This window comes from Molothrus ater, chromosome 2, assembly GCF_012460135.2.
Source record: "Molothrus ater isolate BHLD 08-10-18 breed brown headed cowbird chromosome 2, BPBGC_Mater_1.1, whole genome shotgun sequence".
Classification (NCBI taxonomy): domain Eukaryota; kingdom Metazoa; phylum Chordata; class Aves; order Passeriformes; family Icteridae; genus Molothrus; species Molothrus ater.
Window position 1 is genome coordinate 17,678,307 of NC_050479.2, and position 72,089 is coordinate 17,750,395.

A 72,089-nucleotide genomic window follows, 5' to 3' on the forward strand; every position below is an offset into this window, starting at 1 on the left:
TTGTGAATCCCTTGCGACTCAGGGTATTCCAGGATTCATAGATTCTATGAATCTAGTGTCTCCCATATGTCTTCTCAATGGGAGCAAATCCATCCATGAAGGTTTGGTTTGCTTGAGGCTCAGTGACTCCTCACTGTTCCAACCCAGTTTTTCAAAAGGTAACTTTGTGCTGATTCATCTCACAGCTTATTTTTTCTCTTGTGCAAAGGACATGGCAAGAAAGGTGGAGTGTAATTATTTTATTATTCCTCATATATGATATCAAGGTTTGCATTTAAGTATGCAGTAGAAAAGAACTTAGAAATAGGGCAGAGAATTTGCAGCATAATTTAGGGTGACTCTGCCTGCTCATTTCCAGCTCACTACAGTGCTTGCACACACATTTAAATGCAGGTGCAGAGGCAAGCCCTATACAGCTCTGCCCTACAGGTATCTCCCAGAAGTATCCTGCTATCTGGGGGCTCCTGGGTTGTGCACGTAGCCCTTGGTGTTCCAGGCTGTGCCTGGAGAGGTGGCTGCAGCAGATGGGAGTGAGGAGCAGAGGTGACTCCTGCACCATAGCAGGGAGGTGACAGCTACCAGGGCTGCCTCTGGACAGAGCACTGTAAAGGGGGAAAAATGACACCTGCATGTAAAAATGGAGTTTTGAATCAGCTAGCCCTGTGTCAGTACCCTAAAAATACCCAGTTCAGTGATTGTGCAATTAACTTGCCAGCACAGAAGAGAAAATAGGAGAGTTGAAGTGAAGGGTCAACATAGTTCCTGTTCTCTACTGAAGAGGAAGAAATCAAGGTAATAATAGGCATAATTCTCTGCTCTGACAGGCAGCAGCTGAAACAACAGCACAAAAACCTTTCATCATTTCACCATGTGACAGTCTCACTGGCAAATTGAGAAGCAATGAGCAAGACAAGAATCACAAAAGGCACATAATTACTTAGAAAACAGGCTTTGTGGTTCTCAGTCAAGAACAGGGGCATTTTAATACCTCTCCTGGGCCTTACTGCATCCCATATCATCTGGATGTGGGAAGAGAATATCTATCTATTAACAGGTTTTTGGGCATTGCCAAGCACTGCCAAGGGAGTCCTTCAAAGGATTACAATTCCAAATGATCATAAAATTTTGAAAAATGGACTGAAATCACTGTGATGTGCTTCAGCCCAGACAAATTGACAATGCAGTAACTGGAGCCACCCTGGAGCCAGATGTACAGAGACAAAAAAGGGAACAGCTGAGCAAGTGGCATTACCAGAAAGGTCACAACTGGAATATGAGTTGATGTTGGCTGATGTCACGAGAAGGAAGGTGTGTATCAGAGAGGCACTGTGTGTATAGTGTCCCAGTGATTGGATTCCTGGTCACTGACACAGTTTCAGTTGTTGGCAGATATGGTCACCAGCACTAAGGAAGCACAAAACATGTCAAATCTGGATGACACCAAGTAGAGCAACACGAAATTTAGGGAACATGACCTCTGGGGAAGGGTTGAGTGAATGTTGTTAACTTTCACTCAAAAAAACAATTTTTAGAGCATTGCACATGGATGAGAGAGATCAGTCACCCCTGGTCCACAGGATGTGATACCACAGGATATTGAAGCTGCGTGTTCCCCCCAGCTCCCTGGTTTTGGGCTGTGCTTGCCAGATGCTTGTTGCTGGTGGCCCTGCAGAGGCTGTGCTGGGTTCCCAAGGGCTCCTGAGGGCTGGACCTCCTCTCCACGGTTTGGCAATGAAGGGCCAATTCCTGCTGCTCCCATGGAGGCAGACTCGTGGTGGGAATGGGAAACCAAGCCTGTGGATGTGGCTTCAGAGTTCCATCTCAAAACAAACCCTGACAAGACCCAAAACAAAACCATCCAAGCGATCTTGAGCAGAAACAGGCTAATTTAAAAAATACTAAGGCATTGTCTGATCGATAACACTCAACCCAAGCTGCATTTCCAGAGCTAATTCATGTATTGATTTTCCCATTGATTTGCAGTAACTGCTGGGTTCCTAGCTAGATTAGCAAAGGTATTTAAATATTAAGATGGAGTCATTTCAGTAGCCTTAGTCACCTTAGTACTTAAATCCAGTTGATTTATAGCTCAGATTAGGTCTCTACACAAGATGCTGTGATCCCACAGTCTCTTGCTGCTTTTTGATGGCTCAGTGAACATTTAAAATTCACATTTAAATTTTTATGCCCCCATTACTTTCAAAATGAGGTCTGTTCCCCAAATCACCTGGGCTTTGCAAAGCTTTTAAAAACATGTCCCTTAACACCCAACCAGGTACCCTATCTCAGACTCACTGGGGTTTCTTCCTGCCTGGGAGTTAAGGTTCTTGGCTTGGTGTTTCAGTGAAGTTTCTAAATGTTTTTACAGCTTATCACCAACCTGTTAAAGGATTGACAGATTCTGAGCTACCAGAGACACGGGTAGGCTATAGATAAAGTGACCAGCTGTATCATTGACAGCACATTTGGGAAACATTAACCAAAAGTAAAAGCCTTTTATAAGAAGGCCATAAAATGGCAGGAGTAATTATGTTTTTCCAAAGTTAATCATTGACTTTTGTTTATTTGGCTTTTTATAAAAAACTTTTTCCTTTCTCTCCTATAATGAATAAAACCTATAAAAGGTCCAGCAAATTGGATTCAGCCTTTCTTCTTCACGGTGGCCATGCTTGAAGGCTGATGAGGCAGAGGCCAACAGAGAAGCTTGCCTGAGGAAACCTACTTCACTGAGAGGTTCTCATCCTGAACATGAATATGTTGGTCCACTTCTGGCTTCTCTGCGGCCTGAGTGCTGTTGTGACCCCTCAGGATGTCACACAACAAGCTCAAACGTTTTTAGAAGAGTTTAACAGGAGGGCAGAAGATATCAGCTATGAGAACTCCATTGCCTCATGGAACTACAACACCAACATCACTGAGGAGAATGCCAATAAAATGGTGAGTGCTCCATCCTGCATCCTTACTGTTCTCTTAGGAATCTGACACTTTCTGATTTGTTTTTGTTCCACCAAGCTTGTCTGAAATTGGAGTGTTATTTCTCTGGTAGCTGTGCTTCCTTTTGGGGAGGGTAGAGGAGCTTGCTTTAGTGTAACAATGCTCACTGGATGTGCCTGGGCCACTGCCAGCCTCTACAGCCTTGGGTTAGCACTTGGAGTGCCTGCACTGCAGAGGGATGTCCAGAAGCTGGAATGTCCCTAGCCATCACTTCAGGTCACTCCAATGAGTGGAAGGAAAAGGCAGGGGAGCACCGCATGTTCATCCTGAAGATCTGTGTTGGATGGAAAGAGATGCTTTCTTCTCCTGAGTCCAACTCCACCAGTGCCTCCTGGTGTAGTGTTTCTCTGTGGGGTTTCCCTTTCCAAGAGCAAAGCATTTCCCTCTCCTCTTGGAGAGGGCATATCCTGAGGGTGAAGATCCTCTCCAAGGGCCTGGGGTAGGAGCTCTCTGTGGTGCAAGCAAACAGGATTTGTACCTTGCACTCCCATGAGCTCAGGTCTCCCACTTTCCCTAAGACCAGACGAACATTGGGCTTTTTACTGACACAGGCAGTTGTTTTACTTCTCAGTGAGTATGCAAATATTTCTTGGATGCAGGCATTCTGTTAAATGTTTGCTGATGGATTTATAGGCCCACACCAGTTACTCAGTGGTGGACATTTCCCCCTGCCCCCATCACTCCTCATAGTCAGGGCTGTTGGTGGATTGCCTGGAGGTATTAGACTGGGGAAGGGTTGGAAAAATGAAGTGAGATCACAGACTAACAAATGCCAGCAGTGGAGTTTCTATTACAGTGGTCTTGTGTGTTGGTTTGAAAGTCCATTTCTATCTCATAGCACTTTTATTTATGCTGTCTTCCAACACAGTTCTTGCTTCCCAGCACCAGCCTCTGTCTGCCCCAGCCCCGGGGGGGTCTCTAGGCAGGAGCTTGTCAAGAGCAGCCTGCCATGGTCTGGCTGGTTACTGATATTGCCATGCCTCAGCTCAGTATCTTGTAAGCTCAAAGCCTTTCAAAATGAGCAAAAGCACCTTGAATTTTGCTTTGTTTTGAAGCGTCACATTTTTTAAAGTTAACTCAAGCCTTAGAGAAAACAATTCAGAGCATAAAAATGAAGCTGAACATCCTACATCTATTTTTGCCTAATGGCTGATTTTTCACTTTGTGGTCATAGAACTTAATTAAAACATGTTTTAATTATCATATTTCTCAATTAAAGCAAGGAGACTGGTTGCTGGAAGAAATCCTAATGACTAATCATTGTCAATCTGGAATTTTTTCTGAGGCACCAGACACTTAAAATGTAATGTTTCCAAACAAATAAAATGAAAGCCCTATATAGTATTTTCAGCATTAATGAGATGATAATAAAATACATGAGGAGGTACCAGCAATAAAACCAATTAGTCTAGTGTTCAGAGAGAACTTCTTCTCTCTCTTGATCTCTTCAGCAGCGCTGGTAATAAATCCACTGATTCCCCTCCTCCCGTTCTGCTGGAGGAGAGTTAATGAATACTGTCCCTTCTGGCTCCTTCACATCCATTTTCCTTCTAAATTGTGTCACAAGCCCTACAACTATTCCTCTGACCTACCAACTAATTCCTCTAATTGTGGAAATATCAGACAGCAAGATAACTGCTTTCTCCTGGCTTTTGTAGCCAGCGAGCCCCCTCTTCTGCCCTGCCACTCCTGAGGCACCTCTTTGTTCCTGCTCAGGACAGGGAGCTCAGGAACACACTGGCACAGCAATGCTCTTCTCTGGGTGCTTATCAGGCTCTTTCCCACTGGGCTCTGCAGGCTCCTGAGGAGTGTCAGGAGTGTCCCATCAAGGGGAGACTTTGGAAAGCTGTCAAGACATCTTTTATGAAAAATCCTTTCCTTCAGATTTTTTCCTCCTGAGAAGCTGAGAGGCCTCAGGAGCAAAATGTAAACAATGATTATCTGCTGCTGTGGAATGCAACAGGTGCATCTGTGATTGGTCTCACGTGGTTGTTTCTAATTAATGGCCAATCACAGTTAGCTGGCTCAGGCTCTCTGTCTGAGACACAAGCCTTTTTTATCATTTTTTCTTTTTCTATTCTTAGCTAGCCTTCTGATGAAATCCTTTCTTCTATTCTTTTAGTATAGTTTTAATGTAATATAAATCATAAAATAATAAATCAAGCCTTCTGAAACATGGAGTCAGATCCTTGTCTCTTCCCTCATCCTAAGACCCCTGTGAACACGGTCACAGAAAGCCTCCCAGTGATGGCTGCCCTCCTGCAGCTAGGATGGAGGAGATGTGGGGATGGGATTTTGGGTTTACACCTGCCCCCACCCCTCTGTGCTGGAGCCTGGAGCAGTGGGTGCTGTGCCCCTGTCACACATGGGGCTGAACTCATGCACAGCCCTGCAGAGAGTGCTGGTCCTGCTGGTGTGTCTGCCAGGGGTGAAGGGTGCCTGAGAGAGCTCCTCAGGCACAGTACGGCGTTGGAGTTTCCTGATGCCTCAGCACTAGAGATGGGTGTTACAGGTGCCCTATCCACAACCTGGGAAGCTCTGGTGTAAGCACAATTGAATAAACTCTCCCAAGGACCCAGGTTAATTAGTACTGTTCTTGTTGCTATTTGGAATTGCTGCTGATGTGTTAACCTGTGTACTAGAAAAAGGTGAATAAGACAGTCCCAACTCTGAATTGTGCTCTAATGCTATACTTTGTGAACTGAAATTTGGAGGTTTCACATATCATGGTCTGTAATTGCAGAAGTGTTAAAAGCAATCTCATGCAAAATGTTGAGATTTTGCACACCCAATTTGGGCACCAGTTTAGAGCCTCCTTTGCCAAGTATAATCTTTTATTTGCCTGCATTTCAGAAGAAAGTGATATTTGCCTTAAAAACAGACTCAGTATCACTATCTTGGCAGCTGAGTGTTCCTGCTACTGCAGCAGACATGGGGATTGACATCTGGGTCACAGATCTCTTTGTGCCCTGGCTTATTTCTTCACAGGTGAGTGAAGAAAAGCACTAAGGGAAGAAAACGTGATTTAGAATAGCAGGAGACACAGCAAAGTGATGCTGGATCAATTATAACCACCAAGGTGTGAGTAGACAGTCATGCTTTTTGCTGTTCCCAAAGAAAAATGGTTATCTGGATGTATGAATAAAACAAAGGCAAAAAGCTCTCTAGCCATTTCACCAGCTGGTTTAAGTGCTCAGCCTGCAGTCCAGGAGTGTTTTTCACAAATGAAGTTCTCCCTAGAAGTGATATTTTTGTTCTCTGAGTGCATCAGGCCAATCCAGTGCCTTGGAGGGATTAATTGAGGATTGTGTGACCCCTTGCAGAGCGAGGCGGGCGCCAGGTGGGCCGCGTTTTATGAGGAGGCCTCTGGGAATGCCAGCAAATTCCCAGTGGACAGCATCACGGATCACCTCACCAAGCTCCAGATCCAGATTCTCCAGGAAAAGGGATCCTCTGTGCTGTCATCAGAAAAGTATAACAGAGTAAGTTGTTGAACCTAGTTCATCACTTTTGGGGGGTGAGTTCAGCTGCCTCTCACAACTCCCTCATGCCGGGGCATGGCGCTGTCACCACCCTGCTTGTTTTGGGATGATGCAGTGGATGGTATGGAAGGGTACCTGTTCTAGCTGTTTACAGCAGTACAGGACTGGGGGTAGTCTGGCCTAGGAAGCTGGTTGCCATTTCTGTCAGCAGCTTTGCCATGGAATAAATTTCAAACACGCCTCGGAGGAGTCCTTGCACTTATAGCTGGATTAGCCATAAAACCAAGAAAGGACATGTGGTAAGTGCTTGGTGAAGTCCAGACCTAGGGCAATGAGCAGAAAGAGATGGGTACAAGGCCATTCAATGAGTCAAAAAGGTGGAGATGGAGGAAGTCTTTCTTTCTCTGAACATGGTACATTATCACACTGGGAAAAAGAAGGAACATTTCATTGCACTGGCACCCTGAAATGCCTGAAAATGGGGAGGGTTCCACAGAAACCTGCTGAAGGCCAGCAAGATTTGGCAAGAACCATAATGAGATTTGACATTTGCACTGACCAGCTCACTTAAGAGCCAGATATATGAAAAATGACTATATGTGAAATTGGAGTGAGCAGCTATGCAGACTCAAAAATTATAACCAAACCTCTGAGAGTTAAATTACTTTCCCTTTGCTGAAGATCAAATTGAAACATAGCACTGAATCCTGGGTACCTGCAGTCCAGGATCCTACAGTCCTAATAACAGAAGAATCCTGAGATTTTTCTGCTAAGGTCAGTAGTGCTAATCACCATGCAAGGGATGCAGCAGATTGGCTGGACCTCTTGTCTGATCCAAATAAGATGCATTTCTGAAAAACAGATTGTGTTGGTGGGAATGCTGGCAGTTCATACAAACAAGTATTTATTTGGGATCACAACAGTGCACTAATGGTAATGTTGTCACTGTTGAGGAGTTATGTTCTTCAGTACCCTCCTTGTTTAGACACTTAGAATTTCCTAGAAAATGGCCTTTGGGCTGTAGTTGTTGATTCATGTTTGAAAAGTGACTTTTTTAATACAAATTGATGGAGTTCCATAGGAATAGCCAAGTATTCTTCACTGGCACAAAAATTGATTGTAATGCAGACAGAGGTAAACTTAGAGGTACTCACTAATTACCCCTCCCACTGACAGCTCTTCAGAGTTCTGATTTAAAGCTCTGAGTGAGAACTTGCATAGTCCTGAAGGGACAGATAAAGGTGGTACATGTTATCCTTGAGGCATGAAGATGTGGTAACATAAAAAAATATTTAAAACAAAGCCACGGAGCATTGGTTCTGAGATGCAGCTGAATGATTTCAGGTGCATTTTGGCCTTCAGCTGGCCCAAGACATGAGCCATGGCTTCTCTGTGGTGGAGTCCAAGCAGATCCATGCAATCAGTGTGATGTGAACACCCACAGGCAGCAGTCAGCCTGGAAGCACCTGCCAAAGGGGCCCTTTGTGCTGCCACTCAAGCCACAACCTCCCTGCAAAGTTTATGTGCGTTCATGCTTATGGAAGCACATTGATAAACTTTATGTTTTTATTGCTGCTGTGTATCGACAGCTCTCTCATGACAGTCAGTGCTCACTGAATCCAGAGCTCTGTCTCACTGGATATTAAGAACCTGTAGGTTATATCATATATTTGGGAGATTATCTGTCTTTTCCAGATAGATCTGGTTCAGTAATGCATTTAGGCAAATTCTTTCAATTATCTCTCCTGAGCTCAAACATATGCTTAATATTTAAGCTGGTGGGTGAAGTGTTGATTCTAGCTTTTAAGGAATTAGCATAATTGGCTGTTATTTTGCTCAGAGTGGGTTTCTAACAGGCTGTCTTGCATCTAACTTGCAGCTGGGCACTGTGCTAAATACAATGAGTACCATCTACAGCACTGGGACTGTCTGTAAAGTCAACAATCCATCGGAGTGCTTGGTGCTGGAGCCAGGTATGACACCAACCACTGCCCTACCGTGTTCTTCACCCTGAGGGTGCAGAAAGAGAAAGCCAAAGGGTGGCCCCTGACTGCAAAAAAACAGGCTGTAATTTCAACAGATACTTCCTGCTATTTAAAGCTTAGTCATAATTTAATTACACCTTGCAGTTCAGGCACCTCCATTGGACCTTCTGCCCATGAGACATACTGTCTCCTGTTTGCAGCAAAAAAAAATTGTGGAGGGCTGCTCAGCTTGTTTGGCAGCCTGACTGTCACCTGAGGTTTGCCTATATCACAGAAAATCTATTTTTTATTCCCTGCCTTCAGTCATGTTGGAACTTAATGTTGCATTGAGGCCAGTACTGAGAATTCTACCAACTTAAGGGAAGCTAATGTGGAGAGAGCATTTAAGAGACTATGATTCTATGAGACTATGTATGTGCTCCATGCTTCTTAAAGACAAGGGGGAAACAAATTAGGAAAGGATGAAGTGAAATAATGGGACCTTTCAGTATATCAAGTAAAAAATGTTTTCTTCTCTGTTCATTAATTTCTTTCACTTTGGTTTGTTTTCCTATTATGAAAGAAAAATTCTGCTTTTTCAAAGCCTAGCACCTACTTTTTTGTTCTGACAGGTCTGGATGCTATTATGGCTGACAGCACTGATTATAATGAGAGGCTGTGGGCCTGGGAAGGCTGGAGAGCTGATGTTGGCAGACTCATGAGACCATTATATGAAGAGTATGTTGAACTTGAAAATGAGGTTGCAAGGCTTAATGGTAAGTCAATTTTTGTTTTCTTTCTGTTTTTTTTTTTTTTTTCTCTTCTGGCTTCTAGAAACTAGTAAATATACTGTAGTCTTACCCAATTTTCCCAGGAATTCAAATTGGTTGGCACTTTTCCCAAAGGCCATAATGCATCAGTGCCCCTCATTACATAGCACCCAGAACTGCACCATTTGTGATTTATGGACAAGCACACTCCATCTAAACAGCTTCTGAGTGTTGCTGAGTTTTGGCAACATCTCTTTCCTATGGGCATTGACCTTCTTGCAGCAGCCACAGTCATTGGTTCATGTATAATCATTATTCCCTAGCTGGAATGATCAGATTTGGTAGGCCTGGGACAGCAGGTGCAGCTGAGTGTTCAAAAAGGATTTTGTACCAAGAGAACTGTGCTTCCAGTTTGAGATCTCCACACAAATCATATGGAACTCTTTTCAAGGAATAGTTGCAGCTGCCTTCTAATTTTCTTTTGGGGTCTTCTAAGGTAACTTCTGAAGTAGCTACATCACCTCTCTCTCGGCCAGACTGCAGCTGTATCACCTGCCTTCCCATCTTCCCTGTTTTGCAAAAACTGTCAGGCTGGAGCTGGATAAGAAAATAGAGCCCAAATAGTAAGACAGGGAAAAAAGCCAAACATTAAGAAATGGTCATTATGGCCTTCCTCTGTACCACCGAGGAAGAGACTTCAGCTAGGAGCCATTTTTACTCCAGGCTTGATGGAGCTCAGTGGACTGGAAGATGTTGTGGAAGTGGGAGCTGAATTTCACTGCTGGTGTCTGCATCTGTCCTGGTGGTTTGGTTTCTGGAAGAGGGGGTCCGTATTCAATGTTCACCAGTTTTTGCCTTCTGTGAGAACCTGTTAGCATCCAGCCTGAGCAGAGGCTGTTGTCCCTCATAGCCCAGGAGCTCCAGTCAGGATTCCTGATTTCCTTAGACCTCCATCTCTGGACTGAATGACCTTAACGAGCAGATAACCATGACATCAATTTCTGAATTTCTTGGAAATCTCCCATACCTGCATGTTCATGAGGGAGACTTCAGGGAGGCTTTTTCCTCTCTGCTAAACCCTAACTATCTAGAATTTTGCTGCTTTGCTTTGGGGGAAGGCTGCAGGTCTGCATGGGATCTGCAGGGAGCTGCACTTCTGCAGACCTAAGCAGTGCCTCTTGTGGTGTCCTCATGTGATGCATCCATGCTTTACAGGTTATTCTGACTATGGAGATTACTGGAGAGCAAATTATGAAGCAACGTCTCCAGAAAATTACAAATACAGCCGTGACCAGCTGATTGAAGATGTGGAGAAGACGTTTGAGCAGGTAGAGGCAGGAAGAGCTCTCATCTGGGTTGCAGGGCTGTGTTTTGAAATGGTGGGCTCACGTGCTGATGTTATGAATGAAGATGAAACCTGTTTTAAACTGGCTGATCTCAGTCTACGTGGGTTTAACAGAAACAGATGGGAGGAGACACACATGACTTTTCTACCTCTGTGGCTGTTCAAGGACCAGCTAGGTCCCCAAAGGCTGGGAAAGAGGGAGCTCTGCAGGTCCATGGGGTAGATGGCATCCTTGATACTCCAGCTCGAAAGTCAATGCTCCCTCCCTCCCTCATACCTGAGCAGAACTTCTGTGGCTGGAATCTGGATTCAGTGCCTGAGCCCTGAGGCAGGGGGCAAAGCTAAGCTGCAGGTTTGGGGTACAGGAGCTTTTTGTCAGAGAGAGCTTCAAGGCTCTCTGTTTAAGAGTTATGAGCAGAATAGAGCAAAGTGAAAAATAAAAATGGTTTCCTTTTCCTCCTCTGCCTCCAGATAAAACCTCTGTATGAGCAGCTGCATGCCTATGTGAGACACAAGCTGGGGCAAGTGTATGGCCCCAAGCTCATCAGCTCCACAGGAGGCCTCCCTGCTCACTTGCTGGGTATGTCAATGCATCCATGGTGTGCAAGCCTGACTTTATACAGGGGACTGTCACCTACAAGGCACACGGGTGGAGAGCAATCTGACTATTTAACCAAGATATTAACAAAAAGGTTACAGATAAAAGAAGGGTAGAGGAGAAATTGATAAATTCCTAGCAGAGATGACACAAGTGCTTAGCAGTAGTAGCAGGAAGGGAGGGCAGGTATTCTCATCCTCACCAAACCTCACATAGCACAAAACTCTAGCACTTGCCTGGGGCATTTCCCTCCCCTCTGCAGCACTTGTCTTCCTAAGAAATGAGAGTTTCAAAGAGACTTGTTTTTCCTTTCAAATTTTACTCTAAGATCCCACATTTCATACCTTGGCTTTCAAATCATGCAGCATTAAACTGCCGTAAGTATTGTGTTCCTGAACATGGCACAACAATCATGTGGACTAAAAAAATGGATGTTCAGTTTTCATACACCTTTAGGAGTGTAATCAGTCCTCAAACCATATTATCCAAGAATTGCTGATATTGGGTAATAAAAGGATCCTTGATCTGAGTTTATCCTATATGCATGACCTTCCAGATCTGCTCCCCTACACATCTGGATCAGGCCTGGTTAGGTGAATAGGAGTCCTTATTTTTGACACTGCACGATTTATTGACATGTCTGGCACCTTTGAGCAATACATAATAAATCATTTAAAGTATTTCTTCGTTTCTCTCTTTTTCTGAAGGTGATATGTGGGGTAGGTTCTGGACAAATCTGTATGCCTTGACTGTTCCCTATCCAGCCAAACCAAACATTGATGTAACTTCTGCAATGATTGAAAAGGTAAGACATGCCTTTATGCAATATGCATTATGTAACAAATCTAGAAGGTATAAAAATTATGTACCAAATATCAGCTGCTCTCTAGAAATCCACGGCTGCCCTCAGGCAGACACTGCCAACAAAGTGTTGCTTTTTGTATCCTTTTTTTGCTTTTCACTTTTAAGCGTTTATGCATTTTTCACTGTTCCCTTGGCTGTTCTCTGTTTTACTCCACACTCTTTGACCCCCTTAATCTTGTCTCCAGGTCTATTTTCCTCAGAGACTCTTATCCATTAAGAGATATATTTTGTACTTATAAATATTTCAGGACTCCTGGAGTGGGCTGGTATCAAATATGACCTTTGCCAGTCATTACCATAATCAAATAGTTTGTATATCACAGTTTGTTTTATTTTTGTCAGCCTTGTTTATTTGGATACAGCTAGAGAAACTGCAATGCTGCCTGTTATCTTTTGATAACTGCATAGCAGCATAAGGTCTGTGTTTGAGATCTGTAGAGCTAACAGCTGTGACACCACCTTTACCAGACCAAGAACATGGGTGAAGATAATTCCCTCTAGTCTTGCCAAAGCCTTACTCCTGTCTTAAACTAAAGGGAATTCGATGGAACTTGATTTCCGAAATGCAATTATTTACCTGAAATCTACTCTCCTCTCGAAGGCAGCACTCCATGAAAATGTTAAGCTGGTAAGAGAAGGAATAGTTGAATTTGATTCCTTAGCAGTTTGCAGAAGTCTGCTGCATTAATCTCACCTCTGTTTTACACTACTGACCCACTTGTAGTCATAAATTTGTGTCTGTTGAAGTACCACTGCAAGAAGGGAAGCATTATTTACCACTGCAAGAAGGGAAGCCTTTGAGCAGTGGGAGGGCTCATCCTTGTTGGTGGGTGTGCCCCATTTGGGATTTTTTTTTGTTTGCCACCCAGGTCTCTGTGAGAGCTCGTTTCAGTAAATGCAGAGCTCCTGCTGGGTAGAACAATAAAACTGCTGAATGGCAAAATTATCCTGAACATAACCATGCAGTTCTAATCTGATAAGCAACTCCCATAGATACATTTGCCAGGTTTTATGGTACTGGCTGAAGTCTCTCATGCTCATCTCTTGGGAATGTAGCTCCACTTCCTCAAATGTGTTGTCCCCGGGTTGACTGAAGTGACTGAAGGGTTGGATCACAGATCTGACATACAGGAATTCATTCTTTATCTTACTTTATCTTTTATTGAGAGCTTCTCTGGTCTGGGTCAGGTGCTATCTGCTGAACCTCTGAGTGCAGTAACCTATTTTGTTTGCAGGGAAAACACTTAATTCTAGTTCCCAGCAGAATTGATAGAAGTGCCAAAGGCAGACACTACTGACTTACTCTCAACAGGCCAGGTGCAGGTGGGAAGCTCCTGGGAAATGTGTTAAGTCAGCTGCCCTGCATCAAGCAGAGCATTGGGAACAGGCTGCATGCAGAAGCAGAGGTTAATGGTGGCATTGTCTCTTTCAGAAATGGGATGCAATTAAAATATTCAAATCTGCTGAGGCCTTCTTTGCTTCCATTGGCCTTCCTAAGATGACTGAGGGCTTCTGGAATAACTCCATGCTCACAGAGCCAACTGACGGCAGGAAGGTTGTCTGCCATCCTACAGCATGGGACCTGGGCAAAAACGATTACAGGTACTGGAATTGCTATGACCCCTTCTTGTACTGCCTCCTGGAACAAACATACCTTCACTAAAGGTGCACCATGCTGTCTTAAGTTATAATTTCTCCTGTATTTTTTTTTCTGGCTGAGAAAAGGGGGAGGGAAGACAAGAGAGCAGGGATCCTGCGGGACTGTAAACCTTTCTATACAACTTTTCCTGTGAAGATCTACTCAAACTTACTCATAGATCTACTCAAGATCTACTCTCAAATTTTAGCTGAGAAGTGACTAATATTTTCATGAATTAGAGAAATAATGGCTATGTTCTAGGGCATAAAGAATAACCAGAAATGCAGGTGGATACCAGTGAGATTTATGGACAACTGCACATTTTGCAGCAATGGCAGTGGGTCCCTGGGTAGCAAGGGAAAATGTCCTGACAGTCCAATGTCTATCTCCAGCAGAGTTGTCCAGTTTCATGAAAATCCATCAGTCTCTTCCTTACTTGGGAAAGAAGTGGGACAGCAAGTTCCCACACAATGAATACTTCTCACAGAAATTCTGACCCCTGTTGCAGCCTGCACAGTTACCCAGGGAAAGAAGCTGGTGCACAGCAGAGCCTGAGTGAAACACATCAGTGTCCCACATCAGCAGTCTGGGGAAGATGAAAAGAAACCCTCTTTGGAAGACATTCCTTTAGTAAATTGTAAACCCTACACAAGGATGAAGTAGCAGGAGTCACCAACACACAGGGTTTTATACATTACTGTCTTACTAAGACTGGTGGTTACTCACTCCCACACATACAGTGATTTTATTGCCAGGTTTTAGGGAACAGCTGTTCTCACAAAACAGCAGTTTTCTCTTACTCCCTGGACAATTTCAAGGTGGCTGAAGATGTTTTCCTGAGTTGCCCAGAAGTATTGCTGTAGCAGGAGGATCTGCACTGCATACCAGGACGTAGCTGCCCGGGTTTTGCAAAGGGCATTTGTCCCATGGCTGTGGCACACAGGGATCAGCCAGCCTTTCCCTGGGCCACTCCCTCTCTAAGCACAGACACTTTATTCTGGTGTCTAGGATCAAGATGTGCACCAAAGTGACCATGGATGACTTCCTGACAGCACACCACGAGATGGGGCACGTTGAGTACGACATGGCCTACGCGGCGCAGCCCTACCTGCTGAGGAGCGGTGCCAACGAGGGCTTCCACGAAGCTGTAGGGGAAATTATGTCACTCTCTGCAGCCACGCCTGAGCACTTGAAATCTCTTGATCTGCTAGAGCCAACTTTCCAAGATGATGAAGGTAAATAAATGCATAAATATGATGCCCTTATGTGAAAGCACTTTCTGTCCTGATTTTGTAGCAGAAGATCATGCCTGCAAACTCAGCAATCGACTGACAGGCTTCTTATTCATCTCATTTACCAGAAAGACTATTTTTTCCCCAAATTGCATTGTGAAGCAAGAATCACTGCTTTACAATGCTGTTATATAATTTAAAAAGAAGTAGCTAGCACTTCACTACCTTCAGTACTGAACAACTCATCCTTAAGTCTTCATAGTTCATTTAGATAAGTCTCCGAAAGTCTTTTCAATCTCTGTTGCATGAATCCATACATATCTCTATCAAGTATGTATTTAGCAGTTCAAATGAAACTGAAACTTGAGATTTACATCTCCCACTTAAGTGAATATTGAGTGACAACATGGGTAGGCCCTCATTATAATGCAGTTCATCTGGCTTCTGAGCAGTGCCTTAGATGGATGAAGATGCACATTTTATACATTTTAAGATGTCTTCAGCTCAGAATTCCTCAGAGACTGGAGAGGTTCTCAGTGATGGGTAACTAAATGTAAATGTCAAAGGACTAGGTCATTTAAGAGTATGGGGGAAAGAGACAAAACAGTGTGCAATTCCTAAATGATTTTATGTTTTTTTCAGTAGTATTCTTCCTTCCACTTTTTCCTTAGTGAAAATCTGTAATTCAAACAAGATGTAAGCATTAGCTGTTAAAGGAAACAACTTTAGCCATCCAAACAGATACTAATTGCTACCATAACCATTACCTTAACTGCTTCTCTCTTCAGAAACTGAAATCAACTTTCTGCTCAAACAAGCATTAACCATTGTTGGAACAATGCCTTTTACTTACATGCTGGAGAAGTGGAGGTGGATGGTGTTTAGGGGTGAGATTACAAAGCAGGAATGGACCAAACGGTGGTGGGAGATGAAGTAAGTTTGAGAAACAAAGGGGATTTTTTTTTCAAATGAACCTGCAAACTCAACCCTAGTTAACATACTGAGGTGTTTGTGCCCCCATAGGGCAGGATCTGTGTCTCTGAGTGTTTCTGTAAATACCAATAGAGTGCTAGATAGAAATACCCAACTGTGGTGCAGACAATGCCTCATAATGCCTCATGTCAGCTTCCTGATAAAGACAGCCCATGGCCTTTGCATGGCCTGTTCCAGATAAACATTGCTGTCCGCCTGACACATTGCCCAAGAAACCTTCACAGCTAAAGTACAGCCCTTCTCTAAGTCTCATCGGTCTCATTGTGCTCTGGTTTGCTCCCCACATCCTAAAGGACAAGTGGAAAGTGAGATACGTTGTACTTGCCAGAGAAACATGCAGATCTCAATTCACCAAGTATCTGAGCACACTTTCCTTCAGACTGTGTCATGCTTTTGGAGGCAAATTGTCTGAAAGATTTCAGACTGAATCTTTCCTTCTTTGTGTACCAAGATATCACCTTTCTTGGTACAGAAAATACAGTTCCCTTGGCAAGTAACAGCTTTTTCAGATTGTGCCCATCAATCAGTCTATTTTCAGCACCTTGGAGCACAAGATTAAAAATAAATGTGATTCAGACTGGAGTTTGTAATTTCCCAGGTTGGTTTTAATATGAGGGCAAAAAAATGCGAAGAAACCAAACAAGCCCCACACTGAAAATGGAGCCTGAACTCTAACATGAACATGAACAGCAAGCCTCCATCAGCAAACAGAATCTATAATAAAAGTTGATATATGCAAGCCTCCTGACCCACTGTAAAAATCAATCAACTTCAATGTATTCAAAAGTAGCAGAGATGTCAGAGAAATAGAGAATGACAAATTGTTTAGGGAAGCTTATCACATCTGTTGCAGTAGCACTGCAAAGCTCTCTGCTTGAAATAGAGGTTTATGAAAAATATTTCTATGGAAGCTTATTATCATTTTCAGAACTCAAGGCATGGGTTTGTTTCTCAGGAAACACAGTCTCAGGAGAGGAAAATAAAGAGAAATCTTATCTCCAACACAGTGGCATAGGAGGCCATCTACCTTTTGGGTTGCCTAGTCTCTGCATGCCCTTGCCAGGAATGAAATACAGGTCTCTAAACTTGGGATGGCCCAGGGCATGAGGTGGTTGTGTGAATCTCATGTCTTGCAGATTATTTCACACCACTAATTGATCCCTGCACACCTTGCCATCATACAAATCCCTTCCTTGCATTATGAGTTTCCAAACAGCTTCCTCTCTGTGGTCTCCAGCTGTGGAGCAGAACTCTTGGGGCTACTGGGAGCTGTATGGAATTCTTCTGTTTGCAAGGGAGAGGTGTCCATATGTATCAGACAAAACAAAAGGAAAGCTGAGTCAGATTACCTCTGCTTATTTATTCTGTCTATAAACAGAAACCCTGTGTTGTTCCTTCATCTCCAGGAGAGCCATAGTTGGTGTTGTGGAGCCAGTCCCTCATGATGAAACCTACTGCGACCCTGCCGCGCTGTTTCACGTGGCCAATGATTACTCCTTCATAAGGTAGGGCTGTGTTTAATTCATGACTCAAGTTTTGTCTACAGAACAGCCCCAGCTAACTAAAACATCTGCTGGAGAGTCTCAGGATCCAATCTTATTTTGTTTAAAGCCCAGGCTGAAGGCTGCTGATTTCAATGGGAGTGTTTCTCTGCACATGAGGGGTTGTTCCACAATAATCTCTGAGCAGTGAGGAGGCTGCTGACCTTCTTGCTGAACAGGAAAGTTTCATGCTGCCATCAAACCAGCAGGAGCACTTCTGTATGAGGTGTTTGCCCCCTGGGGGATCACTGTGCCCCATGTAATTTGGGCCATGAACATGCAGCCCTGGATGTCCGCTGTGTCCCAGCCACGTCATTTTAGAGGGCTCCAAGCAGAGAGCTGGACCTTAAAAACTTTCTCTTCTGATTTATGTGGCAACAAACAGATTTGGGGCTCTTCTAGTCCACTTGACCTTGGCATTTTGCTAGATTTGAGTTAGCCTAGCCTGTGAATATCAGCTGGCCTCTGTCCCTGCAGTGCAGTCTCCCAAGCAGGAGTGACAGCTGATGCAGCAGAGCTTTCCAAAGGACAAGGGCTTGCAGGTTTCCTTGACAGACAGCTAATAAAACCTGTGCCTCCCTTTTCCTTGCCCCTCCTGTAGGTATTACACTCGCACCATCTATCAGTTCCAGTTTCAGGAGGCACTTTGCAAGGAAGCCAACCATACTGGCCCTCTTCACAAATGTGACATTACCAACTCCACTGAAGCTGGGCAGAAACTCAGGTAACAAAGCAAATTTCTCACATGTAATAAATCAGAGTGTAACAAAGCTTCTGGAGTAAATGAGTTTGTATCAAGAATAAACCTAGCTTGGAAATTTAGCCTGTACCTGCTCAATTCATTTTGACAAGTTGACTAAATTTATGAACACTAAGGTTCTAAACATCAAAGGTTTAATTACTTGTTTGTGGGAATAAAATATTTTATTAATAGGAGTAGTGGGAGAAAGGAGTGAATTCAGAAGCAAAGAACACCTTTATACTGATCACTGAGTGTTTTTCTCATCACGATGGAGCATGGCAATAATATTACTTCTTGTTCCACATATACAGACAATTGCTGGAATTAGGAAGATCCCAGCCCTGGACTCAAGCACTGGAAAGTGTAACAGGAGAGAAATACATGAATGCAGCTCCCTTGCTCCACTACTTTGAACCTTTATATGAGTGGCTGAAAAAAAACAATTCTGGCAGATTCATTGGCTGGAAAACAGACTGGACACCATGTATGTATGGCTTGGGGGTGATTTAAGGACACAAGTTATTCTTCACAACCCTGGGTTAGCAAAGTGCCTCTCTCTTCTAGCTGTTGGAGGCTATTCCCCCTAAAAAAGCAGGGTTTTGGGAGATAAGCACTGAGCTGTAAGTTCTACTCACAGGAAAACCGACTGGCTTCCTTATGGCCAGAGCTGAAGAAGTCAGCATGTGTGTTTGTCAGAGCCTCACCCAGTTCTCTGAAATTGAGGTGTCTTTTTTTTCATGATGGCAGTCCTCAGAGTGTGGGATGGCTCTACAGAAGGAGAAAGATTCAGAAGCTTGGTCTTGTGTGGCACTTTTCTGAGAGCAGTGTGCCTGTATTGCAGAGCTGGGAGCCACTTGTCCAGGGAGCTGGGTGTAGGGGCAAACCAGTACAAAAATATTACTGCTATGGTTTAGCTGACATGTGTTAGTCAAAGAGGGGAGCTCAAGGGAAGGAAAAGGAGGAGACTGTGGAAAAATGCATTTTTCAGCTTATTGTGACATTGAGTGATGGACCAGACAGGTATGTAATCGTTGCTGGCACTAGTGAGCATTATAACTCTTACAGCCCTGTGCCAGTCTGATAGTGGGATTCACCTAACCAGACACCAGCATCCGCATCTAAGCTGCTCATTCCCAGTGATGGGAGAGAGGAATTCTCCTTCTATCTGCTACAAAACCAGACTTGGGAACTGGCAGCTCAGATGATTGTGTTTGCAGTAGAGGTGACTGAAGGGAAACAAAATCAGTCCCACCACGCTCTCCAAGGGGAGCAAATAAAGGAAGGAAGGAAGCTTTAGCCACCTCAGCATTTCCAGGAGCAGACTTTCTGTTGCAGCAGCTCTAACATGGCCCTTGTTTCTTTTTAAACCAGATTCTAGCAATGCCATCAAAGTGCGCATCAGCCTGAAGTCAGCTCTGGGGAACGAGGCGGTGAGTGTGTCTGTGCTGTGGCACCCTTCTTATTGCTTGGGCAACAGAGGTGGTGTGTGATGGCTCAGAAAATGAGCTGTCAGGGCATGGCTGATCTTTGTGTCTGAAGGGTGGCATCAGCTCAGCTGGAGGGTTATCACATATAAGGTGTCTTGTCCAAGTTTGTGGTCAGGGCTGCCTCTAAAATTAGTGGAGGAATTTCTGAGTGAGGCCACCCATTTTAGGAAAGGCATCTCAGCTAGGTGAGTTATTCTGTAGAGATACCAATCATGATTTTCCTCCTCCTACCGAACAGGCCTGGAGGGCTAACATAGAGGAACCTGTGTACATGAAAATGGCTGTATTTTCCCCAGATTTGCTGATGTCTCCACTTGAAGCTTCTACCTAATTTCTTCTAATTGCCATTATCGTGGCTATGGTGGCTGCCTTCAGAAGTTATAAGAGCAGCTAACTTCACATTTAAAAGCAGGCTGGTGGATCCCACTCTCTGTCCTTAAATGCTCTTGATTTCAAACTAAAACACATCTGTTAGCATTTCTCCATAGATTTTTGTTTGGCTGTGTACAGTAATATTTCCAGTCCCTGACATGCTCAGCTGCCTCCTTGCCCTCCAACCTTGATGCAGAAACAGCTTTGTTATTGAGATTGCAGGGGACAGTGCAGTGCAGCTGCTTCTGTTTCATATGAGGCGAAGGGCTTTCATTCCCAAGAGCTTGTCTGCTCTGCCCAATTACACCAGCTGGTCCAATAAAATGTATTACAGCAATGAAAAAAATCTCATCAAAGCCGAAGATGGCTTTTACGATTTAAACAGAGCATTGGCTTAGCCCATCTGCTTAACCCAGGCTGCAAATTCACTCCTTATTCTAACTCTTCCTCTTTATGCTAATCTCATGGAGGCAGTGTAGAAGGTTTAAGTGCAGACACTTCATTCCTGTTAATAGCCATTTTCACCTTGCAGGACATTAGTAATTTTCCAAGAATGAGTATGTCATCAGGCAGGCCATTTAGAGCTGCGTGTTGGAGCCTGTTGCGCTAGCAAGGACACAAACCACGGGCCCATTTTTCATGAATTGATGCTCTTGCCTCTATCACTCTCTCACACGCAAGCCCCACTGGAGTTTTATTGCTTCCTAGACTGCCTAGTCAAGTTAGATACAATTCAAAACTGATATCAACAGCATAAAAAGGTTCCATATTACAACACGTTTATTAGTCATTATGGTTAATGTTTAGCTTAATATCATTTTTATGCCTGCCTTTAGCCATCATAGTCTTCTGTTGTGCAATTGAGCAGCTGTAAAACAATCTCATACAGATTACTTAATTTGAATTATTGTATGGACAGTAGGTTCCTAAGCTCTGAAGAGCAAGCCATACATTCTCCTCTCAAAACCAGTTCACATCATCGACTTGCAAGAAACCTTTTCTATTTGGTTGCTTTCTGCCTCCCCACAAATGTGCCTTTTGCTGAGCTGAATGCTGGTATGGCAGCAGCAGGTAGTGGTACATGTGTGAGCTGGCATAGAGAAAAGGCAGGGGGAACCTCGGGCAGAATCTCAGCCCAGCTACGCACAGTGATGTGTTTTGGGTGCTTTGCACGGCTCAGAGTGCCCAGAAGCTGTGGGCGATTGTTTAAGGTGCATTTTGAGTTGCTTTGCCCTGACCTAACAGCACAAAGCAGTCTGAATATGCCAGCAAACAGTTTTGCACTTGTGCTCGCTGGCTCTGGAGAGAGCAGGCAGGGAAGGATTGCTGCTCTGGGGCTCAGGCAGGGAAGGATTGCTGCTCTGGGGCTCAGGTACTGCTGTGCTGGGGGACAGGGAGCTGCAGCTCACACAGGCTGTGACTCAGCCCCAGCAGGGACGGTTCAATAGCCCCCAGTTCTGGCAAATTAAGCATCCAGACTCTCAGATGGGCTCAGTGCCAGCTGTACCAGAGCGCACACTGCCGCAATTACCCTGCTAATTGTTTTCAGGCTGATGAGATTAGAGCTGCAGCCGCAGCATTGCTGGATCACCGGTGCAGCTGATGAGGCTGAAACATCCACAGCTTTGCTGCAGCTGGGGCTTTATGAAAGTGCCTGCACAAGGGAAACTGCCACAGATCCCCACTGAATGCCTTGGGGTCTGTCACATTTAAAGTAAATGGTTCCAGGAGTGCCAGCCTCTGACTGCCACTTGAAAACCAGACCCCTCTCCAAACATTGATTCAAAATTCTCTACCAGGTCAATGCCGTACGTGTGATCACGTTGTAAAGGGCTGTCACACAAGACAGTGTTAGAGAATGGAGAGCTGTCAGCCTGCAGGCATTTAGATGTATTTGACAATGAAAAATCCTTTTAAAATCAGAGGCCACACTTACACTGTCTTTCAAATCACATATGGGATCTCAGAGTGAACACACTATAAGGGAGCAGAGGTGCCTGGCAGAGTTCATCTCTCTCTGAAAGCAAAGCAGCTTCTGTAAGGCACAGTGTGGGGTGGGTGTCTGGGATGTCTGGGGAAGCCTTGTGGGTAATCACAACTCAAACACAGATCAGAAACCAGCCAGGTACTTCCACTCCACACAGCCAGTAATAGTATTTATAAAGGCAATTGAGAGGCATGGTGGCAATTAGACTACATTAGTCTGAAAAAGACAAAGTATAAGTTAGAGAAATGAATAAACTATTAAAAAGTTAACATGCTAAGTACAGAAAGCATCAGTAGAGGAATCAAGCTCAATTTGATCCTGGTAAAAATAATAATAATAAAAAACCAGCATTGCAAGCCTAAAGATGTTGGGCATAAATAGAAAATTGAGAAACCCCAACCATAGCCTCTTAGCTGTGATAGTGAACAGTGCCAGCTGCTGGAGGCAGCAGCAGTAACAAGAAGAGGAGCTTCAGTGCAGGGCTGTGCCAGCAGGAGAAAGCTGGGGGCATTTGCCTCGCAAAGGGAACTCAGCCTCAGCCTTTCCTGGTGGGAGCAGCCAGGGCTGGCACAGCCCCTGCTCTCCAAGTGCCCTGGGCACTGCTCTGATTGCCGTGGCTTTGGGTACCTGTGCCTTTCCTGTGACCTGGTCCTGAATGGGCTGACAGCAGTGGGTTCTTTCTGCCCCTTCCTGCCCTTTATTAATAGAATCAGGACTCTTTAGGTTGTGAGGGACCTTTTAAGATCAGCTAGCCCAACACAACTGCAGTGAGAAAGGACATCGTCAGCTAGATCAAGTTGCTGTAAGCCTTACCCAGCCTGACCATGAATGTTTCTAGAAACTGAGTATCCACCACCTTTCTGGGCAACCTGCTCCAATGCCTCACCACAGTAAAGAATTTCTTCCTAGTAAATAATCTAAATCAACTCTCTTTTAGTCCAAAACCATTACTCCTTGTCCTATTGCAACAGATCCAGCTAAACAGTTTATCCCTGTCTATCCCTGTCTTCTTATAGATATTTCTACATCTCTCTCATTTTACATCAGTGTCAAGAGGTGGACACATCTGAAAAATGTAGCTAGGTTTTATAAAGCCTGTTAAAACAGAGCTGCCTTCTACCACACCTTCCTGAATAATGCTCAAGAAAGTCAGGAGCTGACTTTCTATCACTGACAGCATTTATGGGCCTTCCTGCCCAGGTACCATAAACACAATCAAATCTATGCCTGAGTGGAATAAAAAGATATTGCCACAGAGTTCAGCTGGGGATTTTCCCTTTGTGCACACATGCTATTTCACAACAGACCAGGCTGCTTTATTACCTCCTGTGGTGGTTTTTGCCCCCTGTACAGCTCTTGGTCCTGCCTTTGGTCCTGCCCCAGAGAACCTGTTTCTGTCTTCCACTGCAAATAACTTAGGACTCATAAGGCAGGCCAGGAGAAGCCTGCACACAGGCAATATATTTTTTTATATCACCTGCGTATTCTCCAGGGAAAAAAACCCAAATATGTGCTTGCTGCAGAAGTATTGATGCAAAGACTTTTTTACCAAAACAGACCATGAACAAAAATCCGAGCTCATCAAACAAATAAATTAGCCACCTTCACACAACGACTCTACCACAAAGGTTCTCTTCCTCAACAGAACAGCTCTGCAAATAAAATTATATGATTAAAACAAGATCTAAATAATGAAATCTTTAAAATTCAAAGAGAATGTACAATATTCAATAGTAGGAATAGCCTTGCTGATGCCTTTACTCCCTGTAAGGCAGGGAGTGTGCTGGGACTGCCACATCTTCAGCAGTCCCATATAAAGGTGCCAGAGATTGCAGAGGGACAGCATGATGTCTGGCAGCAGGGATGCCTCCTTGGTTATTCTCCTGCACAGTGCCCAGATTAACAGATCTAAAGGGTTTGGGTTGGTTTCTGATGTGCTATCATGGCACAAATAAATAATACTGAAGTGCATGCCAAGCATCACAGTTGCTATTTCTTTTTAGAAGAATTTCTTAATGTCCCTGATTTTTTGCCATCTCTGAGGAATTTCTCTTGTGCTTTTTCTGCAGTATGAATGGGATGAAAACGAGCTCTTCTTGTTCAAGTCATCTGTTGCCTATGCCATGAGGAAATACTTTGCAAAGGAGAAGAAACAGAAAGCTGCCTTCGAGTGAGTGGCTTGCCTAATTGTGCCAGCTCTGCCTGCATTGCTCCTGCTCAGCTAATGGCAGGAACTGGTGGGATTAATTGTGCCTTCTGTTAAATGTAAGGTGACAGAAACAACGTCAAACATTGTTTGCAAAAAGGCAAGATGACAACTTGGGTATGTGAGATCTTTCCCTTCAAGAGCTTGAAGTTTAGGAATAATGTGCTAAAGTTAGGTAAGAAGGCTTTATCTCCTGCAGCTTATCAGTGATGGAGATGAACCTTTACAATTTGTGCCAAACACACATATAGAAAATGAGGGAAGGCAGACTGATTAGAAATAAACATTTCTAGCAATGTATGTATATCATACTGAATATCCAAGAGGTTTGGGGCTAAGGAAAGATAAACATGTTGACTATAAAGCACTAGAATTTGATACAGACTTACTAATCTTATTTAGGTTCAGTTACAAGCATAAAATCTTTCACCTGAAAGTGATTTTGGTAAGAAAAACAACCCTTTTGATCAAGTATTTTCAATAATGTCCAGAAGCTATCTACTAAAGCTATTAGATATTACTTTATAGAAGTACAGTCATGTAATATCTAGAATCTACTCTAGAAAAATAAGGAAGAAAGCTATTTTTTTTCCACTTTGTACTTCATACATCACCTCATTCATGAGATCAACCCCAGACACTCTCTGTTTTGCAAGTGATTATGTGCTATGGAAAATTACACCAAGACTTGTCTTAGGTATGAGGGAGACTCTCTCAGCTCAAGTTACAAATTGGCACATAGAAAAAGGGATTCTGGCAGGAAAACAGATATCACCTCCCAGCTGATTTCACCATGCCCCCAGTGTAAACTAAACCTCTGGCAATGTCAATCAAACACAACTGTTCACTGGCTCAAATTTAAAGCTAATGTCATCTCAACAATGAAAATAACCTTTTCTTCTGTTTCTCCTTCAGTGTTACAGACATTCATGTTGGGGAATTGACACAAAGGATCTCCTTCTACATTACTGTCAGCATGCCAGGTAATATCAGTGATATTGTGCCCAAAGCTGACGTGGAAAATGCCATCAGGTGAGATTTTGCTTTCTGGGAAAAAAAACCCAACCAACCAACCAACCAAATGGAGGGTTGGAAGGGAAAGCAGTGCTTAAGTCAGCTGAGGCAGAAGCAATGACAAGAAAGTAAATTCTGCAGTTAAAATGAAAATAGTGGGATGAGAGATACTAGGATGAAAACTATTATGGCAGAAAGAAAACAGTCCATCTATCAGATGGTATCTTGGACAACAGCCAAAGTAAAATGCTCCAGGGTCTTGCCAAAATACATCTTATTTGCATCAGACCTTGCCAGCCGACCTAATTGCTGAAACTTTAACAGGAACTATTTTGTATCCTGAAATACAGAATACAGTATTGATGTGTGCATGCAGATGTGTGTCCATCCTCTCATTTTTGAAAAGTCAGTGCAAGAATTATTGTTAACAAGGACTCCAGAATAATGGTGTAGTAGAAAGACAGCCAGATGTATTTGATTATATAGAGGAGGTCAGAGCAGGATCTAGTTCCCACTTACAGGTCAATAAACAGCCTTTTTATAGCATGGTGTGGCACCACTGTAAGTCACTGCTATAAAAATGATAAGTAAAACTGCAACTCTGCAGAAGATCATGGGTAATGTGCAGTGGGAAATGAAGAGGGCACAAATCTAAAAGCAACATCAACCTGAGATGGGGTTGAAGGAGCAGTGAGATACATTGGTGAACTATGGGAGAAGAATATGGCTGTGAAAGTAACTCTTGGGTTAGCACTCGGTAGCAGATGTGGAAGTTTAAGGAAAAACAGGCACAGATGATATACCAGGGAAAGGGGTTTCAGGGAAGTGAGAAACACACTAATCAAAATTGTGTAAGATTGTAGGAGGGAAACAGGTAAAATGATAAAGCTGCGGTTTTACGTGGCATAACTAAGAAGCTTTTCAATAGACAAGAAATGGTAAAGAGAATGAAGGTCAAAATAAAAACAGAGAAGGAGATCAGAAGGCTCCTTTAATAAATGTTAAGACTGAGTTTAAGAGTCCATACAGTGTCTGAACATGTCAGTTAAACTGCCATAGGTTAACGGTTCAAGTTTCTATGGTTGTTACTCACATGCCAGAAGGAAAATGGGTTTAGCAGTACCTCCTCTGCTGCCTTTTACACTGAGCTGTTCAGGGGAAGCTTGCCATGCTGAAGATTTATAAAAAACTGAAAATTGTTCCTTTCCTTTCAATAAATGTGTGAAACCCTTTGAATTTGCATTTGATGGCAGGATGTCTCGAGGACGAATGAACGAGGCTTTCAGACTCGATGATAGTACCCTGGAGTTTGTGGGAATACTTCCAACCCTGGCTGCCCCTTATGAACCACCAGTAACCATCTGGTTAATTGTATTTGGGGTGGTCATTAGTCTGGTTGTCATTGGAGCTATTGCCTTGATCATCACTGGGCTGAGAGATCGCAAAAAGTGAGTAATATTTTTGGATATTCTGGTCATGACTACTGGGTGATGTCCCTATAATTGAATAATCAGGATTTTTTTACAGATTAGGCTTCAGTTTATCTGAAGCAAGTTAAGGAATGAAAGCCTGTTATCCCTTTCCCATCAGCAGTGATAGCTAAAGGTTCATCTCCCTGTCTCTCAGTACAGGACAGCTTTGGCAGCTTTATGCAATTTCCCTATCACCATCAGTTTAACCAAATGCTTGGGCCGCAGGGAGCTGCAGGGTGGCCAGGCTGCTGCCAGGGAGGAGGGGATGTCCTGCTGGGAACATGGTGCCTTCTGCAACAGCAGAGTTGTCCACATTCACCAGCACCTGCAGTTTTCTTTAATCTGATTGTAGGCTGTACAGTAATGACATTTTCCTTAAATATTACTGCATTAACAAGTATAGCTTGGCTGGTTTTCTATGTCCCTCCACTAACAGGGTTACTAAGAACATAGCAGATTTACTACAGTTCTTCTTAAACCTAGCTCGATTTCTTTTATATAAATATTACGAGTTAAACACCGTATTATTTATAGTCAGGGATTCTGGGGATCCAGAAGGACTTGGAACAGAACAGGGACCTTCTAATATAAATGAATTTTTGTTACAGGAGAGCAAGAGAAAGCAGAGGTGAAGCAGGATCAAACCATGAAGAGGTGAACCCTTATGGTGAAGAGGGAAGAAGAAACCTGGGCTTTGAGCCAGCTGAAGAGACACAAACATCATTTTAAAAGGTGTGGGTACACTAAGGGCTTCTGTTTTTTTTAAATTTCACTTTTAACAATAGTGCCTAGCAAAGGAGCAAAACACTATGGATGTCATCAAACAATGTCTTCTGGTTGACCATTAATCCACTGGTTCATGGCCAATAGCAAATAAATCTGCTGTTTATGTGGTAACTAGAAAACATGCATGGCTTTTCTATAAATTATGTGCATAACATTACACACCATTTGTGCTGCTTTTCATGTGTGTGCTGCATCCAACTTCTGTTTCCTGTGTAATGAGATACAAAAGCTTGGAAGTGTACAGTTGCATACAGACCAATGCACACAAAACAATAACTCATATACTCCTGAAGAACATCTCAGTCTTTCCAGATGGAGACCTCAAAATTGTTTCTAAAGACAGTGATGAAAAAACCCTTGACTATCAGAAGAACCTTAGTGATAAAGAACTCAATTTGATATAACTGCAATTTTTGCACCTTCAAGAAATCTGTTTCAACGTAAAATGGATGCTGGATGAAGACTAACAAGCACTGGAAGTTTATTAGAAATTTTTAACATAAGTTATTTTTCTAACTGTTTGCTTGATAAGTATTGTAGAGACAAAATAACCCATGCTCCCTCAAAAAGAAAAAAATCTCTTTTATGTTGACATTAAAAATGGAAACTTCCTTAATACTAAATGATCAAAGTAGTTGTGGTTATTTTTCCCTATACCTTAGCCATTGCCTCCACTATTACAAATACTGCATTACAAATGCTGCCTACAACAAACACAATTGTGCTATTACATACAAGGGGCAGTAGACTGAGGCTTGGGAAATTCTGATTGTACCTGAAGAACGAAGTCTGTTCACATGGAGGATAGAGCAGCACTGGACCAGGCTGCCTGTTCTGTACTCTGGGAGAGGCTGTGGGATCTCCACCTTTAGAAGTGTTCAGAGATCAGGTAGATGAAGGTACGGATGATGGAGCAGTGGAGATAATCCCACTCTGGCTGAGAAGTTTGGCTAGATGACCTCCAGAGGACCCTTTCAGCCAGATTTTCTGTGATTCTGAGTCTTGCAGGTCCCCCCATAGCTCCAACATGCCAGTGTGGTTTTTTCTGTACACACCCGGACACTGAAAGCCTCAAGGTTTTCTGACTTGCCCTGGATTGCTGAAGAGCCAATAACAAACATGATCCTGCATGAAAAATGCTCAGAAAATGCATGGATTCTTAAAATCAAGGGCCTACAAAATGACCACAATCTGTAGAAAGCAGACAAACATATATCTGAAAAGTACATCTGGGCTCTACAGGTTCACAAAACACTGTTATAATGCTGCACATTCATTTCCTATTTAAGAGACAAGACCTTTAAATGAAGCAGTTCAAAATGGTAAGCAGATGATACTAATTAATGGCAAGCTAGACACTAATGCAAAGGAATGAAAATACTTTTTTAAAGTTGCTTATCTATACCATATATTCCATTGCCATAACAGCCCCAAACCTTAGTACTGGGGCTGAACTTTTAGGATAAATAAATCAACTATTTGTGGTCTTCCTACTTACTTTGCAGTAACACAAAAAAAAGGAATGGCAATTCTGAAGAAAATCAAATAAAGTAATTAGTCATGCTGGCCCTCTTCAGATCTGTTGTTAAGAGTAACTTTTTCATTATGACAAAGCTTTAATTTCAATACAATTAATTTCAATACAATTAATTTCAATACAATTAATTTAAAAGCTGTGCTCTGAATCAAAAAACACCATTCAGAATTGTCAACACATAAAGCCACTACAAGAATATAGCAGGGTGTTGGAAGAACGTAAAAAAAAAAAAAGACAATGTTTATATGACAAAAATCACCTGCATGCATTAGTGCACACTTTCTGTGCTGGGGGAGGCCTCCCTCCCCTATTTTCTCAGTGTCAGCACTCCTTCCTGACCCATTCTCTGAGTCATGCTCCTTGGCCCAGCTTGGTCCATGGGCAGCATCACACCAAGCCCTGCCCCTCTCTCCCGTGCAGCCTCCGTGGCCCCCAGGCCTGCACAGATCCCCAGGGATGCATTTCCATGAGCCCAAAGGCAGCTTTCCCTCAAACACCCCTGCAGCTGCCCAGGTGGCAGGGATGTGCTCTCTGAGCCAGCTCCCAGCGCTGGCACCAAGCGCTGCAGGCAAGCACAGGCCTGGGGGCCTCTGCCTGGCCAGAGACCTTCATTTCTCTCTGCTCTTCCCCACATGGCTGCACCCTGCATTTCTTATTCCTTAGGTTCAGGTGAGCTCAAACCAGAGCTGCAGAGAGGTCCCTGTTAGGGCTGGGCCAGCTCCATCAGGGAAGGGCAAGCAGAAATCACTTGGGCTTTTACCAGCATCACATGCTGAACTAGCTCAGATATGGGGAGAGAGAAAAGGATTCATTTCAGAAATTACTTTGTTTTAAAACCTCTTTATACATACTAGATCAGCATTTTACAACTGTTAGTGTCTAAGTTTAGATGCCTCTCTTTTGTAGCTTCAGATGTATCTGTATCTCAAGACTTGCTGAAGTTAGCAATAATTTTTGTAGTGCTGTGCACATTTGAAAGTTGGGTGCTCCTATTTAAGCACTAACATCAGAAGCCAAATTTCAGTGTGTCAGTAGTAAAATATTTGGCTAAGCAATTATATTATTAGCATTTTCATTTATCTTCAAGTTTTTGTTTCTCAAGTATTATAGAGATCAGCAAATTTACCATTTACTGTTGCAATGACTATAGAATTCTGCAAAAACCATTTTATTTATTTCTACCTGTTATTGCAGGAAGCAATAACACCTCTACTAGATGCCTTATATGTTGCTAAATTGAAAATATCCTAAATATGCAGCTTTGAATGAATTCCAAATCAAATATATACCCTGAGGGCCAATACTAGAGTCAATAATACTGCTGAGAAAACAGGTATAATATTTTACCTGTAGTAATTTCTAAGTAATTGAAAGTGAGACTATATCTATTTATATTGCTGTCACTTGCAGTAGTTCTAAGTTCGACTTTAGGTGTCAGCTTCAAGTGATTATGAAGAAAAACCACATTCAGATGAGTTATGATAATCAGAAAACCCACCAAGCATATATTTCCCTGTTTACATTTCCAGTTAAGGGCAAATAATGACAGTTTGGAGGCACTGAAGGAGTGCAGATAATTGGTATATATATCTCAATATCTGAGATGTCTTTGAAAAAATGCTAACAAAATAAATTATATTCTTGCACAGTATTCTTCCAAATTCTGTCACCCACAGAGTGTCAGAAATGCTTTCTCCATATGCTTCTTGGTCAACCCCCTTATTAAATGAGAAGAACACTAAAATATAGAATAATAAGGGTGGGTAATGTCAGGCAGATTTCAGGTTCAGCTCCTGTATGGCAGACAGGTGATGTGGAGCCAGAATGCACAGTCATCTGTTTGTGAGTTTTAGTTTTCAAGCTCTGTTGCCTTCTCTCAATGCCTCGAAAGAATGGCAACAGTTGATAAAAAGCAGGGTACTCTTCTGGTAGCTAAATAAAGCAAAGATGATAGGTATAGTTATTTAATTTTGAAATCATTCAGAAATTGTAATTTGCATTTTTTTTTTATTTTAACATGCAGAAATTCGTATGATGCACCAATTCAGATGATGTCACTACAAATTTCTGCATGCTAAAATAAAGTTGCAGGAGGTAAATAAAATTTAACTTACTTTTTTATATCTATCTTACATTGTGATAGTTCAATCTTCTTTCTTTGCATTAATATATCCTCTAGTATAAGTCACTTTACTCATTTTTCTGGCAATTATATTAAAAAACCCAAGAGAACATCACAGTCATTTCATGGTGTCATCAATAATGTGCAAAACAATTCTTTGTTGCTGGTTAGAAGCAAGTCCTAGTCTACAGAAAGCTGATCAAAATTTAGGTGAGGAGGAACAATAAATCAGGATAATTTTTGGCATAGAAGATGCAGACCTCAAAACCAGCATGATCAGCATTTGACTAACAGCCCCTAGAAGACTCATGGGTGGGGTAACACATCCTTCTGTTGTAAGGGCAGGGTTATTTCACACAGATTTAGCTGTCTATAAAACTGGAGTCTCTTCTAAGTCTGCTGTTTGAAATCTCTGTACAGGAAGGCAAATATCTTCTATTCTGTTGCTGCTAAGAGAGAAAGGGAAAATTGCCATGGGGAGGTACCAGTAATAGTCCTGTAGTTGTGGAAGAAATTTAGCTTAGCACACACAGTTTAGCTCAGCACACAATTTTTAAACTGTTAAAATTAGGTGAGAGGATTCTCATCCTGTATTTGTTGATGTTGAAAGGTGTTATGCTCAAATAGGTGCTTCTGGACAGAAGGGAGCCAACCTGCCTTTGTGCCTCATTTCCTGCATTCACCTTGTCCTGAACTAGATAATATGGAATGTATTACTTACAAGCAATGGCTTTTATTAAAGAATATTTTCATGATGAGCATCAGTTCAGCTATCAGCAGGGATTCCTAGTGGTTCCTATTATTTTGTTTTCTTCAGTTTGTATGTGCAGATGTAAATACATACTTCCTACCAGCAGCTGTCCATTATCTGGTAGCTGATGTTTGAAACCTGCTGTGCTGTGTAAAGTCTATATCCTTGAGAAGCTTTCTGCCATCATCATCAAGCTCATAGGGCTGCTTCCCAAAGTGAACACCTCCCACATTAAGACATAGAATGAATGTCAATAAACTCCTTTTTCACACAACAAGATACACATGCAACATAAAAATGATCAGACTCTGAGAATATTGTCCAAAAAAAAAAAAGACTGAGAAGTGTGATTCTGTACCTGAATACAAAACAACTCTTACTGCATAAGAAGATTAATTTAGGTGATAAAGTTAGTTACAAAATATATTTAATGGAGACAATTAAACATATTGGGCTGAATTTTCTGCAGAACACATGCAAACATCCTCTTAAGTATGTGTGTGTACACAGAGGGAAGGAAAAACAAAATGACAACTGTATGTGTCTATGTCTTTATAAAATAAGAAAAAAATTACTGATTTTTCTGAGTGGGACATACACTTCTTTGGTATGTGAAAGATTTCCAAATATTTTACAGTGTCAGTTGTATATGTACCTTTAAAAGCTGGAATACACAGGAGCAATAGAAACACTGAATAATATCATAATTACTAATTCATAATTATGGCCTTGCAAGCAACAATTTTGCTTGTAACTGACTAAATGTGATAAATATGCCTACCATAAAGTAAAAAAAAAAGTGAAATATTTATTTCACAATGATATATAATATTGGCTGTAATTTTCTTTTTAAAGAAATTTATTAAATCAAAAAAAGAATGCAAAATTCTTTTTAAAGAATTTTATGATCTTTGATTTCACTCCAACTTGAATACTGGAGGATTGTAGTGTCACAGTGACACTAAAATGGCATCCAAATCCCAGCTTTCCTTGATGAGAACATAAAAAACCAGGATTCTTTGTTCTCTGACATCTGCATTTGGGATATGAATACATCAGTTCTGTTCTTTAGCCCTTTAAAGGCTCATTAGTTAAAAACAATCAAACAAGAACTGACTGATCCCACTCTCCCCTTGCTTCCACTGCATCAATGGATAGTGTTAAAATGAGAAAAATATCTTCTAAGGAAAAATAAAATTTGTCATTGAAGTTAATGCCAATATTGACGTTAATGAAAGTAAAGCCTGGGGCCAGGATTTAATCAATAGGAGCAAAAAGAAAAGTATCACCACAAAATCCAACTTCTGATTTAATTGGATATATTATAAACAACTTGTTAAGGACATGAATGAGTTGTTTCTCTGCCAGAGTGGTTGGCACTGGAAGGCTAGCTGAGGTTAAAGATAAGAAGCAACCCAAATTCAGAAAGACTTTTATCTGCTTTATTCACCGTGGTTCTGTGCCAAGAACAGTGTGCTGCCAATCTTTCATCACTTTGACAGCTGCCAAAATTTTCCTTCTGGAGGAGCAGACCCAGATAAGTGGAAATCAAGCCTGTTCAAAAAGGTTCCCTTTCCTTTGACACCTTTTGCAGACTTTTAGAAACACTGAACAGACTCCAGGGATTTGGAAATCACAGCTTGAAACCACTGAAGTAGAAGTTCAAATGTTTGAAACTCCTGCTGGGAAGTGATCTGCAAACAGATATACTTTTTTCTGAGATTCAGAGTCCCAGCTCCCAGAGAGTCTCTTCCACAGCTGGGCAACACTGATTTATGGTCTAGACAGACCAAAGACTTGACTTGATCTCCACTGCCCAAGTTTACCATATTAGACACATCTGAAGCAAATGTGGAGTGGGCAGAGTTTCTGTTTGCCTAAAAGAAGAATCCAAGGGCTAAAAATCCAACCATGACAGGGATTGTTTGCATAAAAATATTGAACAAGAACACAAACTATAACTGCTTTTATAACCCTTCAGTGTGTTAAATGTCTAACATTCTGCTTAACAAGCTGATGAAATCCAAATGTAATGGCATATATCCATACAAACTCACATGTCAAGTTCCATACACCAAAGGCCCATGCATCTGACTTGCTGCTAAATTTGAGGTGATGAAAAACTTCTGGTACTGAGCACTTCTGTGGAAACTTGTTTCCTAGAGAACTTATACACAGCTTATCCAGAACATACCTAAAAAGCACAAACCAAACTTGGTTGTGACTGAGTTACAGTGAAATACTATTTACTGCTTCTTGAACATCATAAGGTTCCTAAAGAAAGCCTAGGCAGAATCTCAGGTTTCCAAAGATACCTGATAGAGGCATTAGCTATAATCTAGAACAGACCACTGCTATCATCTTCCTAGGGAAATAATGCAGAATCACAGGAACTCACCTGTTGTCAGGCCAATCTAGCCCAGCTTTCTGCTCCAGCTGAGTTACTCCCAACATCAGATCAGGTCAGCCATGGCTCTCTCTTGCTAAGTCTTAAAAGCCCCTAAAGACTGCCACTTCCCTGGACAGCATGTTTCACTGCTCCACCACCCTCCTGGAGAAACAACTCCTCTTCCTATCCAGCCTGAACTTCCAGAGGTGCAGCCTGTGGCCAATGCCTGCTGTTACATGAGCTGGCAGAGATAAATAAAAATATTGAACAAGAACACAAACTATAACTGCTTTTTATAGTCCTTCAGTGTGTTAAATGTCTAATAATTCTGCTTAACAAGTTGATGAAATCCAAGTGTAATGGTACAGATTAGATTCCATTAGCTTTGTAACTGTAAGTGGTTATAGGCAGCTTTTAGACCCCCTCTTCTCCAGGCTAAGCAGCTCTCTCCCTCAGCCTCTTCTCAGGGGACAGGCTCCATGGGCTGCTCATCCTCTCCAGCTTCTCTCCATTGAGGCCACTGATTAAGATGCTTGGTCCCCAAATCAGCTGCAAACCTTGTACTCAAAGTAAACATTGAGGTTTCTTTACAAACATGACCAGTGAAATCTCTCAGCTGTGATTTGCCTTTAAGCCTTAACTTTTGGAGACAGCTATGTGACTCTATTTTCTCTTTTTTAATCTTATTCCATAATGACTTCTGGTCATTAATGGAAAGAAAACACAAAGTGCTGTGTCACACCCCTGGCAGCCAGCTGCAGCTGATCAATGCCAATAAACTGCATATCCACCAACATCTGAGCTTCTGATTGTCAGGCTCCCAGTTCTTTCACCTACCCTGTCATCCCAAGGTCAGATACTTTCACAGTAAGTTTGCTGTCATCAAACAGTTCCTAGAAGCCTTTGGTGGAGAAATGAAAAGAGATGAGTGGAAAGAACACAAAGATGACCAAATAACATCAGGAGTTTGCTAATAATTACTGTCCCCTAGCATTTCAGTGAGTAATGACATCTTTGATTGATGCAATTAAGTTTGAAACTGTAAGGGAATAGTAAATTGCTCTCTTGTTTCACTTTTTGACTATTGAAACATTCCATAGCATATTCCCAGCTTAAAAAAATAAGGAAATGGAAGGATGAGAAGCAGAGGTGAGAAACTCACATTCATCTAGAAAAACAGCAACAGAGTAAGAAACTAAACCCTGTCTTTTAAAAGGCTTCCTACTCCAGGCCCTTTTCAGTAGTCTCAGAATTTACCAAGGCATCAAAAAGTGAAAAGCATTGATTGGATTATTTGCAGCACACTACAAACAGAATGAAAGGCAATTTAAACAACTTGATTTATGAGAAGTTCCAAAGAAGCCTATTTCTGCAAATGATCACTTGAGAACATTTGTCTAGAGCTGTATTCTCTGTGTGCATGCTCATTAACTTCTGTGATACTCTTTGCATCTACAGTTTTCAACCTGAAATCAAGCTCAAGTTTTGCTTCTGCTTTCCCATGGTGCACAGCCAGTTTTTGGGAAAGTGACTTTATATTTACAGCTTGAATTCTGCTACTCAGGTTGTCAGAAATTCCTGATTTCTGAATCAGTTTGTGAAAACTGGTGAAGTATGGATTCAACAACTTTGTTTACACATAGACAATTCTTTGAAAGCATCAACAATACAACTAAAATGCTATCTGAGGCAATTGCATCCCTATTGAAAAATGAAGCAAGTCTGGAACATAAATTGTCAAAAATCTTCCAGCATGTTTTGTTGAAGGTTAGAAGGCAAAATATTCCCACTGACTGAAGCATAATGCACCAGAAATTTGGTTGTGTTCACTATTATTAGGCCAATAAAATAATATTGTATTTCCCCAATGAAGGAAAGCATTTTTGAAAGCTAAGTTTTGCATAAACTTTAGGTACAAGTCCTTGAAAAGACTGATCCCCTCATCAAAAACCACTTGAAATACTGTCTTGCACTGGCAGATAAATGTGGGGGGTTCCCATCATTAAGGCCACACTTTTGTGCTGCTAAATCTTGTTTCAGGTTTTGGCTATAAGACTGTAATTTTATCAATACTGAGTCTTCTTTTGATTGTCATCAATACCAAGTTTCAAAGTACTAAGCAGAAGGACATTCAATCCTCTTGAAATGGAGTATTTGAAGTCTGAGATGGGATGATATCAGTTTCAACAATTTCTTTCAGAACACTGTATTGATATTTGAAGAACAAAACTTAGAAAAATGTACAATAATTTCTATTTATTCTTTGAGTTTTGTGGGTTTTTGGGGTTTTTTTTTTGTTTTTTTTTTTTTTTTTTTTTTTTTTTTTTTGGGAGGCTTAATCATCCCAAACACTTTGTGCTGTATAGTGTATGCTCAACATTATATTCCATCTATTTATTGACTGAATACTTGTCTAATGGCTGTTTGGTCAGCTACCTAGGGAGTCATGGCAAAGGACCCTTTGTACCCTTAACCTTTCTGTGAGTACTTTGGGTATCTGTGCTGAGAAGTGGCACATGAATTGCTGAGCCTTGAGCTCACAAGGGCAGGCAGCACAGGGTGCAGTGCTGTAGATGTGTCAGCTCCCCTCTGAAGCAGAGCACTGCAGAATGCAGGGTATCCTGGGCTAGAAGGGACCCACAGGGATCATGGGGACAGTGCTGGTGACATGTGGCTTTGGTGCTTCCTCCAGAGCTGCCCTGAGCTGAGCCAGCTGGGTGTCAGTGGGCAGCAGAGCCCAGTGCTGGCTGGGATGAGGGTCAGCACGGGCAGTGCAGCTGTGGCCGGTCCCAGGGGTAGAACTGGCCAATGCTGGGTCATGCCCCTGCCTTCCCAGCACCACTCCTCCTGTGAGATACCTCACAAAATCTCCCTGCCTGAACTGACAGCTCTCCAGAAACAGCACCAAAAACATCCTAACATACTTCCAGAAAGCTAAGTTGTGCTGGTGGTATTGTATATGTTTGGGAATTGACTCAAAGCAGTAATTTTCAGTGGGGTAGTACTTCTTCTCAGGGGTTTGTACACATTTAATGCTTAACTGCTCCTTTTTTTACTAATTAAAATGCAGTACACGTCAAAACCTTGCAAAGTGCCTTTCAGCCCTTGTGTTAGTAGATTAGTTAGTTGTTGCATGAGCTGCCATGCTCCAGCTGGCCAACTAACAAAATATGTCATAGATGTCACCAGGAGAATTGTTACATTTGCCTCAGCCTGCTTTTCCCTCTTGAGCACCTGGGATATGCAGTACAGGCTCCCAGCCCATTGGAGGTTCCTGCAGCATATCTAATGAGATCTGAGGGTTGGTACTTGTCTCCCAACAGTTACACCTGGAGCAAAAGCCTTTCACATTCTGCCCTTGCAATGGTTCTACATCCAATTTTTAACACCTTCCCTTCCTCCCCTTCCTCCCCTTCCTTTCCCCCTCACCTTTCTTCCCCTTCCAGCTCTCATTCCCATCCTCATTCCCATCCCCTTCTGTCTCTCTCACTCTTGAGACTCCTCCCTTCCCCTACATTGTGTGCCTGCTGCATGCCATTGTTTAGACAAGGCAGTTCTGGGCAGCTCTGTCTTCCCATTCAGGGAGCCACTGTCATGTTCAAATTCAAATAATGAAAATGACCTGAATGTGACCCAGGTTCATGTTTAACACAATGTAGGGATTTTGTTGGTGAGCAGTCACACCAAGCAGTGTGTCCAGGGCACACTCACAGAAATGCTGCACATTCACTGGATACCTAGTAAGGAACCTTCTTGAATACAGACACTGTGTACATTCCTGCCTGGCTAGACTGAACCAGGAAAGCACCTTCTTTTCCCTAATTAAAAAAAAAAAAAAAAAAAAACAACAAAAACTTGCAAGAAACAAAGAAGCAATGAGATTGGAATTAATTTCAGTCAGCTTTAGGCTTTTATAGCATTATGTCCAGAAAGAATGAGACATGAATCATCTGATCTCCTTAAAGGACTACATTAGGACATGATGGATTATTCCTCAGAAATATTTCTTTCCACTAAAGAGAGGGTCTAGGAAAGTGGTTGTGGTATCCCACTATAAATATTTAAAATTAGATGAGATCTACCCCAGCCCAGACATGAAGCAAGTTGTCTGCAATTTTGTTTTGCTGCACAGATACAGATTTATAAGTGAGGAGATGAGTTATTAACCTCATGTCTCCTCCAGAGGCTGTAGAGTTTATAAGACCCAAACACTGCCACATATAAGAGCCCCATCCACCACACTGTTTCTTTACATTAAGAATTAGATTCATATATTTTCTATTGTCCAAGTATTTCTGAAATACTGAATAAGTAAAAATATTCTCACTGTACTCTGTATTTGCACTATTTTCAGTCTTTATGTGGTACTCCAATCCTAACTTTTGCTATCCAGCTTTGCTTCTGTTAATAGTTTTCCTGCCATACTGGGCTGGAAATTCTGGTTTTCAGAGTTCATTTAACAGCTACACCTCTATATTGCAGGGAGGAAAGAAGAAACCCAGAAGTTCATTGCTGTGAAGTTTGAAGGAAATTTCCTGTCCCTAAAGTTAAATAGAGCCAGTGGTATCCAGCCTCTTTGGGGACTGGGACACAACTGCCTTTCCCAATCTTTTGGTGACACCTGAGGCTCTTTCTGAACCTCTTGTGCAGGTCTAAAGAAAAGGAGAGTGAGCCAATGCTCCCAAAGGATTGTGCTCCATCAAAGTTCTCAGTGGCTGAGTACCCCCAAGACTGAGTGAGAGAAAGTAGCAAGCCACAAGAGGAAAACATGTTTAGACAGCATATCCTAGAGGAAACATGTGTCTGTTCCAGAAAGGTCCATGGACACGAATTTCTGCAGTCATCTCCTTGTGCACCTGCCTGGTCCTGTGGTGCTGCCCATCCTGCATCCGTCAGCACCCAGTGAGCACAGGGCTGAGTTTGCTCAGGGTTGTGCTCTTGTCTGGGTGAGCTGCTTTTACTCCACATTTGAATATTGGAAAATTGTCTCAGAGGATTCCTCTAGACTGATCTGCAGAAAAAGCCACACTGGGAGCAAACAACAAAGGCAAGAGGTGAAAACAAAAAAACCCAGAGCTTGAGGGGAAATGCACTCACTGTGGCTTTGTTCCAAGCCTATTTTAGAGGTGCAAAATTTGTTCATTTCTGTGGAATAGACACTTTTTTTGAAAAATAACTATTAATACCGAGTCAGCACAACAATTTCTAGCACTTCATGACACTACAGCTATTTGAAGAGCATCAGCATCCTCTAGCTACACAGTAGAGCAAAGACTACACAGAAATTGTTCCATGGTTGTTTATATAGAAACAATAAAGGATATTTAGGACCTTCTGACAGAGCAGATGTTCAGACTGGCCATGGGAGATATTACCTGCATACCAACTACAAAGGGAAATATTTGGCTTTTTATTCACCAGCTGGTTTCTGAATAAAGTGCAGCAGACACACAAAAAATGCCAGACATTTTAAATATTTTCAACACTGCTTTTAAAAGTCAGAGGGTAAATCTGGGACTTGTCCTGCATATGTGATTATCTGCCATGAGATGATAGGGAAACCACTGGTTCCCATCTGCTTCCCCTCATCAGGGGCTCTCCTTGCCCTAAATATCTGGGTTCATTCTGTGACATTGACTTTTTAGGGTAACTCCTTGGAGGAGGATCCTGCTGCCCTAAAGTTCTGCCCAGAGCTCTACCAGGAGCAGTTTGCTCTGTCTCCTGCAGACCACGACAAAGCTGCGTACCTTAAACTGGGAGGCACATAGTTCTCCTCCAACCTTATTATTATTATGCAACCCTCTGGTTACATAATATCTAAGTAAACTAAATAAATTGAGACTAGCCAAAGGGAGAAACAGTCCAAACATGCTCTGTCAGATCAGTTCAGGGAGCACCAATGAAAATCTTTTTAATAGCAGCTCCCTTTCATGAAGCATCACTTTAGTCTACAAGACTCATTTGTCTAAATGATTTTTTCTTTCCCTGAAAATAAATACGTTCATGCCTTCAGAAATCTGTGGGCAGTGATGTTCCCAGTGACAATATCTGTATTTATTGTCATTATTATGACAGCCATACATAGGATACCACTGCTGTAGGTATAGTGGACATGTAAAGTGGAAATGCAAGCTCTCCCCAAAGAATCTTCTGGTTCTTATGAACATGGGCTCTATAAATCCACCCATCCTTAGCAATACTCTGCTTTTCTGCCAATGTCAGTTTGCTGACATTGGAGTTTTCCCTGCAATGAAAAAACAATATGTTCAAATTGTGAAAAACTTGTGGCCTTTCAATACTTAAAATGGCTTACCAGAAAGATGGAGACAGACTTTGTACTAAGGCCCATAGTAATGAGGCCAGGAGTAACAGTGTTACATGGAATGAGGGTAAATTTAGACTGGATGTAAGGAAGATATTTTTCATGAGCAGGATGGTGAGATGCTGGAACTGTTTGCCCAGAGAAGTTGTGAACGCTCCACCCCTAGAGGTGTTTGAAGTCATGTTAGGTGTGGCTTTGAGCAACCTGATCTAGTGAAAAACATCCCTTTCCATGGCAGGGACTAGATGACCTTTAAAGGTCCCTTCCCTTGTCCCTAAAACACAAACCATTCTAAGATTCAATGACTCTATGAAAAATTCCTTTCTTGGGTTAAAAGTAATGCTACATATACATTTTTTAGTAGTTATGCCATGATCTAAGGTGAATATTTTAAAAAATTGACACATATGTAATTGTCTGGATGTTTTATCACTTGAATACTTAAACAGCCTTACTGCTCCACAGCAGGATGCAGTGCAGGATGTTAGAAAGTCAGATATCCTCAGTGCAAGCCCTAACAGGCAATGACACTACATATCCCTTGAGTGACCTTAGGAGGAGATTGCATCTACCTTTTCAAACATTACAGGGAAGCTTTCCAAAATTGCACAACCCTAGACTTTCCAAACAAATGTCCTTAGCATGACAGATGACAGGAATTCATGTGACAGAGAAAGAAGCCTCTAAAATAACCTTTTCTAGACAAACAGTAAAGATTGTTATTTATGATTCTTTTCATAGGATAATAGAAGAGTGGAGATTTTTCAAGGAAATCTCTGAATTTTTTCCAGGATGGTTTATTAAAAGAAAAGCTGTTCTGTTTCATTCAAATAGTTTGGCATACATCTAATGCTTAAAATGTCATACCCTCTTACTGAAAAGGGAAAGATGGATCTGATCTGGGCTCCCTTTATGCTGCACTGGACTATTCACATACATAGACACAAAAGCACAGGAGTACTAGCAAGGCAGATTTAATGTTGAAATAAGAGTACAAAGATTGAAATCCCAGCATCTTTGATGTCAGTGACAAAACCCGACTGATTTAAATAAGACCAGGATGGTTTTTATTAATGTTTGAGTCAAGATGATAAACTTTATCTGATTCTAAGCATTTCAGGAAACTTTATGCTTAATACTCAGAAGGTTATTTAAAAAGAAAAATATTCCAGATATGTTGCTTAATCTTTACTAGACTGGTGTGGGAAACATTTAAGCAGTAGATGGCTGCATATTGATTACCCTTGGCTTATCATCATTCCAAGGCAGCTTTCTCAAGTAAGTACTTGGTACAAATCCTTCATTCCCACAAGATAAGCAGTTCCTGGTTTAGATATCGTACATGACTGCATCTTAAATTGGTCACTTAACACAGGAAAAGAGATTAATCAGAGAGCCACTTCTTACAACATTACAGAAATGCTCATGGTTAAAACATTTCTACTTTTACTTACCATGCATAAAAATAGAGAAGCAATTCTTTTTAGAAAATTGCACTTCAAAAATTGCACTTCAACTCTTTTTGCTAGTCATGGAATGGTTTCTTCCTCTGTGGTTGGTTTCGTTGAGTGGGAGGCTGGAGCAGCTGCTCAAGGATGTCCTCGTGTGCCATCTCAGGTGCTGTGATGGACACCAGTGACTGATGCTGCCTGCAAACTACCCAAGGTTGAACACAGGGTCAGTAGGCAGGCTCAGCTCTCTTCCCTGCACAATGCCACATGAAATTGGGAAGCTGAGTGAATATGGACAGCTGAGCTACACTCAGACCAGCTGGCATGACAGCTCTGTGTCATAGGGGCTGACAGGCATCTGTAGAGTTAAGGTGGTGGGCTGGATGTCGTGCCCATCAGAAAAATAAATTGTATATTTGAATATGGGCGGGCACAGGGGGATGAGTTCCTTTGTCACAGATCTCAGTAGCACAAGAAAACTGATAGCTCATAAAAACAGGTGAAACAGGTAACTCCTGATGCTTGCTCTGACTACATTCAAGAAATCAACATCTTCATTCCTTTTTTCAAGCAGAATTTAAAGATTTTTTTAATGGTGTATATGTGACTTTTCCTTGTACAATCAAGACTTGCAAAACTGTCAGTTTCTCTACCCAAAAGAAAAAAAACCTGTAAATGTCCTTTCTTTCTCTGGATGTCTGCTCCTTCATCCATCTTAGAGCCCTCTAGCCAGGCTCCACAAGCAAAGCTGCCTGCATCATATATTTTTACATAGCCATAAATGAAGGTGTTTAGGAGCATATGTCAGCTTACCAATTTATCATTTTCTTTTGGTTGGTGGGGTCATGTGCTGCTTTTTTCATCCACAACATATGCAATCTTGTGAATTACCTCAACTTAAGTGGCTTTTTAAATTGGTTTTCTTGTAATTGTAAACCTAATCAGGGAATTATGAGCAGATCAAGTCATTTCAGTCTGTTCTAAAGCAATTTGAGCATCCCCCAGCTCAAAAATTCTTCTCTTCCACATTTCTATCAAGCACACAAAATTAAACTCAGCTAGTATCCATCATGAGACACACCAGAAACCTTATCTCTTCTAGGCATCTCCTGTTTGTTGTACTGCCTTGTTCTCCAGTGAACTTCTGAAGCTGTTTCTCATTTAATAACTTAGAAAATGCGCTCTTTTCTCCCCATGATGGATATTAATGAAAAATATCTTATTTTAATTTGCTGAAGGGAATTTCTCCATTTGTGAACCCCTAAAAGAATAATAAATCCTGTGCAGGATAGGGATGCCCTGCCTTTGGGGAGAAGTATTGCTAAAGCTGAGTTGAGACTGGTCTCCCATGCTGTCTGTGCTACTGCCATTGTAATGGTGCTGATCTTGGCTTGCACACCCACACGAGGCAACATTTGTTAGGAGAGATTTTATATTTTTATTCACATGAGCTAAATAATTGGAAAAATTGTATATGTTCTGCATAAACAAGTCCTTCTTCAGGCACATATGAAGAATAAGGCCACTGGATATCTTAGCTATTGCTCTAGGCAGTGACTTCTGTAAATTTTATTCAACCTGCCAGCCGAGGATGGTAATGAAAATGGAGTTGTACAGAAGATAACAAGACTTGTAGAGCAATGTTTAAATCTACTGAGGTAATTCTAACACAGATCCTGAAAGGTGCCAGGACTGTCTGCAGTCCTGTCTTTGAAGATGAGATACGTGGAAGACTTTGGTCATGGAACAAAAGCATTCTGCAGGGCATATCTACCCTTCCAAATCCCTGACTTTCCACCAGTCAGAATGGTTTTCTTGTGATGATACACAGTATTTATTGCTTCTGACAAGCTGGATAGCTGAATTTCCTCTGTGTTCATGGCTGCATTGAGCCACAGCCATATTCAGGGCTGGCTTGTCTGGTGGCAGCCCCTGGAGCAGGACAGGCTTCTGCCACTTCCAGTTTTGAAGACAGAGGACATAAATGATAAGGTGATGCTGCACAGGCTGCAATAAGAATTAACACATGACATGTACATGATCACTTGTATCTTCACCGTATATAATGATGAATCAAATCAATCAAAGCCCAGAAGACAGGCACAGACATGCAGTTTTTTCCTTTCTCCAGTTATAATGGATGAGGAAAACAGCCCAGCCACTGTTGTCCACATGTGAGAGACAGGTGAGGATAGAACCAAGTTCCATGATAATGGCACCAGAAGCAATTAACTCTGAGTGGAGACTGACACTGCTGTAATAGGAAGCCCTCATTACCAGAATTATGGGATAGATCTGACTTGTGTCACAATCCTGCCACCTCTCTGAACTGTTGCACTTCTGCACCACTTGACCAAGTTTTGTTTTACTGTAACTGTGATGGGGAACTGTTGTATCAAAAGATAACATCAGAGTATTTTAAAAATAACTTTGGGATTATTTTTTAATGGCTTTTGATCAATAGCAATGTTATCATCAAGCACAACAAGCATTAATCAACTGTTTATTACTAATCACTGAAAGCAGAAAGCTCTGCCAATTCTAAATCACTTCCTTTACATGCTTTTTTGATCTTTCTCTGCCAAGCATGTTGGATATAAGGAATGTCACTCCTTGGTGCCTAACATTGCCTGGGCAGAGCTGAATGTAATTGGTGTGTGACTATGGGATTCATCTTATGAGACTTTGACCCATGTCTTCACATGAAATATGTCATCCTACAGAAGTGTCTGCCTCTCATCAGGGATTGTTGAGGATGTCTGCACAAATGACTTGGATGAGAAGCCTGGCATTAAAGTTAGGTGACATCAATCAAGTCATGGGCAAAAGCCTATCAAAAATGAAGGCACTGAAATGCATTCAGAAATCAGGGAAATGTCAGACATCACAATTCTTTAATTAAGAGCAGAGAAAACTACACTTGAAACACTGACAGCTAAGGATGAGAGAAACTAAGAAGAACTTAGGAGAAAAGGCTGCAAATGCCACCTATTTATTTATTTATCACTAAAAAAACACTGTAATGAATTGTCAGGAAATTATGCCAAATGTCCTTCAGCAGGCTGTGATTCCTTTAAATCAAGTCTAAGTGACCATGGCATTGTATGTATGCTTGTTTTCTATTTATTGAGATTTCTTAATTTAAACAAGAAGAAAACACAGAACCGGGTTGAATCCACTGAGCCAGAAGACACACAATCTCTACTGCAAACAACAAATCTCAATCTCAGCTCACCCAGCTCCAATGAGATACTCATTCTCTACAGAGGTATCACTCACAGAAGATCCTCTTCTCTTGCCTAGAAGTAGATTGTCACTCAGTGAGTAATGCTACTTGGTGGTTCCTCTTGGTCATATCTGACTTTGGTGGATAGGACCTTATGGCTGAGGGCCTGAGTTAGGCAGGATTCAAATCTTAGACTGCCTTTGTGGCTTCATGGAATAATGACTGAATTGCCTGCAGTTATCAGAAAGATGGGAAAAATATAGTACAGGGACTAAACTGTTGTCTCTTTAGAGCGCCTAGTTGTGGAGGGATAGAAAGTAAGAGAATAGTGCAGAAGGTAGTCTCATCCCTGAGGAGTTGCAGCTGTACTAATCACCAAAGATTAGGAACAGCCCTGCCCTTAACAGGCCACAGCTGTGTCCAATAAGAAGAGTGCTACAAGAGAGTGGGTTAGCTGGGAGAGGAGAGAGTTAAGTTTGTTGGCTGTACTGCAAGGAAGGAGGAGTCAGTGCTGTGAGGAGCTGCCTATGAGAAATTGGTGAGAAGGTATGGGAGCTTTGCAATATGAAGATAATACCTAGTGGCATTAGGGCAAAGTGATATTCAGTAATCATATTTATGAACTGATATGCACCTCTGATATTAGGCCTTTGTAATTTTTGAAGAGTTTTGAAGATTAAATTACTCCTTCAATTTCCTGTGGGTTTTTTTGGACCAGATCAGTGTCATCATCTGATGGAACTTTCATCTTCTTGTTTGAGCAAAAGAAACTAGAAAGGATTGGGAAAAGTAAATGGTGTATAGAATTATTATAATGGAAATTAATTTTTCTTTGTCCAACCTGCCAGGGAAAATAATCAGTCCAAGATGAGCACATCTGTGTTTCACTGCTGGATGTATATTTTACTGTTGCAATATTCTGGACAGACTCCATCTGTAATCTGGTAGAGATTAATGTCCTGATTTGTGTCCATATACAAGCTTTCCATGTCCAAAACTGGCTGAAAGCCCCAGAGCATTTCCTGAGGAACTGAGTGGATCTTGTAATTTCCTTTATGCTTGTAGTGGTGGTATTGTGGTTTTCATAATGATGACTGTGCCACTGCCATCTACAGAGAGCCACAGGTGACAGCCTGAGATCCAGCTCGGATGTGCATATGAGCAATGATTATTCTCTGCAGAACTGCATTCCTATTGTACATCTGGAAGTGTGTGCTGGATCCTTTCAGCTTCCATAAGGCTTGCCCCACACATAACAACGAGAAGATATGTGTGCTCACTCACTGAACTTCCCTCTGCTCTGCTGCAGCATTGGTCTGACCTGCACGAACCACTGTCCATGGCAAAGACAGTGGATGCCAGGCACTAGCAAAGGTGAAAGTGTTTCTCCTGCTTCTTGTGGTTATCAAAGCACAGAGGAAGTGCCCTCTGGCTCCCATGAATGGACCTTTTGTTCCCAACTTTCTCTGTAATGGCATCACTCTTTAGGCACCAGCTCCTCTGTGGGAGATGAGAGGTATAATGCTGAAGTGGGGAAAGAAATGGAGGCATCAAAGGTGCAGGATGTGAGTGTGGAAAAGTCATGCCTTGTACAAAATAGCACCTCAGGTCAGCTGGGAAGAAAGCAAGGGAGGAAGGCTTGCAGAGGCTGGAGAGGTAAGGGACATGAACTGAGAGGGAGGCAGAAAGAAGGCTGGGGGATGGTGGTACCTCTGATGATCAAACTGAAGAGATAAAAGGACCAAGTAAAAATGTGCTGAGAGCTTATGAAAGTAGCTCTGTGTCTAAATATAGACTGTTCCTCACTAAGAAAAGTCAGTGTTAGCCTTCTTAACCTGATTATATCATATGGCTTTGGATAAAGTAGTCAATTTGTTCCACCCAGATGTGGTAATTATTATAGCTTCATTTACTGAACCTGTTTTAGAAGTACCCATCAGAAAAATATAATGTCCCTGCTTTTTAAATTTCGCTCTCAAAATTTCTTCTCCGAACTCAAGCAGATAGTAGAAATGAGTTACAAAGGCTTAGCAGAATCCAGAATGTTCAGCAGCAGATTTGCATGGCTGATGATCTCTCCAGATAGACAAAGCATCTCCTGATGGAACCCAGGCATAACAGACCACAATATTCAAAACAAGTTGTGCTGCTACATGTTCACAATGCTATTGCTTTCAAATCCATTAGAAAAAAATGTCAAAAGCTTCTTTGTTCATAGCTTCTCTCTAAGGCTTTATTATTATTTCTTCTCAAAGCTCTATTTTACAGCTCTCGTGATTTTTTTAATCTTCTGTCTCTTGACAATCTATGTCTCTCTTAAAGCCCTGGCTGTTCATATCAACTGCATAAATAAAATTTCCAGCTCTCTTTTTTTCTTTACATTTCTTTTTGATTAACAGAGAGACTCTGGGAAATATACCCAAACCTAAATATTCAGAAAAGAAGAAAATTTTTTAAAAGTGCAGGAAATACAGATTTTAAGATCCCATGATTTGAAACACAACCTGGTTAAATTTGTTGGAGGCTTTATAGTGATGTATGAATACACAGTCAGACCCTACTGTTAGTCCTTCTGTTTAGGAGGTAAAAACATCATAACTTAAGACACTTTCGTCTCTTTTCTTATTATTTTTACCTCCTTCCCACCTACAAATGTCAATAATTAATTGGGCAGTTAAACTAAGGTCAAAGATATCACTATTGCTGTAGCTTTTGTCCAGGAGGAAGAGATAGATGTGGAAATAAACAGAGAAGAAAATCTTCAAATTTACTTCTATTCTTAACTCTGTCAGCTCTTGACCCTCTTGATCAAGCAACTGCTATGCTGCAGGGCTCAGGTGGAATTGAGTGTGAGCAGTACTTTTTGGCATCCTGCTGTCCTGTTTATCTCTGGCTCTGTGAAATCCTGCTGTCTTCGGATGGACAGTACGGCCCAGCAGGTGCTGCTGGGACACCACACTCTTGGGTTTCCAACTGATAAAAAGTCTGGATAAAGGCAAGAGCACGTAAAGAGCTCAGATGCTCCTCCCAGCTCATTAACTTGGAGGCTGCCTCTATAAAGTTGGGCTGAACAGACGTTCCTAAGAAGGCATCTGTACTCCTGAGCCAAGCCCAGAAGGGCAGAGCTTGGGACTTGCCGGAGAGAAATGCAGCTCCCCACCACCTCTCCCCCTGCAGAGCAGGCAGGGCTGTTCACAGGCCAGGCACAGTGTTCATCCTGCACTGATTTCACTGAGGAGGGGGGTGGAGAGGAGATTTTGGGATCTTGTCGTGGTCTGATGCTGGCACAATGCCACTGCCCCCATGAAAATACACCCTCCCTGGTGTCTGCTGTGAGATGTGACCAGGAATAAGCAAAGCAGGCCCCCACTTAGAAATAAAGAAAAGAAAACTTTATTAACTAAACTACAACTCTAAGTAACAAGAAACACACAGGGAAAATGAAAACTTTCCAAAAACATTTCCTCCTCCCCCCACCACACTTCCAATACATCCATCCCCCAAATCACCAACTCTCAGTCCATCACCATCCTTTAGATAATCAATTCTCAGTTCATCAAGAGGAGAGGAGTCCTTCTTGTGCCATAGGCTTCCCCTGGAAACACCATTGAAACCTCGTGTGTTTCTGTGTCACTCGTGGCACCGCCCTGGAGAACGTTTGCCATCGTGACCTCTTCCTTCCATGCCCAGTGCTCTCACCACTGCACATGGACCAGAGCTGCTTCTAGGGTTGTTCTTTTTAAGGATGCTGTTCCAAAAAGAGCACAGTCTCACCTTTGGGACACCTGTCCCCCCCAAATTTCACCCCCTGGGGCTGAGGGGTCTCAACACTGAACCCTCTTGGCTCTGAGCCATTGCCTCCCCCTGGATGCAGTCTCTGTGTCACAGGAAACATGGTTCTGTCCATGGCTATAACGAGTCCAGCTAAAACCACTCCATCATCTCTTCCCACCTAAGGTTCTTCTCTACTCTTTCAACATCTTTCACTTGCCCAGACCTTCACACTTGCACATTTCTTTCTTCCATTTCATCTCTATCTCTCTTCTAGGAAAGGTTAATGTTCTGCAAAGTTTTCCTTGTCCAAAAAAAGGGTTAAAAGCTCGGGCTCTGCCCGCCCAAAGCTCCCACAAGCTGCCGGACACCTTCTCGCTGCACCCTCCCCCTTCTCTGCCAGCCGGGCTGTGCTGCCAGCACATGATATCAGATTTCAAGGGGGCACAGGCTCTCTCTCTCCTGGGGGGGCTGCCCAATGCCTCTCGGTGCTCTCTCTCTTGCACCCTTCCATCCTCGGGGCCAGGCCTACCTCACCCGGCCGCATGGCTGCCCCTGCCCTGCCCAGCAGCAGCAGCTGGATGGGGGAGGGATCCGAACTCTATCCCCGCTGCTGGAACCCGAGAGAGCTTCCCCTGGGAGTGCTCTGCTTTTAACCCCTGTGTTCTCAGAGGCGTATCCATTGTCCTCAGTGGCCACACCAGGTGCCAATATTAAAATCTGAACACCTATTGGTGACCACAGCATATCCCAGAAAACCTACTTCCTCTCAAACCACGACAGATCTCTAGGAATGGAGACTCCCTACACACTAGAGAGCTAATTTTGATGGTATTCCTTGATCCCTCTGGAATAAGCCTTTGATTTAATACACATTTTGGCTGTAGCCAGTATTGCTACCAGCATTGGCCTTCTCATCCAGCTGGGCACACAGTGGCTCATGTTCAGCTGGCTTCAATTTTGTGGAAGTTTTTTCATTGACTCTTTTAGTCTATGAATCAGTGATTAAGAAATACTGCTTTGAATCATCCACAGGTCACAAGCTCAAGGCTGTTTGGAGCCATCCCTACATAGACAGTCTCCCTGTGCTCCACGCATCTCTGTTAGCAACAGCAGGAACTCATTTAGGAGCAAATTTGGAGTAGACACAGCACATAATCATGCATGCATTATTATCTGACATAACTGAAGTGTTCAATAAGAAAAAATTCTCTTTTTAGTTCTTCTCTTGGGTAAGCCAGCCACGACTGGTAATGGGGTATTTTCTTGCCCTTGCAGCTGACTGGGGGTTTCATGGCCTTATTTGCTGTTGTAACAAGTGATTTTGAATCAGATTCAGATTTTGAAGCTACATGAAGCTCTTCAAACTACTATTACAAATCATTTGACAACTATGTGCATTATTTAGTATTCTATAATGATGAAACCTGTGGTAATAGTAAATAAGCCAGTATCATTAATCTCAATTTTCAAAATTGATACAGGCAGTCTCACAATCATAAATCAGGTTCCTAACTGCTCACATGTACATTTTTGGATTAATTTTTAATTTTGGGCTCATACTTTTTTTTACTTTTGACTGTAAATGCTTAAGACTAATCAATCTACCAGTGTCCTACAACTTCAAATAATCAAACTTTAGAAGGGTGAAGCCCAAATACCCATTAACTGCTTTCCCTCTACCAAACATGGTCTTTCACTGTTAAGCATGTACGCACACAGGAGAGAATCCCCTTCTGAAAATGGGGCACCTGCTGGGGTACTGTTGTACAATGTTTCTCTCTAGGTCTACACAGATAAAATCCTAAAATAACTGTGACTAAATTGTACAGAAAATATGTCAGAAAAGCATGTTAAAATAAATTATGCAAATGAAATCTCATTGTTTAGAAAAAAATATATTAAGAGTTTAGCTTCTAAAACCTTATTGTTTTACACTCACCCATACACTCTCTTTTGCTCAATTTCTATTGCTCCTACCTGTCCAGTTTATGGGACATCATGACTAGAAGGGTCTTACAACAAAAGACTAGAATTTAACTAGAGATATTAAGAATAAAGACACAAATAATTCCATCTGGTTTATTTCATAGGTAGAAGTGTCACTAACTTTTTGATCAAACATGGCAGATATAATTTAGTGTTTTATTTCCCCTCATTATACTAAAAGCTACGTTTTATAGCAACTATGATGTTAAAAAAAGCTTAGCACACATGAAAAGGTATAAATTTAAATATTATAAATATGTACTGTCTTAGCCAAAGTGTCCTAAAGAACAGTTGCAGAAAAAAAGCATGGCATCAAATATTTCTGGATATTCCCATCATCTGTGTATAAAACACCTTATAGTCTACATGCAAATTCTTTCTTTCCACTTCAGTTTTTCCACATTCATCCTCCAGCTTCTGGCTTGTGTTACAAACAGTCATTGAGTCCAGGAGCCTGTGATCCAGTAACAAATACTGAGGAAAAATATCTGCTCCAGGCAGCTGTAAAGTATCAGAGAATCCTGATCCAAAGGTGGTGCAGTTATACCCAATACCCCTTGAGGGGTAGATTTCTACTCCAAATTCACTGTTACCTTTTTAAGCAAATAACTAAAATCTATAACATCCTTCAGTAAGTATTCCTACAGCTTAACTACTACTAACAATATGGACAATCAGCTTTTTTGGCCTGTTTTCAGCCTATCTTCCCTCAATTCCTACCTGATAATTACTAACATCTGCTTTGCTTTTTAGATCATGTTTAGTACTGGCCTGTCTCTCTGTGTGTCTGTGTTGGGTCAGGGTTTCATTTCCCTTGTGTACATTGCTTTTCAGTCAACTGCACAGCATTTCCAATGCCACTTTACTGCTTTTGTGTGTTGGCCCAAAGAGCTGTTGTTAAATGTTTGCTCCCCCTGGTGAGTGCACACCCATTGATCAATGGGCTTCCTGTCTCCTCACTGGAGCACCTTAGCCATCCAATCCATTAGTCATTGTCAAGCCTCTCCTTTGACATCTGCTCAGCTCTCAACATCTTTCTTCAATTATAGTCACCAGAACTAGACACAATATTCTTCTCTTGGTGATCACAGCAGTGTCAAAACATGTCCAGTGCTTTCACTCAGAATGTGCCTGCTTCCATGTCCAAGGGGGACATCAGCTGCTTTGGCCTCAGCATCACAGTAGGAATTTATGTTCAGCTCTCAGGATCCTAAAGTCTTTTTTAGAAACACTGTTCTCCCAGTCCCCTATCCTGAAACTACCCTGACACTATATGCACGTTCCCCTACTTTACAGAATTATGCTCTCCTGAGATAAATACACTAATTTAACATAAACGTGTTGTTTGGTGTTACACCATTGTGAGAGGGAGAAGGAAAAAGAAAGATTGGAATGGCACCTACGATCACCCACACAGTTAAATGTTAAGGATCTGTCATGGGCTTGCTCTTGAGGACGGGTAATTATTACAGGGTCAAGAGTTAATGCACTATTCAGTAACCTGTTACTCACTGAGGCAGTCTGCCACTGGCACTCCAGCAAGGAATCTGTGACCACCTCCACATCTGCTTGTCCCACTGGCCTTAGAATTGGCATTGAGGGAGGCTCCAGGAGGAACTTGAGTCAGGCATCTGAAACTGATGAAAGGCAGCAAATTTGAAGTTATGCTTTTCTCATGACATTTAGTTTTTGAACAAATATGCTTTGTGCAGCTGCATCTTCTGACACAAGGCACAGCCTTGAATTTCCTGAATGTGGCACATATGAATGGTAATCAGGGGGTCAGGGGGCAGATCCTGCTCTTGGCATTGAGGCCAAATAAGAGGAGTGGAATTAGACAGAGAGAATTAAAATAAGAATTTTATGCGCTCAATTATGCTTTAAAATAAATTATAGTCACACAGATATATTCCAGATAAAATCAAAGCAAGTATCTGATAGATTTGTGAACATGAAAGAAACAAGACTTTATTTAAATTTCATTACAATAAATTAAAATATTTCAGGGAAGTTGCAGCTTCACTAAGACGGACTGGTCCTTTCTTTGCTGTAAATATTTTAGAATAATGGAATTGTTTAGGTTGGAAAAGAGCTTTAAAATTGTGTCCAACCATAAAGTATTAGTATTAGCAGCACTCAGCAATATCAGGTTAGGACAGGGATACAAAGGGTAACCTTAGCATAACTGGTATATTTCACAAGAAACATAAATGGAAAAAATTTCATGGCTAACCTAAAAAAAAAACATCTTGCAGAAGGCATTGTTTCCTTGATGTTCACTATCTTAACAAATTGGACTTTCTCTATCCTAATTGACCCCCCTGCACTTCCTTCTTCCTAAGGCAGACAGCCACAGCAGATTGTGAACTAATGTTAACACAGTATAAAGTATTACAGCTGGAAGATTTTGTATAATTTTGTGCTTCAAGATGTATAAGCCATAGCTCAGGTTTGTCAAATTTAAAGAGAAAGGTAACAAGAAATCTCCTTGATGCCCTACCTGCATCTAATATGTGGATCAAATTTCTTTCTAAGTCAGTCACAAGACTCAGCCCTACACCTGAGAAAGCATCTGCTGTAGCTGCAGGAGGGCAGGGAGGCAGGGGGGAACAGGAGGAAAACAAGGGGGAATTAAGGGGGAAACACCTTAAGTGCAAGCCAGAAGCCTACCTGTGGCATTCCTAATTTTGGCAAGGTAATGGAGTTTATTCTCAGTGAGCTTCCCTGCAGTTATGTAATGGGATGTAACTCACAGCAGGAGCTCAAATGTATGAAAAGGAGCTAAACAAAAATTAAAAGAAGTTGCCTGGAACAAATATTCCCAATGAGAGATCTTTTGAGTGAAAAGCCACCTTTTTGTGATATACAGTCATTCCTTAGGAAACAAGGATAATTTAACCATCTGCTTTGTGCAGCTGAGTATGAGATTCTGCACTAATTACACCTCATGCAGGTAAATTCTGAAGCCAGTTATTTACATCAGTTGAGAGCAAAGCCTCAACAAGGAAAAAAATCCCTATCCAAGGCAGTGTGTAAACATATGCCAATGTTAATTATTTGCTTAAGTCCTCCTTGGAAGGACACAAACAGATGCTCAATGGTAAGCACAACTGTAGGGGTTGTTTGGAATATAAACATTCTTAAGCCTGGGAATAAGTGTTTTGCTGAAATGAAACTAGGATTGGATACCTTATAATTCAACGCAAAACAAAGTGCACCTGTTGTTCTAACACATAATATCTAATCAAGTTTCAAAGGAGAAAATGAGAGTGGCACTGGAAAATCTTAAAATAGCTTATTTTAAAAATATATTTCATATGCCTTTGTCATATTCATAATCAGAAGTACTTGATTTTGTCAGAACAAAGAGCCTTTTCTTGTAATTGATTGGTGATATTTTACTTCTGTTGTGACTTCTTTAAAAGTTCTTCCAGAATTGTTTTCTTCTCCATTATATTTCTCTAAAATAACATCACAATTACTTTTATTGTCACTATTAACTAACACTATTTATTACTACTATTCTATTACCGCTATTGACATAAAAACAACTATATAAACTTTAAAAATAATAATTTTCTTCTATATGTTTTATATGTGGGCAAAGGAGGAATAGCCACCCCACTTCAGGAAATTTCTCAGGCATTACAAGGCAGGTACTTGCCCTGACTGGCTGCAGCAGTAAATGGTATAAAGTTAGAAGTTAGTTCATCATAGCTTAGAGAGCTGTCATTGCAATTAAAATATCCACTTTGATAGAAAATGTAAAAATCCTTGTCATTCCCACTGAAGTTCATGGGGCTCTCAGGGGTGCAGGGTTGCATTTGTTACTGGATCCAGGAAAAATGGTGGAGGAGATGGAGCTTCAGCTGCTTTATTTTAAAGCACTACTCACAGGTCCTTTTCCTGGGGTTGTCACAGTGTGAGCTTTACAAAACTTCTTAACCTACTGGTGCTTGGATTAATCAGATCAATTGCTTGAGCTGCCTGGGCTGACAACATTGAGCATGTGAGACCAGGTGCCAAATCCACATCACTCTGACACTGTGACCACTGACACAGAATCAGCTGAAGCCACATGGAATCACTATAACCTAAACTTTGTGGGGCTTAGAAAATAGGCCAAGTACTCCCATTACTACTAGTGGAAACCCTAACAAAACAATCTCTGGGTTTGACAAAGCTGTGACAAGAAATGAGTAGAAACAAAAGGATTTATCATAATATGTAATTTAACTTAAATATTAGAACCTATGTTCTTTAAACTGTACCTTGCAGCACTTACTTATTAATAAATAGTATTAAAATGCAGGGATATGTGTTAAATAGATCAAATACAAGTTATGAAACAGTAAAATCCTACAAGATTCATTAAATACATTTATATAATAAAATTATATAAATTTTATATAATATATAAATATAATTGTTAAATATATTTAATATATTTAAATAATTTACTATATTAAATATAACCATTAAAATTGTGTTTTCTTGATAAAAGACACATGCTCTTCATTCTAAGGTGATTAGCTGAAAAAAAATATTCTGTCTCATTTAGGTACCTAGTGTCTGTGGATATGTGTGACTATGGTCACAAGGGTTTTCAGGATGAAGAAGAGATGAGAATGTTGACTCTATGATCAGAAGGTTTGATTTGTTATTTTATGATATATGTTACATTAAGACTATACTAAAAAGAAATAGAAAGGAAAAGGCTTCTTCAGAAGCTAGCTAAGCTAAGAATAGACAAGAATGAATAACAAAGATCTGTGTCTCAGACAGAGAGCAAGAGCCAGCTCTGCCATGAGTGGTCAGTAAATTTAAACATTTACAGGAGACTAATCACAGGTTTACCTGTTGCATTCTACAGCAGCAGATAACTATTGTTTACTTTTGGTTGCTGAAACTGCAGCTTCTCACAAGGAAAAATCCTAAGAAAGGATTTTTCATGAAAGATGTCTGCGACAGATATGCCCTTACACAGTAAGTGGCACACTGGATCACCCTGTGATCTCAAAGCATGCCTTGTGCCTCTTTGTCTGTGGGCCTGTGGCAAGCACATGACCTGGTTCTGAGGATGCAATAGAAGGTTAAAAGTACAGGCTAAAAGAAACACCTAAAAGACTTATAAAAGCCTATACTTTCCTTGTTTTTCTCAAACAGAATACAGAGTATCCAGCCTTTGAAGGAGCAGCTGCTTACATTGCAGCACGTAAAAGCCACTTCATTACTGCACTGCTCTGGCTGAAGTTTAAAAAAAAAATGTTACCCAGATTTCAACTTCTCATTACAATTCAGGAAAGAAAGCAACTTCAATCTCAAAAAAAAAAAAAAAAAAATCTTGACAGAGAAATGGAACTATTTCCTGTCCCAATCCACTGCACAATGGTCTTTTTTCACTTCTGGAAAAGAAACCACAACAGCAGAAATTATGCCAGATGAAATGTTCAATTTTTCTTTCTTTCTCTCTCTCTCTCTTTTTTTTGTTTTTTCTAACGAGGTGACAGGTCTAGGAATAAAATATGTCTGTGTTGCACTACCTTTTTGCTCAGGCTGCCCTTCCTCTGTGAGCAGCCTCCTGTGCTGAGTCAGGTCATGCTTGCATGGTTGTGCTGAAGGGGATGGATGATTCTTCAGGGCAGAAAGTGCAAAGAGTGGCTTGTGCTGTGTAGGAATTTCTGCAAGGTATGATAACCTCTCTTTTTTTCTGGATGTAGCTCAATTCTTCAACTGTAAAATCTAATAAAAAAATAAAAAGCCATGTGGAGTCAGCTGTGAACATTTGTTCTCTATGATTTGAAGAAATATGAAAGAGCTAAGGATCTCTGATTATTTTTCCAAACTTGAAATTGTACTGAGGAGAGTTGCATTTTCTTTGCCTTCTGTAACACAGGGAAAAACATCAAAGATTTGTTCCCCCAGCAAAGCTGGGCTTGGAAACTTTTTCTGTCCTTCAGGAAGATGGTGGTTGTGAGACAATTTTGTGGAGTCACAGCATCATAGAATATCCTGAGTTGGAAGGAGCACACAAGAATCACTAAACCAGCTCCTGGCAGGAGGGCCTAGGACATCCTGGAGGTTAGAGATATTTCCTTAGCATTCTCTAGCTGCTGCACCTGTTTCCTTCTCTGGCACAGTGCCTTGGGTATGGTGGCCACCATATCCACAAGCATTTTCTGATGGCAGGGTGCTCTGGCTCCTTCCCTCCTGGTAACCTCCGGCTGCAGGAGAGTGGGCAGCTGGGAAACTAAGATGGAAAGGGACAGCAGTCATAGCAGGGGAAGCTTGGAGAAGAATCTGACTGATCTAGGGTGGCTGGAGAAAATGTCACAAGCTCAGAAATGGTCAGCTCAGGGTTGAGCTCCTGACTCCCAAACACATGGAAACATGTCCTCCAGCCAGAGGAAGGGAACAAACTGACAAGGAGGTGCCTGTCCTTGTGGCTTGGCTCTACATCCCCAACAGCCCCAGCCAGCATGGGGGGCTGAGGAGGGGATGTGTGTGAATGGCAGGGAACCAGGGCAAGATGAGTGGGGTGGGACAGGGCAGGGACAATGACAGAGCTGGTGAGGTGGGGTGGGACAGGGCAGAGTGGACAGGGCAGGGACAGTGACAGAGCTGGTGGGGTGGGACAGGGCAGGGACAATAGCAGAGCTGGTGGAGCAGGGTGGGACAATGGGCAGGGACAGTGGCAGAGCTGGTGGAGCAGGGTGGGACAGTGGCAGAGCTGGTGGAGCAGGGTGGGACAGGGCAGGGAGCAGAGCAGGATGTGGGGTGGGACAGAGGAGCAGGCAGTGATGGGAGCACAGGCTGCAGCAGGCAGGGCTGGGCAGGGCCTGGGGCAGCTGTGGGGAGGTGACAGGGCAGGGACAATGGGCAGGGCACAAGGTGGGCTCAGAGGTGCCAGGCAAGGGCAGGTGCTGGGCATGTGCCAGTCAGGGTAAGCTGCTGGAAAACCAGAGTGCTCCCATTCTGCTGCTTGGATATCTCTGAGGAAAGCCTCCATCACCTCCCACCCCTGCCCCCAGGAGCAGACCTGCCAGTCTAAGGACACTGCAGCAAGCTCTGCTGGCATTCCCTGTGCTAAAGAAGGCCAAAGACCCCCTTTGTTTAATAGAAAAAGCTTTTATTTTTATTATACCTTTTATTATTAATGCCTTTTAAAGGTGTTCTTTCACTCAGGTTGAGAGAGAGCTTTTTCCTTCATTTCAGATTAACTATTTCATCTATCTGAGCTGTTTATTCAGAGCTCTGAAACAACACAGCATTTGGAATATTACAAATTTTCTTTTTAATTCCAAATAAAGTAGATGTAGAGGGCAAGAGCTACCAATTCTATGACTTCCAAGTTGTGGTTAGACCTGCAAAACCAATCATCTCACATTATTTACAAATTCTATTCACCTTCCTGATGAGACATAACATTTTAAAATTTGAATGTTTTGATAAACTGACCTTTTTCAACCCACCACACCTGAAGAACATTTTAGTTAATTAAACCAGTTGCAAAACACTACCTTGGTGTTTATAATTCATGATTAAAGTGATTCTAACACAAACAGTGCATGAAAAGTGATCTGAAATGAGGCAGGTTATTTATTTTAATATGATAAAAATGTAAACATAAAAATGCCTCTTCTAGGTCTTCATTTTAGCAAGTCATATTTAGGCTTAGGGATGGAACAGGTTCCTGATCCTGGTGTAATGGAAACCAGTGAAAGAAACAATTTAAGTGTCCATGGAAAATAGTCCTAATAATCTTAATGTTTTCTGCCTTCTAATTTTAGAACATAATTTTAAATTATCCTGTATTTCAGCCCTCACTTTTCAGTAAAAAGGGGATAATGTATTCTTCCTCACATGACAAGACATGCAAAATCTTTACAATATTATACTTACTGGTTTGTATGTTAAGTGGCAGTCTAATTTCACTCCATGCAGCAAATTCATCTGCCTCCTGCCCCCTGAAATTCTTTTGTTCCATCAGTCTTTCTTTCTGTGCAATTAAAAAATTGCTGAGGGACAGAACTTATGTATACAGGGTATAAAACCAGAAGTCCTTCAGGGAGATCTGCCACAATAATTATTTATGAAGGGGTATTAGTGGGATCTAGCCTCAAATCCCTTAAAATATGATCACTGAAGTGTGTTTAAACATGCATTTAATTTACTCTGGTTTAGGATTAGCCCTTTGTTTCCAGTGTGCCAGATGAGTTCTGTCAGAAATGGGATATTGCTCCATAGGGTGACCAACCGCAATCCTCCTTGTTTGTGTCATGGTGCAGCTGCCCAGAGCTGGACCTGTGCTCTGGGAGGAGGCTGAATTCAATGACCCCTGAAAGTCTCTCTCAAACTGGACTGTTCTGTGCTGCTTTTGATGGCTGCTAATGCTGTGCAAAGAGTACATCTTGCAGGAATAGGTGAGACCCTGTTTTCTTGTTTGAAGGTCTCACCAGTCCTGCCCTTGGTGGCACAAGGCTGCAGCTGAGGGCCAGGCTTTCCTTACAGACATTTAGGAAGCAGGAATACTCTGGTACTCTCATATGAGCACTATTCTATTGTTTTGTGACCCAAACTCCCTCTGAAAGCAGGATGGACTTAACATAGTTGTTATCCTGTTAACCTGCCTTTAAATCACTGAGGTTTTGAAGAATTTCTCAAGCAGTTACCTAGACAAGTAAAGCTAACAATGTAAATGATATACATTTGTATATTTGTGAAATAATGTCTTCATATTATTGCCAAGCAATCAAAGTAACAGATGTCAAATGACTGTAAGATTGAAACAAAAAATCATTGTAAGGCTTTTTTTTTTTCAGAACACTTAAATCTTTTTACACAAACTTGAAAGCTGGTTTTAACATTAATGAGAACAGATTATTTTTACATACTTGCCTGGTTTCAGTAGCAGGAGATAAAACAAACCCTGAAATGCCTTGAAATTGCTCTATCAAGGTTTTAAATGAGGTATTTCTGACAGATCTGTGCATGTGTGTAGCCACCAATGTTGGCTCTGTGCTGAAGAGCAGGGCTGGAGTAGCACAACACCAATAGTAGTGTCAAGTTGATTGTGGATTGCCTGTACAAAATAGAGATAAATATAGAAGAAAAAGATCAGTGGGCCCTGCTTGGGTATATTTCAGCGTGCTGAGAATTTGCTAATATCATTGCAAAGATATGTTATCCTTTTTGAAAAGTCACAGAAACCAGAGGGTTGTCAAAGAGAGAAGAGAAGAGAAGAGAAGAGAAGAGAAGAGAAGAGAAGAGAAGAGAAGAGAAGAGAAGAGAAGAGAAGAGAAGAGAAGAGAAGAGAAGAGAAGAGAAGAGAAGAGAAGAAGGTTTGGGGGGAACTAGTTTCATTCTTCAAATATTCAATTAATTAATATAAATATTAAATACTAAGAGGTATTTCTGGAGAACACTCTTCACAAAGATACACAAGGGCAGGGCAAGAGGCAGCAGACAAGTTGCCTTAGGAAGTTCTGTCTGTATATTAGGAAAAAATACTTCACTGTGGGAAGAGTAATTATTGAAATCGTCCAGAGTCGGGACATGTGCAGGGCCATCCTTCCCGGCAGAGCTGGGACTCGGAGGGGGCTCCGAGCCAGGCTGTGTTTCTCGGGAGAGCCAGAAGGTGGCACGGCTCAACAGCAGTAGCAGCCTGCAGGGCTCTAGGGGCTGCTGCAAGCTGGAGGAAATGCTGAAAAACCCATGGTGGTAAAGAGAAAAGGGGCTCAACGAGAACCAATTCTACTTCAGAGAGCGTAAGTAAGCATAGTTTAAGAGAAAAGTTTACTTTTTGGACGATTTTGTATCAAAGGTGTGTTCTGTGCCTGCATGCCCAAGCCAGGTAACACTGCTCTGTGCTGGTAGCCCTTCCTGGCATAGGGTTACCCTGCAGCTTAATGGTGGCCTTCCTTGGCTCTCCTTCCCTGACAGGGAGGCCATTTGACAGGTCAAGGAACACCTGAACAGCACCCACAGGTGCTTTATGGGCAGGCAGTTTCAGTCCCATGTTACACACGTGTCGAGGGAATGCGAGGCACCGTCCTCCCACAGAGCAGGGCATGACAGGCTGATCCTCAGAAAAGGCATCACCAAAGGGAATAGAACTTGGAACTCTGAGGACAGAAGGAATTTGAGACCTTGCTGCTTGCCTGATTAGCCCATATCTCATTCCTGATGTGTGTCTGAAGAGTCCCTGGGAAACACAGAGGCAGCAAGCAGGCTGCACTCTGTGTAAGGTTATCTAAAAGTGAACAGAAATGGTTGCTAGAGATGATTAGGCTCCAGCTAATTTTGTTGTTGATTTTTTCTGCTGCTGGTGTTATTATACTCTGATAGAAGCCATGAATATATCACAACCAATGTAAAAACTATATGTAAAGACTAAAAAAACCAATGTAAAGACTATTTCAGTTGATGCAAAAGAGTTCTGGTTGAGCAATATTTGCCTTGGTAAACAGAGATGGATGAAAAAGTGAGTGAATGATTCCAATGTACCATGTTCAGATACATCCAACACAAGTGAATATTGGAGCTGAGAGGTTTTCCCAAGCTCTTTTCAGCTTGTATGGATACATTCCCTTAATCTCAGGAGGAACTCACGGAAATGTAATGTAAATGTTTTTTATAAGCTGATGACTACTCACACCTGAGGGCTTTGGGATTACTGTCAGTTTAAAAAAATGTAGCTGAGTGCTTGAAGTAAAAGCTGATTTATCTTTTTAATGATGGATTTATAGTATTGAAATGCCATTGCTCCTAAATACAGGACAAAGAGGCAGGTCCAAACCAAGCAGTTTGAAGGTGTTTAATATGATGACATGGAACATATTTGTATGAATGTTTGAGGAGAACAATGTGATCTGATGGAAGTGGTATTTGATAGATTAATGGTGGTAGTGGGGTTAATTGGATGAAACTTGCCTAAAGTTAATTCAGAAACAAATTTTAAAAGACTTAATGGAACTACCTGGAAGCTCACCCTTGGTAACAAAGTGGTCAGAGTGTTTGTTTTGAGGAGTGGGAGGAAAAGGAGCTCCTTTCCTTAAGTTATTTCTTTGCCAAGTTTGGGAGAGAATTTGAAACGTGGTCCTGTGGAGCTCGTTTTGCTGTAGGCTACAGGGAATTCAGGGTGGTTTCTTCTGGTCTTTGAAACTGCTTCTGTGAAATATGTACTGGATTAAGAAATGAAACCAAAACCTCCCCAAAGAATTTGTAAATCACCATCACAATGTCAGTCTCTATCTCTGTGGCCTGTAGTTGTCTGGGTACTGGAACTGGTGGGAAAGGATGAATGGAATTGTTCTCCTCCTTTGCTCAGAGCAGGAGACAAAGCTTTAGTTCAAACTTTTACTCACAGTGAAGCAGAGAAAGAGAGTGAGCTGCACTCTTCTGCAAAGCTGCCAAGACTGCTATGCAGGACATTAGAGAGATTTCGGGTTTGTTTCTGCATCCTAATGAGTGTATTACAGAAAATACCAAAAATTACAAGCTTAAGAGGATTGTGTCTGGGGTTTTTAATATTGTCTTTTGCCAAAATCACTATTTAAAAAGCTTTGTATTAACAGAAATGATTTTTTTATTTGATTTGGCCACAAACCCAGGGATCTTGCATCTTGGAAATACCATAACTGCATTAATATGGTGCTTCATGGCAAGGGTAATTAGCCCACGAATAATGAGGTTCTGATGTAGTTACACTGCTGCCTGTTCTGGAGCTCATTTATTGTGTGACAGTTTGAAGATCTTTGTGCCATACTCCACTGCTCAGTGTCAGTGTGCCCTCAGTCATCTTAATGTCTTCCTTATGTCTTTTTCACGCTTTCAGTCTGAAAACAGATGACTGCTCCCTTTCCTCTTAATGTTTAGCACTTACTGAGTTTAGCAGACAAGGTGAGCTTTAAAATTCAGTCAATGAAATGAATTGGTGGAAATGTGCAGCAGCAGAGGCTGTCTGGTGGCCAGAAAGGATGGAGAAATGGAGAAGAACAGAACATTTCATTCTATCTTCATCAGAAGACAGCCTGTAGAGTCTGTTGGGTCACTTAACACTTAACTGTGTGCTGAAGTAGGGAGCTCTTTGCCCTGGAGGTGCTGGAATTACAGAAGGCTTGTTTGTCATCAGCCTGATAATGTCAGAGCTCTGACACCAGGACCCAGCCATAGCAAAGGGTTGTGCAGAGTAACATATGGTGATTTTCAGTCTAAAGTCCCTTTGAAGTAAAACAAATGCCATCAAATAAGGCTCAGAGGGAGGATAGAAAAGGGGAAGGAGGAGAAATAGGATGCATCCTCAGAGGTGGTTCAGGGAATAGGGAAGAAATACACTCACTGTGGATATTTGCACACTTCCTGTGCTGTGTATACCCTCGTGTAAGGATGGCAGTGAATGTGCACAGCAGCACCCTTACCAAGAGGAAGGAAAAAAATCTTAGTCTGTCCTTTAACCTATCTGTGTTTTCCTCATCTTTAAACTGTGTGAAATGACAAAGTAATTGATAGGGCTTGCTCCCTGTTTGCTGAATTGAATCTTTGGATGTGAACTTAGTGCGGGCAGGACACGCTGGTGTAACTGTGTCAGTGAGGGAACACTGACATCTAAGTAAAAATGCTCCAAGAGCTCAGAGGTGGGCTCAGGGCTGCTCAGGGGTAGGTGAGGTAATATATAACCATAGAGTAGGCCAACAGAACTCTTATTCCACAGCAAGGAACTCCATTATTGCTCAGTTACTGCTCTGCAAAATAGGCAGGATCTATCCCTGGAGTGATACTGCTGGTTTTGCTTCATTCCTTTATGAAACACCAGTTGAAGTGGTTAAAAGCTTAGATTTCAATTTATGGTATTCATGCTTTTCCAGGCTTTCTGTGCATGTTAGCAATCAAATTTTATCATTCTTATTGACTCTCTCTGGACTACATCAATGTCCTTTCTCAAAAAGGCAGCCAAATATTTCAAAGAGGATTATAAATGTTTTAAAAGAACCAGATTTAATTCTCCCTTCTTGTTTATCCATAGTGATTTGTTGGTGTTGATGGTTTCACGAGTCTTCCTCATACCCAGGCCCTCCCTATATATTTGTGTAATATAAGAGGTTCAGCTTTCATGATGTGTGCAGCAAATTTAGGAAGCAATTCTGCAAGAGTACTGAAATTCTAAATGAGGTTCAGCAGGTACAAACCCATATGAAGCTGAGAGAAGAAAATGTGTTGAATCTCACACAAATGAGAACTATGCAGTACAGCACAATTGTTGTTGATGAAGTTTGAAAGAAAGTGAAACATCCCACTAGCTGCCTTATTTGAACTTGAATTGTGTTTGAGAGTTGAGCCTAGGTTGCATAACGTCTTTGTCAAAACAAAATGTTTGCATTTATAAATTTGTTCTTTGGAAGAATTCCTGCTATATGCTGCATTGCACATGTTCCATCCAAAATGCTGAAATACATGGAATTAGTACTTAAAATGAAAGCAACTTTTATGACCTATTCTGAGTCAAGTATGAGCCTTATGATTCAGGGCACTGAAACCGTGAAAGATATATTGAGCAGGGGCCAGTCACTAATGTATCAGGTCATGCATTCTTTGTATCCCAGACAACCTTAAGTTTTTCAGATATGTCTGCTTCATGTGAAGGGCTGCAGTAAGGCTAAATGTTAAATCTCAAGATTCAGAGATAATAGCAAGAAAAAATATCTAGAAAGGGTTTCTTGATTTTATTTTTAACTATAGTGGAATTCTGCAATCTCTTATATGAATAACTTATTAATGATTGGTAAAATTGCAGTTCTTATATAACAAAAATACTGTCTGATACCTCTGTATCTGAAATTTACAGATTTCACTTAAAAGGAATGTTTTCACTTAGGAGATGAAAACCAGATTCTGTGGAGAGAGCACATTTGCTGTTGACTGATCTCAACGCTTCCTGGTGCACGTCTCCTGCAAACACATAGAGCATTGGTGGAGAGGGCCTTGGTTGTAGCTGCTAAGGACTTTGAGAATGCTTCCTATAATCTGAAAGGCTTCATATTCTTCAGGAAATGGTGTTTTCAAAGCAGGACTTTCTTAGCATATCAGGCTTCCAATTTAAACCCAGGAACCTTGAGAAAGGTGCTAAGTGCAAGGCCACGAGCTGGATTCCCACTCTTTTCACGTACCTATCCCACTTCCAAAGATCCAAATTGGTTTAAATTTGTCTTTTTAAAAGTGCTGGTTCTAGAGGTAACACCTTTCTCAGACCTAAGCAGCACGTAAATAAAATTTACTTGTGTTCAAAATCCAGACCACGGCATTGAATTTCAGCTGTCTGAGAATGCTGAGCTGATTCTCAGACTCCCATCTCCTGTAGAAATGTTGTGCCCAAACCTTGTGCAGCAGAGGAGTAGCTCTGTGTTGGGAGAACTTCAGCCAGCTGTGCAGAGGCTGCCACAGCCCCAGAGCAGATGCTGTGCTACTCTGGCCAGAGCCCTGGGTGCTGCAGCAGTGCGCTGCTGGTCACAGACACGGCCACACTGCCAGGAACAGGCTGCTTACCTTTTCCTGCTTAGCCTCCAATTAACAAGTAACTGGCTTCTGGTGAACTACAGGAAACTGAAAACATGGGAAAACAAAAACAAGTCTGGCCAAAACAACTGGTGAACATTCGGAACAAAAACACCATTTCTAATAGCAGGCTTTTTTTCTAAATGACTCTCATTTCTGAAAAAGGAAGCTGAGGTAAAGGACACAATGATCTATGCAGGGTCACTCAGATTGCTTTCTCCTTGGCAGAGGCTTCTGGTTAGTGGCTCACCTTCTGCTGTAGTGTTTTGACTCACTGGAACAGCAGAGGTGCCATCAGTCCTTGCCAGGCTCTTTCTGTGCATTGCGTAAGGCGCGCTGCCTCACAGAGAGCTCTGAGGAGCAGCACAAGAGCTGGCACAAACAGGACAGCAGGGAGTGTGCAGCTGGCAAGAACAAGCTCCTGTGGTAGCTCACCACATGTCATGACACTGCTTCTGACACAGTGCTATGGCAGGGCATGGCAGAGGAGAGCAGGTGTTCTCACTCCTCATTCATTGTTTATTCCCTCGGGGAATGGATAAAGCCAATGGCCTCCCTTTTAATTCCGGAATCTTTTGCTTTCTTGTGGGTGTGTGTGTATGGAGAGAAAACCACCTCTATTCTGAGTTGCTTTCACATTATATTGACAGGACCAAGTTGATTATCTTTGGGTGAAACCATGGACAAATTGGGGGGAAGCAACCCAGTGTCCTAGCTAGCCAAATTTACACAGGAGTATTGCTGGTATAGAACTTTGTGCTATTGTGTCAGTCCACAAAGATGTGAAATCAGCCCATTAACAAATGATTGATTTCAGGCAGCATTTTTGCTTCTAGTTGTGTCATGTCATCAGGGTTCACATTATCAAACTTGTCTTTCATAGCACAATTTTTTTTGGTTGTTTTTTAATGTACGAGTATTTTTCCTTATACCAGAGCAAAAGGGCTATCAGAAAACAGAATTGTGAAATTCCCATTACTATGGCAAATGCAGCTGATGCTGAAAGGGAGCAGATGTGCTGGGCCAAGGCCTGGGAAGTAGTTCTGGAGAGCCAGGAGCCTGGCTGAAGCCAGCTGAGCTCTCAGGAGGGTGCTCTGCAGTGTGTTTTCTTTGGAGACAAGAAGCTTTTGCTCTTTCTCAGCTCTTGGCTGCTCTCTCATGTTCCTGCAACCCTCGCAGTTGTACTAACATAACTGTGGTGTTTGCCGTCAACTCATTGCTATCTGCTAAAAAGAAGCTTCATGTCCTTGATAAGGGCTGGGAATTTTGGGGCAGTGTTAGACATAAGAATGTGAGCAGGGAGGAGATGGCTTCCTCTCTCCTGCTCAAACCCATCCCAAGGTGGCGAGGCCTTCCTGCTGCTCCCCATCAGAGGAGGCTCTCTAATCCTGCTGGCTCCTGCTCTGTGCCTCCACGTCCCAGCCACGCTTTCTAAAAGCAAATACAGTCAGAGCAGCATTAGTGTGAGGCACATTGATTGGATTCTTCTACAGGAAAATAAATCTCATGGAATTAGTCTCGCTTCATTTGTGCCCAGAGCCTTGTGTTGTTTCAGAGCTGCAGTATGTGTTTGTAGGAGGATGGTCATGGGAGCAGTGACCTTTAGTTGGAAATATTGCAGTGTGCCTTCATCCCTTGCCTCAGGACAACAGCTTTCTTTTTTTATTTTTTTATTTTTTTTCCATTCCTCTGAGGAGTATCTGGTTTCAAATTATGTTAAAAGACTTAAGGCTTCTTTTTTTTCCCCTTGACACTGCCCCAAACAAATATTTTCCATTGGCAAAACCCCTTAATTTTTTCGTTACTATTGAAGTGGTTTTTATTCCCCCTTCTCCACCTTTTTTAATATGGCAGCATCTCCAAGGCAGAAAATGAAGGTCTGGTTAGATCTATAAATCTTGCTGTGGGCAGAGCATTTTGAGTTGCTTGGACACTGTTATCTGATGTCTGCATCTGATTTGGCTGTTATGTAACAGAATTTGTGTAAAACTTTATTCAACTGTTAAATGAGTAGTAGTCTCCTTTGGAGGCCCAGCTCATTCATTGCAATAGATGCTATGGTTAAAACCAAGCACTGTTTCAGGGTGAAGAAATGGCTCTATCTGATGATCTTCATATGGCACTTGCTTTAAACTTGGCAGAGGCTTTGCTGACAAGAGTAAGTGGTGACTAATGCATCTGCAAATTGTACTAGTTGTGCACTGCTTTTTAAAAGGCCTAAGCACAGCCAGGAGTAACAGAGCTAATGCTTGTGGAGGAGCAATGGGTGCTTGATATCACCCTTAGAAAGTTTTGAATGCTTCTGCAAAAGAGAGGTAAAATTTGCCTCTTACTGTTGGATCTTTTTTCTGCTGTCTTACCTCAGTAGTATCTCATTTCAGCAAGAAATCCAGGGTCACCTGCTCAGAGGCAGGAGAGTTGCCTTTTTCTGGGCTTCTGTAGCATTCAGACTTGGATGAGCAGCCTCTCTGCCAGTGGCAGCTCTCTGAAACTCACCTTAAGGAGGTGACCCAGAGGTATCTGCATTGCACTTAGTTCTTACACTGGGCAGCTCTTGCTTTTGAATTTATGCACATCTCTAGACTAATAATTAGCTTTAGTTAAAAATCAAGCTAGATCTCTTAAAGAAAAATCTGTGTAAAGGTGTTGCAATAAATTCTAAAGCAGCTTTAATTGAACCTTTTCATATAACAGATTGAAAGGGTGAAACAAAATCTGTACAGAAATACTTGTCACAGAGCAATCCATAGAACTTTTCATTGTGTGCATCCATTCAAGTGCCTGATACAGCATCAGTTTTGTAGTGATGTAACACTGCTGACTTTTTCCACTGCAAAGTTTCATGCATAAGTAAAAGAGTAGCTCTACTTGTGCCTTGGGAGAAATAATAAAATGCTGGTTTTAGTTGACAACTGATGATTAAATCATTCAAACATCAAAGGAAGCACATATTAACTATGTCTAAGTAAATTTAAGGGCTATTAATTTTTTATACAAAGTGGACAAGACATGGCATCCAAAATTCAGATAGAAAAAGTGGAAATCATTGGAGAAGTGCTGCTTTTAGACTACTGGGGTGGTATTGAGTAAAGATGCAATATTACAGATTAAAATTCATAATGAAAAGCATTGTTTTAACTGGGAGATGATTAACACAGATTTTTTTTTGTGTTGAAACACTGCTTTTTGGTTTTACTACATCATCCAAGTTAAAGTAGTGGTATGTGCTGAAAACAGAAGAAGGATTAGATAGAAATTACCCTGTTCTATGTAAAAGAATACATATCCTGAAAAAATTACATTTCACTTCATGCATTTTGTAGTGCAAACACCATAAACCACAAAAATCTAACTTTAAAGAGTTAAAAATGTTAGCACTACTCCTGCAATGGACTTATACTTTAAACTAAATTTTTATTTGTCCAGAATAAATGTTAGAAGTAATTCAAGTTGAAGCTCTCCGATAAAAAAGAAAGAGGGTTTTACTATAACCTTATAAATTAGTTGAGTAAGAATATTGATGTATATGTATTTCTGGAGATGGATTAACTGTCCTTAAAAATTGACTTTCAGCAACCTTTTTATGCAAATGCTGAAATGAAGTCATAGCTGTACAAAATATTGCTGCATTGTAGTATGTAAACAAATGCATGTCTGTAAAAGAATACAGATGTTTTTGTTGAGGTTGTGATCATTTTGCAGACATCTTGCACAAACTGCTTTTTAATATTTTGAAATTACTTTTCTTTGTCTTCATAAATTTAAAAAAAAATATTCAGGACCAAATTCACTCATGCCATAAGTGAGCAGTGAGCATATCATTTTTCTTCTCTGTGACAGGTATCTGAATTTAGTCCAGTGATACTGAGACTTGTCCTTAATTTACATGAAATTTCCTTACTCCTGACCTCCACCTCAGTTCTTATTTCTTCATTCAAAATAACTGCATATTTCCATCACTTTCAGTGATGTCATAATGGAGGCAGAATGGCAGGATGGCTGTCATTTATTTTACTCACTTAAAGTCAATTGCAACTCATTTTCAAAAAAAAAATGAAACAAAACAACCAACCAAACAAACAAACCCCAAAAAAATAAACAAAAAGGAAAACCTCATTCTGGAGATAAGTGGGATGTAGTGTGAGAGAGATGGTGTAATACAAGTGTGTGGACAGACTGAGGAGATGGAGGAGGGGGCATGAAAAGGTGCATGAAATACAAGAGGTGAGATTAGAGGAGACAGGAGAGGTTGCCTAAAGTACCCACCTGCCTGGTGTGAGGAATTGAGGTGTGGTAGCTGGAGCTTTCCTCATATGGAGAGTAGGGACTGTTTGCTGCTTCCCTTTTGTACTGACAATTGAACTGTTCCCTTACCCATCTAGGCTAGGAACTTCCTGCAAAAATAATCAGCCACAGTATGCAATGTCTAAAAAAGCACAAATATTTATTAGAGCAGCACGATTTCTGGATGCCTGAATTGTGGTTTATAAGTGTTTTGGATGGGCTGTACTGAGGCTTTCACTTGGAGTGGACAGAGTGGACAGAGGCTTTTTGATAACCATTGTGTCATTCTCTGCATGGGAAATTATGTTTGGATTAACTGGTTCTTCATTCTGGGTGCTTCTAGGTGCCCATATATCCTCCTTTATCTTTGACTTCTGACCTCCTCTCCCATTTAATTATACTCAGTTCTTGGCTTTGTTGTCCAGATCTGTGACTCATTTGACCTAAGTTTTCCTCAAACTACAACTTCTTTTTTTTGAAGCTGAGCCAGAGGGAAGGATAGCCCAGCACCATTTTTTAGCTTTGGATATAAAGGCTGATCTGAGGTGAGCAAAAGCAGGTGGAGAGATGTGTGAGCCTATCCCCAGCTGGCAGCTGAAACCAACTGGGGCCCAGAGATGCTGGGCCAGTGGAAGATATTTCTTGCCTCAGCAGTTACAATCCAGCTAACCAGCGAGTTCAGCAGCTGGTTCACTCAGATTTAATTTGCAGTTCTTTGAAAACCTCAAAATGAGTATTATGTGCTCATAGGAACAGCCAGATCTGCACACTCCTCTGCAGATGTCTTGGCAGTGCTCTCTTCATTATGCTGCTGCAGGAAAAATTGACCATGGCTGGTGCTGTGGTACTTCTCCTTCTGCTTTCCTCATTGAGGACAGTCTTAGGAAAATGTGCAAGTTTTGCACTAACATTTTAACAAAACCTGTAAAACTGTGGTTTTTAAGGTCCTTGCTAATTTCTTCTCCTCTTTCTCCTGTCCTAGAAACAAAACAAAAGCAGAACAAAAAGAGGAAAGTTTGAAGGTGTAAGAATAAGAAAGCAGAAAAGGTAGGAAGGCTTAATAAAAAGAAAAGAAATGAGGAAATGAGAAGAATAAAGAAAGCAAATCCCAAAAGTGTAACTCTTCACATTACATGTAGAAAACCATACAAATTGACTTCAGCTGTTTGCTGCAAAGAATGAGACTATTTCTTTTATACCCTGCCTTTTCTATTAGAATATGTATTTTTATTCCTAGTGTAAAGTATCTGAGTTTGTGATAATTCTGAATGTATGTAGCACTCATTCAGTTAATCTGTATCCTTTGTTCTTCAAGATTACTTAACAATTAGAGATTTTATGGCTTAGGAAAATTTTGGTGGACATGTAACTAAACTGAAGCTAAGCTTTTTACAGGCAAGGGAATCTTGACGGAAAGGAGCACTTGATATTTAAGAGGCTCCATCTGCCTCATGTGAATTGATGAAGAAATTGCAGCCTAAAAATATTGCATGTGTTTGTTACCATAGCTCCCTGGTGTGTTGCAACCAGCTATTGAAGTCAGCCAAAGTATTGTATTCTCACAAGTGCAGCACCTTTACATTCCAGATGAATTCTCAACATGCCTTGCTTTACTGAAAATCTTTATACTTGAGCTGCTTAAATGTCCACCAGCAGTGCATTGTCATGATTTCTTGATCTCCTAAACCTCACTTACATTTAAGAGGTATTTTTCCATACACCATTCCAACACAGAAAAACCAACAGATAATAGATATAAAGTGGTTGCTTACCTAATTTACTTTGAAATCAGGTGAAAGCCTCACCTATATTTCTCACATCAAATGCAGTTGTAGTATTTATTTTTCTCCACCTGCTTCCTTTACCATGCTCTCTACAGTTGAAGGAGAACAGAATGCTTATGATGCCTTTAACACTGTGAGTTTCCTACCTGTATCACCACACCATACTTTGTCTTTTAGTATTTTGTTGTGAGTCTCTCTTACATTGCAAAATGTTTTATGGCATTTCTCCACTTCTGTCTTCTAAAATTCAGTGACTGATGACCTCAGAGGTGGATGCAGTGCTCCAGGTGAGGTCTCACAAGAGTGGTGTAGAGGGGGAGAATCCCTCTCTGGAGCTGCTGGCCATGCTGCCTTTGCTGCAGCCCAGGGTGTGTTTGGCTCTCCAGGCTGCAAGCACCCATTGCTGTGTCATGTCCACACGCTTT

General features: G+C 41.6%; 1 protein-coding gene across 1 annotated transcript; it reads left to right on the top strand.

Annotated features, from left to right (window-relative positions):
* Positions 1–2,745: 2,745 nt before the first annotated feature.
* ACE2 (angiotensin converting enzyme 2) lies at positions 2,746–27,445 on the top strand. Its single transcript, XM_036386632.2, has 18 exons — positions 2,746–2,937; positions 6,318–6,476; positions 8,356–8,449; positions 9,073–9,216; positions 10,426–10,538; positions 11,027–11,135; positions 11,861–11,958; positions 13,450–13,619; positions 14,665–14,891; positions 15,677–15,821; positions 17,288–17,386; positions 18,024–18,146; positions 18,476–18,648; positions 19,536–19,594; positions 24,080–24,180; positions 25,132–25,248; positions 26,484–26,678; positions 27,311–27,445. Exons 1-18 carry the CDS (start codon positions 2,749–2,751, stop codon positions 27,429–27,431), a joined length of 2,436 nt encoding a protein of 811 aa, XP_036242525.1. The 5' UTR covers positions 2,746–2,748; the 3' UTR covers positions 27,432–27,445.
* Positions 27,446–72,089: the final 44,644 nt, after the last annotated feature.

Excerpts from the sequence above, each read along its gene's own strand:
- ACE2 (XM_036386632.2), top strand. The coding sequence starts at position 2,749 with ATGAATATGTTGGTCCACTTCTGGCTTCTCTGCGGCCTGAGTGCTGTT. Across the intron at positions 14,892-15,676 it reads AACTTTCCAAGATGATGAAG|AAACTGAAATCAACTTTCTG; the intron begins GTAAATAAATGC and ends TTCTCTCTTCAG. Across the intron at positions 24,181-25,131 it reads AAACAGAAAGCTGCCTTCGA|TGTTACAGACATTCATGTTG; the intron begins GTGAGTGGCTTG and ends TTTCTCCTTCAG.